A 72089-nucleotide genomic window follows, 5' to 3' on the forward strand; every position below is an offset into this window, starting at 1 on the left:
TACAGACTTTCCTTTCAAAATATAAGGTCAAATTTCGATAAATGGAGCTGAAAATTTAGGCCTAAACCCTGTTTTTTTCTGAGATATGGATTTTTTGAGCCTGTGAGCCTTCTAGGAAATACCAGGGGTGCCAAAAAAACACATGACTTGTATTCATCTTTTGTTATTGGTATATATCAAGTGTTACAATTTTAATACAGTTTTTTCCTTTCTTAAAATGTGTATATCTTTTTTTGGCTCCCTCTGTATGTGTGTGTATACCTGTGTGTGTATGTGTGTGTGTGTGTGTGTGCGCGCGCGTGTGGAACTGGGCAGTAACACTGCTGCTCACATAGGCCTCCGTGAGGCACAAGTAACCTTGATCTTCCAGAAGGCCAGTAAAGCACATGCAGATCCCATCCATGGTGGCCTGCTGCGGGCAGGGGCTCCCAGGGACAAAGCAACCAGTCTAGAAAAAGCAGTGGATGGAAAGGAGTTTTGGGAGGATGGCAAGTGCACATGCACTTGTATTGTTTTCTCCCTTTGGCTCTGACCTCTGGGTGGATTGGAGTTCCTGGCAGTAAGTAGGCTGTAGAGCTGACGGGATGGGGCTCTGCATCCCATCCCTTACGGCCCTGCTACCTCTCTGGAGAGGGAGGACCTTTTCGGCCTGTGTGGGAACCGTTGGGTCTGGGTCTAATCCCTCCCACACTGGGCCCCGCAGGCAGGTGCCCACTTCCGAAGGCTGGGGTGAGCCCGGAGGCCGGCATGACCCACCGTGCGGTCATCAGAAGGGCTGGCTATTTGACCAGCACCACCATGTTTGCCTATAAGTTTCCAGCCACCAGGAAGGGAGTTCTTGCTGCCGCCTAAGCGTCAAAGCCATAGTCAAGTTTTCAATTATTCCCCACTGCTTTTAAAATGACAAAGTCTTACCAACTTAAGTATTTCTTTCACCAAAGAATATTTCTTCTATAACTTCCAGTTTCTAATGAACCTTCTGGAAATGCCATGCAAAAGAGATCAAAGTCATGGTGGAGGGAGAGGTAGAAATTGAGCCAAATGCCTCCTGTTGCTGTGGACAGCAGGCCAGCCCTTCCTTAGGTTGTAAGGACCCTCCTGGCTGCATCTCGAGGGTGGCGTCCCCTGAAACAACTGTTCAACTAGCTAACAGACAGGATGGAGGTGACCCAGCTCGGGACATATGGAGATTGGTCCTAATACATACATAGGGTTCCTTCAAGGAAGTTACCTTTCATTTTACATTAGAAGAGGAAACTTTCTGGAAAGAAAGAAACTCAGGTGCCTTCCCTAGCAAGCTGTCTCTGTCGTAGAGCTTTAATATCCACAGTGTGCTTCTATTACAACGAATAGTGAATAGCCAAGAGTCTAAAGACCGGTCGCTAAATGTCAGGTTTCCAGGACGGAGAACTCTCCATAGAGGATCAGATGAATGGACGCTTTAAGTTCATTGTCATTGAATTTCATGACTATTGTTACTCAGAGGGAACTTGAGCAGGAGGTCATGCATTCCCAAACGCTGCTGCTTTGGCTGGACAGAGCTGCAGGTATATTTGGGACACATAAGAAAGTGGTAAAATCATAAAGCCAGCAATAAAGGGCAGATTTGGCAATGGCCAAATGTGCTGGGAGGCGTCCACCCCTGTCCTCTGAGGTGAGGTCACAGCTCTGACAACCTTGACAGTGAACTGGTCCCCAAGTAGTAGCCAAGACTGCCTGGAATTTTATGTAACCAGCAAAGGAGATTTCCCTTCCTTCATCATGGGAAAGTACAATCGGCACCATCTCAGTTTGGCCAGATCATCCCTTCATGTTCCGCTTTCTACTTATCTCCCTGCTTGCTTCTGGGGACCACTTTAATCCACTGGATTTTCGCAGAAACTATAGGTCCCTCGGACTCATATGCTGAACCTTGGTGTCATGCTTTTTGAAGTATTCGAAATATTAAAACTGTTAAAAATAGATTCAATATTTTCAATGGAAGCATAGCCCACAAAGACTGGATTCTCGACTCAGTGTGTCAGGTATGCATGATTTTATTTAAAATGTGTCCAATAAGATTTTCCACTTGGATGAACACTTTTCCTCGTCCGGCATATTATTATAAACAGTATTTCCTCATTTCATGGAGTTTCTTAGAAAGTTCCAAGTAACTTAACAGAAGAGAGAAATGAAACTGTGGGGAGATTAAATAACAGGGACGTTAGCTCTCAGGGAGGGAGCTCACGCATCCCGGCCTCGGGGGACACACAAGTGACTACGGGGTGAAGATAAACCCAGTCATGCAAATCATCGGACGATCACTTGGTTTCCTTTGGCAGTTCTGGCATTCCCTGTCACTAGCACACATGATCAAATGAGTCAGATGACGTCAGTGAATGGGAAACTGTCTTTTGCATTTGGTGGTGGGCTGACCAGCCGGGAGAAGACAGGAACAGAAACGCGCTGTCCGAGGAGCATCTCAGGATGTGGGAAGAGACTGTCCGCATCTCACCAGCTGTGGCGCTGAGCCCCAGGGAGCGCACACGCACCTGGCGATGGCAGCGTCATGAGCCCCCATGTGGCCACAGCACCCGCCTCTCCTGTAAGGGCGCGTGGCCCTCGGTGGACAGACGCACACCACCCCCTTGGCACCGAGAGCACATTGGAACCAAGAGGGCAGTTGTTTGAAATCACTAGAACCTGGCACTATTACATTTTTGTTTTCGTGAGCCAAAGGTCGTCTAGCACAAATGAGGTCTACATGTTGTCACATGGGGCCACAGAAAGACACGTCTTCAAGTGACGATGCCCTGCCAGGGAGAGAAACAGATACAGAGCACAGCACACATCTAGCGGTGACAGGGCTCCTTGGAGGACGAACCGCGTCACTGACACGGAAATGGGGCCAGCGGGCCGCCGGCCTCCGGTTTCCTGCCTGCTCTTTGGAGCTGCTGTCATGGAAAGAAGCCAAGGGCAATGTGACCGGGGGCGGAGGGGCAGGTGGGCTGGGAAGTGTCACCGCCTCAACATCTGTTCTAAAGTGACCGAGGGATGATCATTCATTTATGATCGAAACTTAATCCCGAACAGTGTCTGCTCGCTCTGTCTCGCTCTCTGTAAACACATCTGTTCATAAATAACTTAAACGTCTCTGGGCGCTCAGGGTTCAGTTCCGGCTGGAGTAAAAAAGGGTAGGGGATGCTCAGCGTCGAGGAGGAGATGGTGGGTGTCCGTGTGTGTGGAGAGGCGGCTTAAGCGTCTGATTCGCGTCGCAAACATCAGCCGTCAGAGACCGGCGGGGTGACCCAGCCATACTTTTCATGCGTCTTCACCAAACTCTTAAAGGTGGCTTCTGCTTCCTTGCGACTGAAGGACTTTTTTGATTTTCCCGCTTTTCTACAGATCCGACCCTGCGTGAGAGAAAAGAGAAACCAGGTTAGAGCCCCAAGAGGGATGGTTTCCCACCGTCTTTGTTAAAACACGCAGAGTCGCGGGCGTTTCTGATGCCTGAATCTGTGTGACGAGCGCAGAGACACAGGACATCGCGGCTTTGCTACAACACGGATGGAGGAGTCCAGGGGCTGGCGAGGGGAGGGGAGGGGAGGCCCACGGGCTGATGTCTTCACGAATCCACGCCTCCCTCTGAATGTGATGCGGAAAAGCAACCTCTGCTGGTTCCAGGGAGGAGGGCTAGCTTTATGGAAAGCGTATCCCAGCTGTCTGCAAGGCAAATATTGTTCTAACTTCCTTCCCTCCCACCAAAGAATGCCTTTAATTATAACTTTCAGTTCCTTTGATAACAGTAGAGATCTATGTTTATATATATAGATGAGTATACTTACAGTCACACACACATTTTAAAAACCTGATTTTTAAAATTCAAGCCCAGGAGCAATTAGTGAATTTCGTGTAAGTCATGTCACTGGGGAGCCATTTCTTGAGCAGAAGGTGGAGCCATTGTCATAGAGGGGGAATGCTGTCCTCCCATCCTGAGTGCGGGGTAAAGGTGAGGGGCCAGTGCTTTCCCCACAATCCCAGCAGATGTGGGGGCCCCAGGAAAGGTCCACACCCCCTCACATGTCCCACCCCCACCCAACCCCCAGTGACCAGCTATGTTCTGGTCTGAACCGGAGCATTTGGGTCTGCAGTAGACCAGAGGGTCTGATTCATGTTAGGGTGGGCATAGAAGGCTCTCGACCACCAGAGAAGGAGCCAGAAGACACTGCTATGTGACCGCCGTCTCAGGCCACCCTTCCAGAGAGCCCTGGGAAATGACGTTTATTTGGCCTCAGAGGGAATGAGCAGCCTGAAGAGTATGAGGAGTCTGGGCAGGGGGGACCCTCAATCAGACCGAGCTGTTGTCACTCCCAATATTCCAAACTCAGTCTTCATGAGGCCTCTCCATGGCAGAGCAACTGAAACTCGCTCTTTGCCCCTGGGGCACATTTCCTTGCACTTGACTTCCCTTCTTCCTGGGAAATCTGCAGGTCTTCCTGAGTGTCTCATGCATGCACTTTGCTGCTGGGGGAAACACCCCTGAAAGACTTGGCTGAATTTTCTCCACTAGCAAATGCGTACATACTATTCCCAATGTTCTCCTGCTGTCCATGAACTTTCACTAACAATTGTCTCTGAATTTGCCCTCTGCATTCCTGATACGTAATATTTTTGTTATAGCACATCTGTGGACATGTGTTGTCTATGCCGCAAAGTAACTTCAATCAGAGCCAGGCCTCCCTGGGTTATGTCACATACCTGTCCCCTCGGACAGGCACTGAGGGCAGCAGTTACCCAGTGTGGCCGCTGGCAGGCAAGGTCCACTCAATCTTGGCTTTCTCTGACAACCCACTGACAACTCCAGTGGCAAGAGCTGGACTGGCCTCAGATTCCACAGGGGAAATGGTTCCTAATCACGAGGATCTGGGAATGGAAGGGTGTCTTACATACTTAAGTTCAGAGCGTATGGCTCCTTTTCACCAGTGGATACTGGCCTGATACCCCGGTGAGGAGTCAGAAATCCAGAGGCACAGTCGTGCTCTGCCCTCAGGACCTCCCTGGACGCACCCGTCCATCTGCCGATCAAGGGCGGTACCACTTGTTCTGATGTGCTGCTTGGTTCACAGCAAATGAGCTGCTAAGAGGGTGAAGACTGGAAGACAAGACAGGAAACCGCCATCCACTGACGTCTAGAAAGTTCCCCACGTCTCACTAGGATATGACGTCTAGTTTTAATTTTATAACTTCCTACACTGCTTATGTGGTGCAGTTGTACTTGACAAAAAGGGACCACCAAGAGCCAATCCATTTATAATTAGCATCTCCATGGGCTGAGATCCAAGTCCAAAGTCACTTCATTAAACACCCGCAAACGCATCTGTGTAGGAACATCGGCCTCGATGTCTGCGTACTAAGAGCAAATATCAAGGGAGAGACATATATGTTTGCAGAAAACGCAAATTTAAACATCCCGGTCATTCTTTTCTATAATACTGAAAATTTATGGTGATTTGAGAATTCTGAACTAAAAGCAGCCAGACAAATACAAGCTCATGATAATCTTGGAATATTCTGCTGCTTTTGGCACGAACACATACGTTGCCTATTCTTTGTGAAAGTCCCAATTGTTACAAAAAACAACAGACAAAAGCCCAAATGAACAGACGGCTCTTTGTTGCCGTTTCTTCCCGGGAAGAATTATGAACATGAAGCCCCAGCACTTAGTCTGTCCGGGACACAGAGCCTGGTGTCAGCCAGCCGGAGTCGCACAGCCCTCAGTGCATACAGCTGTCCATCAAGAGCGGCGGTGTCCTCTGCTATCCCCTGCACCCAGTTTTCAGTTCACAGATGCCCTCCTCGGACTGGCTGTTTTAATATCACCCAGTGAAACACTGAGTTTGAAAATGATCCCTTACATTTCCTGGCTCTGCCAGGGTGGCTGGGCCTTTTTGGCTGAGATTCCCTTGAGGTGCATCCACCCAGCTCCTGACGGTCCACGGCCATGCTAATGTTGAACTGGCTCGCGTTCTTCTTTCCAAGGTCCAGTCTCCTGGATTCTGGACTTTAAGGAAACTTTCAGTCTAACTCCTGTGACTCTCTGTACTTTCCTTTATAAGTGGGGATAATATCCGCTTTACAGTATCACTAAGAATGTCAGGTAAGATACTGAATTTGCTTATTTTACAGATGAGGAAATTGAGATTCAGAGAGGTTAAGTAAGTTGCCCAAGGTCACACAGTCAGGAAGTGCTGGAGTAGTGATTCGAAGCCAGGTCTGCTGAATTCTGCACTCCTCACCTCAGCACACACACACACACACACACACACACTCACAGACACATGTGCGCATATGTGTACACTCTGAAAAATGTCTTCATGCAAATCCAGTATTTCGCATTTATGTGGCTAAATTCTCAGTAATGTCTATTTTAACAAGATGGCACAAATACATTCATTCTATGGTTCTCCCTTGATTAGCTTTTTCTCCTTACATTTTCCTTTAAAACATACTATTGTGACATTTTGTGTTCCACTTGCCTATAATTACAGTTCTGCTCCTTTAAACATAGTTAGAATTTCCTGACGGCTCATGTAAAGTTTTGAGCTTCCTATACTCATTTCTTGGGCTGAATCACAGAGCAGCTACTTGGGAGTGTAATTGTTAGTCTAGCAGCACTCACAAAGCACAACCTCTGCAATACGGGTTTCAAATGTGTGCTGGGCTCCTTTCAGGCAGGGGAGACTTCCTGGAGGAGGTGTTCAGGAGCTGGATTCAAAAGACAAGTGGCATAATCCAGCCAGAACACAGGAAGGGAGGCCAGGAGGAGCTTGGGGAGGTGCTTCTGGGAGGAGAGAGAGGGAGGAGGTGGGGATGGGAAGCATGCTAGATCCTGGGGCTGTGGGAACAGAGTGGGCGGCTTAAAACAACAGAAATGGATCTTCTCCTGGCTCTGGAGGACAGGATTCTAAAACCCAGGTGAGAGCGGGGCAGTTGCAGGAGCTGAAGGGGAGAACGTGCTCCACGTCGCCCCCTGGCTTCTGGTGGTTTACTGCAATTGTCGCTGTCCTTGGACTTGTAGACTAGTCACCTTGATCTCTGCCTTCACATGGCCTTCTCCCTGTGTCTCTCTGTGTCTGTACCAACTTTCTCTTTTCTTCCCAGGACACCAGTCATTGCATTAGGGCCCATCCTACTCCAGGATGACCTCATCTGAACTTGACATCTGCAAAGACCTCAGATAAGGACGCGTTCATGGGTTGCAGAGGGAGGGTTACGACTTCAATACATCTTTTTGGGGTCACAATTCTCCCCACTACATGCAGTAAGGTTAACAGGAAGGTCTTCAACCACCTCCTGCAGCATCTGGACCTTTGCTGGAGGTGGCAGAGCATCGGGCCAGGTTGTCTTTTGAGATGGGTCACTTGGGAGGCAGGTGGCCGTCAGGTGGGGGTGCTGGCCAGTTAAGTTATTGTCATGGTCCAGAGAAGATGGGTGAAGGCCTGGCCTGGGGCAGAGGCAATGGGGTGGAGAGAAAGGGGCTGAGGCCAGCAGGGATGTCATTAAGGGGCAGGGGACACAGGGCATCCATTTCTGATGGGGGAGGAAGCAGGTTTCCGGATAAGACACTGAGTCTCTGGGTGGGCCGGGCTCGGGGTGAATCCGGCACATGGTGGGGCTGGAGGCTGCTGGATGTAGTGCTTGGAGCTCTCCCATCAGGGGCTCTGAACGGCGGATGTGGCTGAGAGCCCACGAGAGACGCCAGGGAGCGACGCCAGGCGTCCGCTCTGCCCACCAGCCACAGGCTTTTGAGCAAGTCGCCCTCCCTGCACCGCCGTCTCCACATGTGAGTCACATAACCACTGACACCTGCAGCGTGGGGTGAGCCCGTGGGGATGGATACATCACTGGCCTGCTGTGCACAGTGGCAAGACGTGCAATATCAAGTGGGCACGGGAGAGCCTGCGGGCAACACTGTCTTAGGGGATGCCTTGGAGGGGTCCTGGGGGGCCGGTGGGGTCTCGGGCAAGAGGAAAAGCAGAATGTGCCGGCTCAGGGGTTGGGCCAGGCAAGGGGGTGTCGGTGGTGGGAGGCGTCAGGGAGGGGTGCAGCTGGTGGATCCGACTGTAGGGTGACCAGTGAATGCCTGGAAAGCATCGGCCTTAAGAGGCAAAAGTCTGCTCAGAAGGGTGATATTTGCTTGATTTATATAAAGTCAGAACTTCAAAAACTCTTGATTTGTTTTTTAGCCATCTCTGCACATTGAAGAAAAATCCGGGTCTTTAAAAAAAGTGCAGCTTAATAATAAAAAACTCCCCAAACCAAAACCTGTATTTTCCGCAGATTTACGAAGTACCTGCCACCCAACAGACCTTGTGCGCATTGCTGGAGACAGCAGGTAACGCTGGGTAGGCCAGGTGAATGAGAGGCATGAGGCTTAGCCTGGGGCCTGGTGGGTGGGGCAGTGGGTGAATGAATGAATGAGTGAATCAATGAGTGTAAATGGCCACAGTCCAGCTCCCTCCCATGAAGGGGCCACACAGACTAGTTCTCCTATGGCAATAACTCTCATTAGGGCAAAGTATAAGAGTAATGCCCAGGATGTAAAGCTGTTTCACTCAAGAAGGAATGTTTCCTTACTGGGACATTTTAAAATTTTCCATTGAGAAATATTATGTAACCACACACACTCTATTACAGTCTCTAAAATATTTTATCAAGTATTAGGTAATAAATGTCCTCAGATATTTGCTCTTAACCTTGTGAAACCTCTCAGGATGACAAAACCAGCATCAGTTTTGGATCAAATTGGATAATATTCAGTATCATCATAAAAGTTTTCTCAAGCCACTGGCAGCACCAAAGGCACAGGTCATGGATATTTTTGATGCTTGCAAAACATAAGCATCCCTTCCCTTTACATTTTAAAGAAAGTTCTAGCAATTATTGATTCTGTTTTGAGACAGATTGCATTTTCTTGGAAGAAGCAAGCAGAAAAAAGAGAAAGTTTTGGTTAAAAATTTAAATGATACCGGATAATCATTTCAAAAAATGTTTTTGGAGATTCCACTAATACTTCTGCTTAAGCAGCTGGCCCCCAGTGGGTTTCGTTAGCTGCACTGGAGGCTGTCATGGCGACTCTGTCGAGTGTTTACTGTGTGCCAGGATGGGCCCTGAACACACTCATTAAAAGCTTCTGCAGAGTAAGAGAAACCATCAAAACACAAAGACAGCCAACCGACTGGGAGAAGATATTTGAAAATAACACCTCTGGTAAGGGGCTAATATCCAAAATATATAGGAACTCATACAACTCAACAACAATAAAAACAAACAATCCAATTAAAAACTGGGCAGAGGACCCGAAGAGACATTTCTCCCAAGAGACAAACAAATGGCCAACAGATATATGAAAAAATGCTCACCTTCACTAGCTATTAGGGAAATGCAAATCAAAACCACAATGAGATACCACCTCATACCAGTTAGAATGGCTATCATCAACAAGACAAACAACAGCCAATGTTGGAGAGGCTGTGGAGGAAAAGAAACCCTCATACACTATTGGTGGGAGTGTAGATTGGTGCAGCCACTTTGGAAAACAGTATGGAGGTTACTCAAAAAATTAAGAATAGAATTACCATATAACCCAGAAATGGTAATAGAATTACAATATGTCCCTTTTCTGTGTATCTACCAAAAAAATCTAAAAACATTTATTTGTAAAGATATATGTACACCTATGTTCATTGCAGCTTTATTTATGGTGGCCAAGACATGGAAACAACCAACTATCCTTTGATAGATGTTTGGATAAAGAAGATGTGGTATATATACACAATGGAATACTACTTGGCCATAAGAAAAGATGAAATACTGCCATTTGCGACAACATGGATGGAATTTGAGTTTATCATACTAAGTGAAATAAGTCAGATGGAAAAAGTCAAGAACCATATGACTTCACTCATATGTGGGATATAAAACTGAAAACAACAAATGAACAAACAAGACAAACAAAAACTCATAAGACACAAACAACAGTATGGTGGTTACCAGAGGGTAAGGGGGGAGTGAGGTGATAGAAGAGGGTAAAGGCTCTGCCATCATTAACCCTGATGTACGGATGAAGAAACAGGCACAGACAGACCAATAATGTGTTCAAAGTCACACAGGATTCCAGTGAGAACTAGAGGCCACACTCTGAACCCCAAGGCCAGATCGTCTCTCAGAGACATGGAGAAAGATCATGGAAATACAAGAAAGAAAACGAGATACTGACCATTCACTCCATGAATGCTGCCACCCTGGCTTTGCTCCACTGGATACAGGATGCACCGTGGTCACTGAACCCCCTCCATCCCTCCACACCCTCCTGTCAACATGGAGCTCCTGGCCTCCAGCCCACACGTACCACAGAGTCTGCTTTCCCCCAGAGCTGATCAGTGCATTGACTGCCTTCACCGCAAGAGCCCGTCTTCCACCTGTTGTATCGTGTGGACCCCCCTCGCTTCCGGTTCCTGTGTGATGGGAGCAGGCGAGCCTCCCTCCTGAGACACTCCTTTACTCACAGTCCATATTCCTGCAGACGACTGGCAATCTGTGGTTCCATTTTTGCTGACACAGAATGCAAAGGGAGCTGCTTTTGACAGGCCAAGCCAAGGACACCGTGTTCCATTTTCACAGCTGAAACACTTCTTTAGCACAAAACAGCCACTCCTTCCATGTTTTCTGTGGCGAGCTAATTCCAGCTGCCTCCGTGCGGAGTTCTAGAAAAGTCCCACGGGCAGACCGTCTGCCCCTGGTACCACGGCAGGCTCACTGGACGACCCATACAGTGAGTGAATGCATCTTCATTGGCGTAAATGCTTCTCCTTGGATCTGGCTCCGTTGAACAAACATGTGTTCACCTCACTGGCCTCAGCAACCCGGCCTTCTTACTGAGGACAGCTGTCTGCTCCCCCCTGAGAGGCTGACAGGAGACGGTGGTGTTTTCCCACCCAACCTGACCTCCTAGGTCAGAACCCAGCCAAGCCTCTTCTCTACACACTTGACTTTCCTCAAGGCACCCTATTACCCCTTCTTGGAACACATTTGGGAAAGAATGAGGATCAGGTTCTTTCCCAAGCGCCCCCTGGTTTTTCAGTCTGCCTGTTAACCCCCTGTGGCCGTCTGTTCTGGGGTGGGAGCCTGCTGCCACCCAGGATGCTGAGGCTGCCTCCATCCTGCCCTGGCCTTGATCAAGGACGGTCGGGGCCCTGGGGACACGGAGCCTTCCTGCTGCTGGGGGTCAGAATGAAGAAGGGACACCTGAGGACGAGGGTTTGAGGCAGAGGCCCTGTCTTCCTCTCCTCCAGGGAGAGCAGTGCCCCTGGGCAGTCAGGAGAACCAGCGGACTGACGCCTGCCAGCGAGGTAAGAACACCACTGCCCACACCTCCTGCCTCTGTTCCCTTCCCGACAGAAAGCAGCGATGCCGAATGGGTCACTCACTCCCCAAAGCTGCACATCACGTGCGTGGGAAATAATCTGCTTCCACCCACATGCCCGTCTCCCAGGTTTCCTGCGATTTTATGACCCTCCATAACTGGATGATCCCGACACTCTTCAGACCACAGTATGATGGTTACCAGGAGGTAAGGGGGCAGGGAGGTGGTAAGAGGGAAAGGGGGTCAAATGTATGGTTATGGAAGGAGAACTGACTCTGGGGGGTGAACACACAACAATGTATTATAAAATTGTATACTTGAAACCTATATAATTGCCTTAACCAATGCTTCCCCAATAATTTTTTTTAACTTGAAAACAAATTTGTATTACACAAACGTTGTCACATAATTGGATATTTTTCTACTTTGTACATATTATTTTTACTCTCCACAGAAGAGCTGCTTCTTAATTTCTCATTGGGTGATGACAAGCTCTAAAATCCTGATTGTAACAGGATAGCAGTAACAATGCCTCCGTGACTTAAGTTGAAAGCAGTACATTGGAACATGGCTCTTCCACTTAGCCATCAGGAATGTACAAATGTCTTTTTGTTCCAAAATACTAGATAAATTATCCATAGGCATGGACAATGACAGGAGCAAACCACTGTATGTTGTCAGCTGAAACCAGCAACTGATGGTTATGGTGATTTTCTTGAACCCCCGCCAGCCTTTTCTCCCGTCAGTTCCTTCAGCTGACTTCTCTGAAGTTACAGGTGAGGAGCGCTGCCTCGCGCCGCCTCTCACAGTTCTCATTAATAACGGTAAAGCGCTGCTCTAGGAATTAGAACACGCCACCTCCCGTGCCGCCTCCCATTCCACCCATGCCAGGGTCTTTCTCTTCTTTAGGAGTTTCTGTGACTACAACTTCTGCTGTAGTCAACAGAGAGGGCACTCTAGCAGCTTCCAATAAAGCAGTTCTCACAACCCTAGTTGGATCGATGATTCCTTTTTCCACCATATTCACAAAATCTCCAAGCAGAGCGTCATAACCAATTTTTTGATCTTCATTAGCTGGAGTTAATGAGCTCGAGGCTGGAATGCACCGAAGCAGGGCACGACCCCCTCCGAGTACGACGCCTTCCTCAGCAGCAGCGCGTGTGGCACTGAGGGCATCTGTGACTCTGTCTTTCTTTTCATTCTCTTCAGCATCACTAGTCCCACCAACCTTCAGCACAGCTACTCCCTCTGAGAGTTTCGCCAGACGTTCATTTAGTTTTCTCTTTTCATATTCACTAGTAGTTGTGATATCTAACTGCTCAAGGATTTCTTGAATACGTTTTTCAATCTGAGCCTTGTCACCTTTTCTCTTGGCATCATCTTTGGTCACAATGACCTCTCCAACTTCTCCTAAGTCATGAGGCTGAACATCTCCAAGATTTAGAGTCAATCCTTCTCCAAACACTGCACCACCAGCAGCGATAGCCATGTCTTTACGCTGGTTCTTTCTATTGTCACCCAAACCTGGAGCTTTGACTGCTACAACCTGAAGACCAACTTGTAGCCTGTTCAAAACGAGTGTACTAGCCACCTGCCATTAATATCTCCCCCAGTTATGACCAAGCGCTTACGGTGAGCATTGGCAATTTCAGGAGCAGGTACAACGGACCGGACACTAGAAATGTTCTTTTCACTCAATAGAATATACGCATCTTGGGATTCACACTGCTGACCTTTCACTGTGTTAGTAAAGTATGGAGAAATATAACCTCGATCAAACTCCATCCTTCGATAATTTCCAATTCCTCATTCAGTGTTTTTCCATCCTTTACTGTGATGACACCCTTTCTTCCAACTTTTTTCACTGCATCAGAAATGATACTGCCAATTTCTTTGTCTCCATTTGCAGAAATCGTAGCAACCTGAGCAATTTCTTCAGGGTTTGTCACCGGTGTAGACTGCTTCTTAAGTTCAGCAATTACAACATCAACAGCTAACATCACACCTGTCCTGATTTCCACTGGATTAGCACCTTTACTAACCTTCTCAAAGCCTTCCTTGGCAAGAGAGCGTGCCGGTAAAGGAGCAGCTGTGGTGCCATCCCCAGCCTCTTCATCTGTATTATTGGCAACATCCTGAACCAGTTTAGCACCAATATTTTTATATTTATCTTCTAAGTCAATTGACTTTGCAACGGTCACGCCATCTTTTGTGACTCTGGGACTCCCCCAACTCTGTTCAATAATCACTGTCCTTCCCTTTGGCCCCCTAGTAACGGCTACAGCATCAGCTAAAAGGTCCACACCTTGAAGCATTAAGCTCGGGCACCTGCAGCAAACTTTACACCTTTGGCATATGCCCGAGTGAGATGAGGTGCCAGTGCCCTGGACGCTGGCCTAATCTGGCGAAGGACTTCGTGTAATCGAGGCGTTTCTGTGGGGAAACAGCAGGCTGTGCGAGCGGCAAGGCAAGCCGTCGGCGGCGAGTGAGGGACAGTACAGGCTGCACACCTACCCCAATAAATTTAATAAAAAACAAAACAAAACAAAAACTCCCCCAAAACAAAAGCAAAACCATAAAGCCCTCCCTGAAACCCTACTAGGTGGGCTCTGCTATCATCAACCCTGATGTACGGATGAAGAAACAGACGAGAGGCCGATTATGTACAATCGAAACCTATGTAATTTTACTAACCAATGCCACCCCAGTACATTTAATAAAATTCAAAAACCCCCAAACAAACAAAAAAACGAAGTGTATTTCATAAAACACACTTTCTGGAGGGTCTTGCGGTGAAATCCAGCACCCATACCAGGAAGTGCTGGCGCATTGCACTTCCGCATTTCACTTCCATGGCTGGAGTTCCTGCTTCCTGCATCACAGCCCCTGCCTTCTCGGGCCCCCACTGGCTCCCACCCCGCCATCATCCCTTATCCCCACCTTCCTACCCCGTCCCCAGCCTCACACCTACACTGGTTTCTTGTTCAATCAAGAGCTCTGAGCATGAGTCCACCTGGCTCTGTGCTAAGGAAAACTGGATAAAAGTAAAGGAATCCAACCATCTAAGGGGTACACACTGTCATCCCACCTCCCCCAATTTGTTCATGCCACACAGGTGATGGTTCCAGAGTAGATAAAACCCAACACATGCTTTTCTGTTTGCAAGAAAACGCAGGGCAAACATACGGCATTTAAAAACAACAACAGCTTACTCGGTGTTAAGCAAGGGCGTGGGGACAGTTCTGGAAAACGTGGTGTTCTGTTACCATCAAATTGTCTTATGATACATCTATCAAGAAAGGAAGTTGGTTCTAACAAATTTCTAGTCTCTGACTGAAAAACTTAGAAAACTGAGGACTGATTTTGGCTGACCTAATAAAAATTAAAAAGTGATTTTCTATAAGCAACTGGGATGGCTATTATTACTTTTAGGTCATTACTTCAGGGACACTCTGATTTCAACTCTTTTATTTGTATAAGGGTGTTACTATAGAATCTTTTCCTTTGCATTAAGAATTATAATAAGCAGAGAAAAGAATTCGGTGATCTTTACAAACATCACTGAGACTCTTCAAACAATACAGACTTTATAACACGACACAGGTAAAGCGTGTGCCAGTCACTGTTCCGAGGGCTTCCCAGGCCTCCACCGGGATGGACTGCCATAACATGGCTCATGACGAAGAAACTGAGGCACAGAGTGGGACTGCCCAAGGTCACACAGCGGGTGGCTAGTGGAGCAGGAATCTGAACTCTCAGAGTTGGGTTCTGGAATTCATGCTCACAACCACTTGGCTACACTAGAAAAAGCAACGACACAGGCCCAGAGTGTAACTACTTCGGGGCTCACGGTCGTGGCCCCCACCCAAACATGCCTAGAATATCAGGAGCTTTGCGCAATATTGGTGCAATTTTTAATGGAACATTTCACAACTGTATTTAAATGCTCAGCAGATTCTTAAGCAGTACATCCAATTGTGCCTGTCCTTTCTGAAACAAAAATAGAGTCTCTTTATTTATTTATGTCAGACTATGAGGTCCTTTCCCAGCCTCACTCCCCACGACCACCACCAATGCTCCGCCCGTCTCTTCTGTGATGATACTGACGTGGTGCTGCACACGGGAGGGTCTTGTCTTTAATCAAAATGCATGTGCAGAGAACAGCAGCCACAGACCCCAAGTGGACACGTGTGTCACACATCCTTGTCGTGAATGAGCACGTTAAAGCAAAACGGCAGGCATTACGATGGAGATGGAATTGCTGGGTCCACTCCTGCCTACCTGTTTACAATGCTGTGTGAAGGAAGCACATCTGATGGACTGATCCTCATGCTTGCAAAGCTTGCTATTGTTTCTACATCCTTTTCAAATCACCTTTGTCATTTGCATCTCACCCCTTGGTGTGGCAGACAGAGCAACTACCATTGTTCCTGATACAAGAGCAGAAATTGATGCTGGCAGGTGGGGACATAGTCGCCCCAGTAAGAAATGCTCGAGTCTAGAACAAAATCAGATTCCTAAACATTCCTTCCATGCTATCCACGACACTAAACAGCAGCTTCCTAGATTTTACCAAACCTCACAGATATGGGGAATTTTAAGATTGGGACCAAAATGAACCTATGCTTTATACATTGTTAGCTACATAATCTCAAAATTGAGACTGCTGCATGGTGAGTCCAATACCTTAGTTTTCTTGATTAAGACCAGGCTACATAACAACCTGATCTTCATAATTATACACAATTGTACATAACTGTACACAATAACAATTAATATAGCAAAGAAAACTGATTTAGCCAAGTAGGTCCTCTATAAAGACACAGTCTTGAAGAAAAAACAAATCCTAGAGATATGTTTGGACACGCAATGCCACTAAATGGCACGTTTTGCTGATACATGACTTATTTAACTGATGTGCTTGATATTAAGCGTAATGAAAACTATTTAAATTTTAACACAAATATATTCCCAAGATATCCAAAATGTAATAAAAATTAAATGAAGCAATTTATATAAAGATTTCTGGTTAAACAATATCATACATCAAATATTTCTAAGAATTCTTGGTTTCAAGTTTTCTGGAGAAATTAGAATGCCTAACTGGCTGTCAGTTGCTAGGCTATAATACACAAAGGAAATTATATTTCAATTTTGGATACTTAATTTTAACCACAGATATAATGGCTGGATCTACTCTATATGGCAAGTTTCAGCTATGGTTATTCAATTCCCACAGCCATCTATTTCCATGTCTGTGAACTTAGGGCACAACAGGAGATGAACCAAAACACTTCTCCTTCTGTGTCACAATGAAAACTCAAGGTCATTGCATCTTTTCTCATTATCTTGGGTACTCAAGTACCACATGCCCACGTACCCAGAGGGTGCTCACGTCTCCTGAGGAACCAGTGACAGATCTTGTAGAAGTATCGACACTGATCTGAAGTATCCTTCATGTTCCAGATCGCATTCCAGAGAAAAGGCAGTACACATGTGTCACCGTTTCCCAAAACTTGTCCCACATAGTACTTTACATGTTAGCTCATCGAATCCTTGCCCAGCAGGAGGACACACACTTGTTGCAATTTTGTAAACGATCACGTAAAGAATGAGGGGAGGTAGTGAATGACACTGCCCCTCAGCAACCCAAGCCTATTCCTGGAATTAGAGTGGAAACGCTGTGATGCAGAATTTTGGGAAACGGAGCATGGGAGAACCCGTGCCTGAACATTCACAAGAACCGGCATGTTGTTGGCTCTAAGAATTTGTAATGACTTTGCATAAGCCAGATATCCCAACCTTGTTTGTCCAGAGAACACCCTGCCTCCCTCTCCCACCCGCAGCCTGCAGCGGTTGTTAGTAACAGCCTAAGAATGCGTGTCCCCTGCTCGGGAGGTCATCTCCAGGAAGTCAAAGCATGGCAGTGAACAGCACCCCTTAGGTGCCACGTGTTCAGGCCAACATCATTTCAGCCCTGCAGGCTAAAAACTTCAACCAGCCCTCAAGTTCTGATCGTAGCTTTTCAAAAAGTATCTTTAATAAAGTAAATATGTTCAGAGAACTGGAACTCCAAAGTAAAATCTTTCATTTTTACTGAAAATACCTCATGCAACGTGTTGTTAAGTTTACAGTCAATAATTTTGTGCAGGGTCTGTTGTGATGGGCACTAATTAGATGTCAAGGGAGTTAGGGAGTAAATCATCAAAACTGCCTTCCCTAGTAACAGGGAAGTTAATCCATGTACATTTTGCAGTGATAGTTTAAATGTCGTAAGACCAACTGTACACATTAATTTTCTTGGCTTGTTATTTTATATTTACATTAGCTTGCATTAAAATTCAAATATACAAAGGTCAAGTTTACTCAATCTTCCTATTTGAAATAGCAAAAATAATAGTTTTGCTCTAGTTTCGTTTCCCTGCATCTCACGGTATTCACAGTTTTTCTGTGCCACTGGGTTGCAGTATCCTGTTCATTTCACTATTTGTAGATGCTAGACTTTCCTACCCAGAAAATCCTAAAAGCTCACATATATTTTTAAAAACCGAGGTCTGACTGATATGCAGAAAGTTTCCATGTTTCATGTGTGCAACCTGATGACTTAAGACGTGGCTCTTTTTGAGGAACTTGACGTGGTAGAGAGCGTCGGTGTTCCACAAAGAGCCACGTGCTTCCTTACACATCCGCCTCCCTTCCAATCAGGTTGTGGCCCTATGGCTAGTTTTGGCCTATGGGTTGTGAGCATAAGTGATGCCTGTTGGTTCTGGGTGGGGGCATTTAGAAGCTGACGTGCCCACCCATTCTTATGCCCTGTTATTGTGAACTTGGGTGCCACATACTCCAGATGGAGAAGCTACAAGATGGAGGGGGGCACCAAACTTCACCAGACTGTGTGTAGGAAAGGCACGTTTATTGTTATACTGAGATTTTAGGGTATGCTCTGTTGTGGCCACCCAGGATGTGTTATGGCAGTCCTAGAAAAGTAATACAGATGCTACACCTCAATAAAATAAGACATACATACGTTTAAAAATAAGATCTGTTTTGCCAATGAGCTTGGGAAATACTAACTGGAGCAGTAGATGGGGACACCTGGGGAGGCGTCCAGCTCATGCTGCTGATGGCGGTGTAACCTGGCGCGACCTGTGAGAGTGGCAACCTGACGACATGTATCTGATCCATATGTGCAGCGTCCATGCCCTTGGACCCAGTCATGAACTCCTGGTGCTTTCCTTCCAGTCACACGGGCACAAGTGAGCAAGCCTGCCATGCACGGTGGCACACAGGTTGTTTATACGAGGGAAGGGCTGCTCACATGGCACCAGCACACCAGGTGCCCTGGGCCATTTAAAGAGTCAGGCTGGTTAGAGCAGCTGACCAGACACATGTTCATGGTGCAGATGTGCAAACTTCAGACCCTCACGAACAGCACAATCCCATTATTATGAAAATGGTTACACCAGTGAGTGTGTGGTGTGTGTGTGATTGTGTGTGTGTGAGTGTGTGTGACTGTCTAAGTGTGTGTGGTTGTGTGTGTGTGTGAGTGTGAATGTGTGTAGGAAAGCAGTTGTTACCCCTGGCAGGTGGAACCACGGAGTTTGCACTCTCTACTTCCTACATCCTCGTACTGCATGGATTTTGTGCAATAAGCATGTTGCACTTTCTATAATCAGAAACAAACTCTTAACAGCTTTGCACATTTGACAGAATAACATACATTAAAATTTTGTGCATGATCACAAAATCTATGCTTTTTCAGGCACCTTCATGAAATACGGAACCATGGATGTTCAGGCACGAATGGGAAAAAAGTTAACAGTGATGACGATGACGATGATGATAAAAGCTACACTATCGTTATATGCCTGGCTGACTGCAGGCCAGACTCGAGTGGACCCACCGGAGATAGACAAAGGTGCACCCCCAGAACTGCCCTCTAGGGAGGACGGGTCTTCCGAGGGGCCCAACTTTAAAGGACAAGGTCATACACCACATTCTGTCTTCTGAGTACCTCCGAGCATTTGGTCTCAGCGCTGGTGCACAGAAACAGACGTGCACCTCGGCCCTTGACCCAGCAGCTCATGAGTCACTCGCCCGTGATCGCCGGAGACCAACACAGGCTCTTGCCTGAGTCTCTGTCATAATGTGTCTCCTGTTTTCACGTTCACTGCAGAAGGACATCTGACTTCAACTCACTAATTGTTACATTAAACTGAATTAGAGCAATTTACTTCTCTAATAAGTCCTTATCATCAGGAGGGCAGATCAAAGTTGACAGTAACCGGAAATCCATTTGTTATTTTTCATTTAATTGACTTTTTTGGGTTAAATGCATTTAGTGGAAGGAAAAAACCCTACAGATCACTTTCATTATGATATCGTGAAAGTTAGGGGTGTCATCCTGAAATTAAAATGTGAACATCTAACTTTATACTGCTTGAAAAAGAAAATTATATAAATACTTTAAACGTGCATTTTTATTGTCTAAAAAGCCTTGGATTATATATAAATGACCCAGTCTTATGACATTTTGTTAGCCTCTGCTCTTTGTGACGTTTATGGAAACTCCCTCCACTCATGAAACATCTGGGAACAGTTGGCCTCGGCGATCAAGCGTGGAAAAGATGCTGAGTGTCATCTGCTGAGCTGTGTGTCTAGACACACAGAAATAATATAATTGTGATGAAGGAGACAAGGGAGGGCTCACACAGTGTGTTGTCCTCTGTCAGTGTTGGCGATGACACCAAGTCCTTGCTCTACAGAGCTCAAGGTTCCAAGGAGACCGGAGTCAGGAGGGGAGGTGTAAGAGGGACCGGAGCTGAGCCCGCGGAATCGGCCAGGCTGGGAGGAGAGGGGATGGCTGCGCTCACACTGTGTTAGGCTCCCCCAGGAATTATCACGCAGGGTTCTGCTAGCCTGTTCTCAGGTCCGGGCGGCAGACTGGTGGAAATATGTAGGGATATTTGAGTGAATTCCTCTACTGTTGAGTAAAACAAGAGTGCATGTAAAGTGCAAATAGCTGAACAAAATTGTTTTCCCTGATAAACCCTGAGATGGATCTTGTGTATCACCCAAACTCTAGTTATGTGCTTCTTTCAAATACTTTGAGCCATGAAATTGCCAATCAAGAATTGTTTTCTGCTTTAACTATAAAGTCAATGAGTAAAATTACCATAAAAACGAAATTGAGGGCTTTCAGAAAGCATCCTACATCTAAGTTTGATAAGAACATCTGAAATGATAAAAATAACTGTTGATTAAAAAAAAATGCATCAATTTGGGTGCATCAGCATAAAAACCAATTGGATTAAAACATATTCACAATAATTTTAACCCCAGTTTGACCCCAGTAGTGTGGCCTTCTAGAATCACCGACCCTCAAAATGATGTTTGAAATCATCATCAACCTAGCAGCCCCCATCCCTTTCAGTTCAACCTCCACTGCCTGCCCAAGGCCTCCCCTCTGCACCCTGGCTTTGCCCAAAGTCCTCTTTCTTTGCAGACTCCCAGGCAAAGAGTCCCTTTTCTTACCCATCTGCTCCCATGGCTGAGATGACCCCAAGGGGAAAAAGGCAGACAAAGAGCCCTGGGCAAGTAGAGGAAAGGAAACACCAAACAGAAGAGAGGAAACAGGACAGGTGACTAGCCCAGTGTGGACAGGGACATTTGAGACAGTAATGGCTGCAAAGAAAGGAGAAAAAAGAATATGCTCGTCAACCTTGGACAAAGACAGAGGAGTGGCGTGGGGAGATTTCTAGAGGCTGTGAAAAGGAAAAGTAGGACAAAAATCACAAGGCACGCAGGAATAAAGGCGCAAAATGGCAATAGTGCCAAAGAATATGGATATAGCCCCTGCTCATGGGTTTTGCTGAACGCAAGGTTAGACGCCCACAGCAGAGAAAGCCAGGGGAAATCCTGTAGGTAGAAAGGAAAAGGAAAGCATGAAAAAAATAAAGGCAATTATGACCATTGGGAAAAAGGAGAAAAGAAAGAAATTCTGGGAAAGCTAAGAAAGACAAAGAAACCTGGAAAAACTAAGTTTCATGAAGAGGAATGTGTCAATGCTACAGGAGGGAAAGGGGGCTGATGACATGGAAAAGAGTCAGTTACTCACAGAAGAGACCTGCAGGCAGCAAGGGCCACAGGGCCAGGCCCAGGATAATGCCAGGAAGATGGGACATCTAAGATCAAGGTCACAGAGGAAAAATAACTAATACGTGTTTGCAAAGGCTGTTTGGGCTGAATTGTATTCTGTAATGTTTATATGGCGATGTGTTAACCCGCAGTACCTTAGAACATAACTGTATTTGGAGACAGTGTCTTTACAGAGGTGATTAAGGTAAAATTAAGTCATATGGGTGGGCCCTAATCCTATATGACTGGTTTCTCGTAGGAGAAGATTAGGGCACAGACAAGCACAGAGGGAAAACCATGTGTGGACACAGGAAGAAGGCAGCCGCCTACTAGCCAAGAAGGGAGACCTCAAGGGGGAACCAACCCCGCAGACACCTTGATCTCAGACTTCCGGCCTCCAGAACTGGGAGACAATAAATGTCTGTTGTTTAAGCTGCCCTGTCTGTGGTACTTGTCAAAGCAGCCCTCCAATAACAATACAGACTCCAATAAGAAAAACCACAGTTAAACGGAAGAAGGGAAGGGGCAGCGGTGGGGTGGGAGGGGGGAGAGAGACAGAGAGACAGAGAGCGAGAGAGAGAAAGAGAGAGAGAGAGACAGAGAGACTGAGAGGAGAGAATGAATTTACTCTTATACGGTAGCACAGAAAACTCCAATCGTGATAAGACCACAAAGAAACCAAAGAGATGTTTACAGAAGTTCTTCAAATAACAAAATTCACATTAAAATTACTTCACAAAATAAGCACCAGCCCCGCATGTGCTGACGGACGACCTGGGGACAGGGAGCGTGATCTCTTAGACGCTACGTTGAAGCCTCCACCCAGTGTCAGCCTGATGCATTTCCTGGCAAATAGTATGACGACATTTCAGGGGCACATGATGAAAAACAAAAACTCACGAAACCAATTCTCATTGACTAAAACACCATGCTCACCAAATTTGGTGTTTAGAGCAAAACAGAAAATTCAAATCACGTGGGATGCACATGGTGCCAGGGGTGAATTATTTTGGCACTCGGTATCAAGCAGACAATGCCTTTTTGATCAAGTGTCATTTTGTTGCTAAAAATGTCCACTTTCCCGACACTGCAATTTACAGGACATGCAACACCTATAATTTTTCTTTGATGACTCATGACCTTGCGGTACTTGAGTTACCAACTCAGTCTCATGCCACAATAGCCGTGGCGTGCCCACTTGGTGCAAGGGCTGGGCGAGTGCCCACGGGCCCCACACGCCCACCCGGGGTCACACCAAATTGCACCTGTGGGGAGGGGCTCCCCTGTGGGAGTTATTCCCCCTGGGAGGGACATCTAGCCCATCAGGGTAGGGAGACAAGGCACAGCTCCCACGAGGTAACACATGACACAACAAGCTGGAAGCAGGGTGCTCTGCAGTTTGTACAGGGAAGGGGGTGGCTCCGCCAGAAGCTGGGCAGAGGCGGCAAGGAGGACATGCCCTGGAGAAGGGCCTGGGTGGGGCTTGGGTGCTGAAGGAGCAGCTAACATCTTCCCATAGCAGCTCACTGAATCCTCACAGGGACTCCAGGTGGACTCCTGTTCCCGTTCGCAGAAGAGGAAACGGGGAGGTGTAACTTCCTTATTCCTATTGCAGAATTTAAACCCATGATAGATTGGGAAGAGCATCTACTTTGAGTGGCAAGGGAATGGCAAATGTTGTCAGGGCTCAGTAAACATCACTGAAACCTGGGTTTACAGGTGAACACGTGCACTATGTCTACTTTCCCCAATTCTACTTAATTATGTGATTCTACATCCCACCCCATAAAAAAAAAGCTTAGAATATTCTGGAACAAAAATTCCAGTTTAAAATCACAACACAAATGCTAACCTTAATTGGGTTTGGGAGATTTCAGATCAAGGCCCAGCTCCTGGTCCCTTTCTATACCCTGAGTGGGGCCCAAGGTCCATGGAGTGTGGCAGTGGGTACCAGCCACACCACAAGACAATCACCTTTGCAGCCTACACCAGTGTGGGAGAATGGCGGGTGTGGATCCAAAACCCTGCACTGAGGAAACGCTGTGATCCTCTCATCTGTTCTGGGGGCTCTTTCTTCTCCCTCCTACTCACTACCAAACCCGCACTCTCTCTCAGACGACCTCTAGAATCACTGTAGTTAGTACACATTTAATTCCAAGTAAACCGTAAACATATAAGTTTGAAAGGATTTACTCACCCAATCTCAGTGTGAAACATTCTTGAATATTCTGAAACATTTTCTAAAACACGCTACCTACTAGTTAATATTGTGACTTACTGACTTAGAAGAAGAGCAGAAAGTAGTGAAGTAGATGAGAACGGCAGGAAACGAAGAAAATGTAGATGGTGTACAAATACCAATATTCACTGTAATTATGTAGAGAAAATAACATGAGACAGAAAATATTTAGTAGCAAATGAGTGGATGATTGAGTGAGTCATACTTCCGAAAGGTAAGATTACTTACAAAACTTCTCCCTTCTTTTATCATTCACTCAAACTAGGCTTGATTTATAAAACCAGTTCATAGCATTGCATTATTCGTAAGGCCAAATAAATGACAATCTTTTACTGGAATCTTTTCTTCCAGGTTCAGGAGCCGGAAATATCAGAAGCATTTCCTTGTGGTCGAGATTTTGAAATGAACAGTTAATAGTCAACATGTTTAGGTATTAGATCATAGAATCTAGGGGTGTAGGTACAGGCTTTTGCTAAGTGTTTCAACTGCTTTGGTCATCACTTAGCTTCCAGTCAGAGTAAAAGGTGAGTTAGTCACGCCCTGAAGGCCTGCCTGTGTAGCAAGTTCCAGGAAGTGTTTAAAGCACACTTTGCTTGAGACACTAGAGACATGTGCTAGTCAAGCATAAAGCAACGAAGGCTTAAACAATAACAAGGTCACAAGATGTTTGGTTTCTGCCTTTTGCTCCAAAGGAAACATCACTGATGCACAATCATGAGATGTTTTGCAGAATCTTGGCTCCTCAACCCGGTTCGCTCACCTGACCACAGTTATGAAGGCTCCAGACAAGGTGATGTCAGGAACTGAATTACTCAGACTGAGGAAAACCACTGAAGCTTACACAGGAACTAACCAATCAGCTTCGCCCATGACCCCTATCCCCTAACCCTGAATTTTTGCCTTTAAATATCCTTGATTAAAAAACATCCAGGAGTTCGGGTTTTAAGTGCTAGCTTCCTGTTCTCCTGACTCGGAGCCCCACCAATAAATTGCTTTAATTTCTCCACTGCAAAGCTCAGTGTCCAGGGTTTGGCTCTGTTGGGTGTTATGTGGCCGGACCCTCTTTGGTTCGGTAGGATTCTTAACATTTCCTTCAACATTTGGGGGCAACTTAATTTAATGGTGCAGTGTAGAAGTTTCCATTGGCTCTATGGGGACCATTCACAGGAATTTTGGGTGAGGCGTCTTCTGTTCTGAATGCATGCTGAGGGCCATCTCTTACTTCCCAATCTTGGAACAAGCTCATCTGCTCAGCCTTTCATGGTGGACCATCTTCTATTTTGCGGTCTCTCAAACTTGGCTATTTGACAATTCCTACTTGCTGATGCTACAAAATGAGACAATATAGAGGGAAGAAGATGCCCCCTGGAAATTCTCACTAAGCCCCTAGTTCCTACTGGAGATGTAATGGTCTGGTTCAATCATGTTGAACCAGCAGTGCGGGCTCAAGCAAACAGGCCCCAGCCCTGCCCCGCCCTGTGCCGGCCTCCTTATTCCTTGTACTGGAATGCCTCCCTTTCATGGGCCCCCAGAAGCCACGCACCCTTAAGTGCTTTGTGACCATAAAGCTGAATGCAAACTTTGCTCTGCATCCGGGGTCTGACTTGCTCTCACCAGCCTGTTTCAACCCCAGACCTCCGGCCAGCACCTGTAGGCAGAAACCTCACTGCTTTCTCCACCCAGACCCAAGCCTCCTATGTCTGCCTGAGGGCTGCGTCCTTCACACACCTCCACCTGCGTTCGGGTTGAGAGTCCCAGGCCTCGGGTATCTTTCCTGTGGGGTGCTGACCAAGACCCAGTTGAAGTCCCTGAGGGTCTTCTGGCCACAGTAAGTGTGTGGGGTCGTCCATCCCTTTTCAACAGTTAAATGATGAATTAAACAATGGTTACCTGCTCTTGTGCAGTCTCCTGGCCCCGTCAGGGCCAATGAGCTCATCCTTTCCCACCAGGCTGGGAGAGCCCAGTGGCACTTATCAGAATGGGACACCAGCAAGCCTCCGAGACTCCAAAGGCTGTGTGGCTGGGGCCAAGGTGTGGATTGAGGGCTTATAATATTTCTCTTAGGATAGGGAAACTGATTTGATCTCAGCCAAAAGATTCGATGACAGCTAAATATTGAGTTTGCAAGAAAGGAAAAAAAAAAGAGACAAAAATAAATGTGAAAACCAATCTGAGCAATGCTGGACAGATCTGTTGCTCTCTGCTGACCATGATGCTGAAAACACTACAGACGGAAAGCGGTAGTTATGGCAACATCACCCAGGTCCATAAACTGACTCAGCTGCGGCAGACTCCTCTCCGCGTAGATCGCATCCCTTCTTCGAGTGGTCTGCGCAGCAGGCTGAGAAACACTGGGGACAGCAGACTGCTTCCTGCCTCTGTGACCTCAGATATCAATTTCCGACTTCAATATTGCTGAACTTCGGGAAAGTCATTGAGAGGGTACAACAGACACAGCATAAAAAGCCTGGAGGATCAATGAGCTGTGGCCCATTCCCTCTGCCTGTGGAAACGCTGCTCCGCCATTCGGTCTTAAGAGCTGAACCCTGGAGACATCTAGTTGCTCTCCTACCAAATGCAGAGACCTTACCCTAGATTTGGGACCAATGCCCACGGCCCTAATTAGCAGCTAAGAGAAAGGGAGGCAGGCATTGGTAGTCCACTGTTGATTAGCCTCCAACTGTCACGATGTCATACACAACATCCCAGAGGTTTCTGAGAAAAGTCGACAATTCCCGCAGGTTGAACATTTCAACTAGATGCCTTTTCAATTTCACTGAAAGAAAGGCCTTTTCTAAAGGGTGTAGGAAGCTAAAGGGTAACCAACTACAGTGACACTCTCTTTCAATTGTACTGAGGCAATAATTGTGATAATGGTTGGAACCCACAGCATTTTACAAAATTTTAAAATCAATTTCTGAACCAGGTTTTCATCTGGAAACAAAATGGTCACCACAAAGCTTTCAAGGGGACATGGTATTCTGTAATGAAGAAAGAACCTCAACAATCTTTAATGGCTACCATCTGGTGTGCATTTAGAGATGATAGAGGTACAGGTTTTAAATAATATTCTCCCATGTAATTTTCTAACACAGCAGCAGCAAAGGGAGTTGAGCTAATTTAAAGAAACGACTAACAAAAGGGTTCTTAGGAGAGCAGTGCTGTGAAGGTGAGACACAGGCATCAGACAGGTATCACATCGGACAGTAGCATGGCTGCCATCGTTATCAGAAGCCATCTCCTGATGATACACAATGACTGGACGACAGGAAGCCAACAGAGGCAATGACAAGGGTCCACCATGAGAGGGTCAAGAGGAGGCTATCCAGTGATTTTTGTGAAATTTGTAAAATTATGGTCAAGTATGAAAAAATTGGAGCCAACTGGAGCTCATTATCGCCCTGAAATACTAATAGCTGTGAAAGCAGAACCCTTCATGTAATGGATGCTGAGTGGAAGCCCAACTCGGGGTCTTTGGTCATATTTTTCTGCTGTATTTATTTCAATAAATATTCCAATTCTTTAAAAGAAGGAACATCTATTGATTACCCCCTCTGTACACGGCACTTTGTACATCATTTCTCTTGAGTGTCACCATTCACCTGTGAAGTGGGGATTCTGCTCCTCACCTTCAGGTGAGGTACCTGAAGCTTGGGGAGGTTGCTACCTGCCCGGCAGGGGAGCAGGCTCAGGAGAGGGATGGTGCTGGAGCCCTGTGTCTGCCTCTAGATCCATGGCTTTCTCCCAACCCCAGCCCAAGAGACCTACGGTGGAACTGAGACATAACTGGGCTCCTAAACCTTGTTCCCGGTGGTTCTGTCCAGGAGCTGCACAATTAGCCTTAAGATCTTCCCCAAGACACACTCAGAGCCAGGCCTTCCCCTCCACCCCCACAAGCATATATACACTTGGATGGGAAAAATGTCTTTATTTTCACTAACACCTAACTGCAATTTAGCACTTCATTTAATTATGAGGGAAAGTGATAAACCACAGCTGTATGAGCAGTGCCTTGATTTCGCCACCAATGGAAATCCCACACTTAAAAATAAAACATCACAGTACAATTGCAGATACCTTGAAATGTCATCAATGCTTGTTACTATGTCCAATTAAGGGAGTTGTTGGATCTTAAATGTTATTAAAGACATGCTTCTTAATTTGATAGTTTAGTTCATCACGTTTTGTTTTTTTTGATATGTGATAACCATGTTGTGGGGGCAGAGCCCCAGAAAGCAGTTTCCAGGCTCTCGGCCTCACATAGACAGGTGCTGGCTCAGGTAGTAAATGGCCATCAATTGTGATTGCATGGCCATCAGCTGTGGCTAGTTGGCCGTCAGCTGTAACCAGTGAGCCATTGGCCACTAATATAACTGCTGTGGCTACGCTAGCAGAGAGAGAGGAGAGAGGAAGAATGGGGGCTAGCAAGAAGATGGCGGCTGGGCTGGCAAGTGTGGATGGCGGTTTGTGGACAGTGTGGATCCAGCCTCCATTGAGAGTATAGTGCTGCCAGAGAGAATATAGTGGTATGACTCCCCTACCTATGGCTCCGTGGGTGTTCCTTTTTGGCCTCACCATATCCTGCGTTCTTGTATGGGGAATGGGAGCAGAGACCCCGCAGGCCTCCCCGCATGACAAATGGCGCAGCGAGCAGGGTCTCCCGCACGACACATGTTTAAGTATATACAGTAGTCTACAGTAGTACGTATATACAGTAGTACGTTCCAAGACCCCCTTGGATGCCTGAAACCACAGACAGTACTGAATTCTATATACACTATGTTTTTCCTATCCATACATAGCTATGGTAAAGTTTAATTTATAAGTTAGGCCCAGCAAGAGATTAACAATAATAACTAATAATAAAATTGGACAATTATAACAATACACTGTAATAAAAGGTATGTGAATGTAGTCTCTCTCTCTATTTCTCTCTCTCTCAAAATATCTTATTGACCCGCACTCACCTTTTCACTTAAAGGAAGCACTTACAGCTTCTCTTAGGCAGATCCCAATCGCCAGCATCACCACTCTTCTGCTTTGGGGCCATGGTTAAGTAAAAGCAGAGTTACCTGAACACACGTACTGGGGAACACTGATAGCTGATTTGATCATCGAGACATACGGCTATGAAATGACTAACTGGCAGAAAACTTGGGACAGAGGGATGACTCGCGTCGCAAGTGGGACGCTGTGGGATTTCATCACACAGCTCAGAACGGTGCGTAATTTACAACTTATGAACTGTTTATTTCTGGAATTCCCTGTTTAATATTTTCAGATGTGGGTTAACCACAACTATGGATAAGGGGGAACTACTCTAATTGTTTTCCTTGGAAATCCTATGAATTTTCTTGTGTGCATTTCAAAATATTATTCTGAGGAGAGGTCTGCAGGTGTCCCCAGATGCCGAGGGGCCACGCAGTTCTCCAGGTGGCCTTGTCGGGGCCAGAGGTGGCAGGAAGTGGTTCTGGGGTCTCCCATTCCTTTCTGACTGATCTGGGGGAATAACCAAGAGGCCTCCATCGCTCTATGAAAAGGCAGATGCCAGGATACCCCTTTAAATACAATTACTAAATCACCCTAATTCAATCCAGCAAAGGTCAGTCACTTTTTATCAGATTAGTTTTATTTATGAGTTAAAATGATTTCCTTTAAGCTTTATGTAATTCTACTGGTTGATCCTACAGTTAGAGAAATGATCTTTTATGAGCTAAGATGAGGATTTTTCCATAATATACATCATAAAAGTGATCAAAGGAAAAAGAAGCAGGTCTGTGAGAGGTCAGATGGCAGCTGCCACCCTGGGTTAGTTTTAGGCCGTCTTCATATGGGATGAGGGCACTCCCCAGAGGCCCTAACCCTTAGCTCTGCTGTGCCCTGCCTTCCCTGGACAGCTCTGGGGGGGGGGGGCCCACCTCAGGGGAGAGCTCTTCCACACACATGGGCCGCAAGGCAAGCTTCCATGAGATACCGTCCCTTTGTACCAAGCGAGATGAAAGAAACACGATTTAGTATTTTGATGACTTTTTAAAAGTTACATTTGCTAGGCTTATAATAGTCAACTAGTTACAATTAATTCAAGCTTGTAACAAATTCAGTTTCAAGTTTCCTCCATATTTCTGCTTTTCCCTGGCTGGGAAGCAGAGTAGAGAGTAGGGCTATGCCACTAACCGTGAAAGACCTCAACACAGATAAATCCCTGCTGTCATTCATGTTTTTGTTTTCACTGTTTTTGTACAGTTACACTCCAGTCCCGACTGGTAGTTCCTGGGAAGCAAAAATAGGCACCCAGCTTGATGCAAAAATCGCCCTAATTCATATGTATCAGTAAGGCCAAAATAATTGTTCTAATAATTATGTCCCACTTTATACAATAATTATAGCTGCTTTCTATTACAATCAATATGTAATCAATTCTGCAACTCCATATTCTGATTTTTGGAAATGTCTGAATTTCAAGATCAAAAAATGGCAAGCATCCCCTTAACAACATTTTTCTAGAATGTTTTCCTTCAATTCCCAAGTGAGCTGACAACATTTCAACTTCAAGTGTAATCAGATCCATTGTAAGATAGCAATTCCTTATCTCTTTCCTCAAAGAACTCTTAATAAAAAAATATTGAGAATGCTTGCCAAATATTGTGACAGAGAATTAGTATTTCTTTTACAGAAATTATTTTTAAAGTATTAATTTCTTCAATCTGAGTGGTTTCCACCGATGCAACAATTATGTTCAAAGAGCATTTCTTTCTCGAGTTATTTTCAGAATTTTTAAAATGCCTTTCCCTTTTGTGTATCGAAGAAATAAAGCAGCCACAATTATCTTCCTTCTACAGTTTGCAAGAATGAAAACATTCTCCCATTTCCCACAATAGATACAAAAGTTGATGGTATGTTTGGACCGCCACCGTGGTCCAACTTCGCTGATAATTCAGTGCCATGTGTTAGATGTGATGCATACATCACTCCTCCCCGTGGATCGATTCTGGGGGTTGTAGGAAAACCAAGCACGATGTCATTGCCATGTTTCCCCTAAGGCCATAGGGACCCCTGGGGACAACGAAGCTGCACATGCTACTTGGTGGAGTGGCTTCCACTTGCCTCCCCGACAGCTCGTCAGAACCACAGGGCTCTGGCACTGGTGAATTTCCTGGTGACAACTCACCTCTACTCTTTACTAGCCACCTGTCCTGGACACAGATTTGACCTCAGCAAGCCTCAGTTTCCTCCTCTGTGAGATGGGAATAACAACAGCACTCATCCCATAGGCTGTTGTGAGGATTTAATCGAATGACCCATAAAACATTTTGCACAGCAGCTGATACACGTTTGCAACTGGATGCTGCATTGCAAGAGGGGTCAAAGCAAAGGGATGGGGTGTCTGCTCGGACCAGCAAATCTCGTGGGTGGGGAAGGAGCACGTTCAGGTGACCTTTCCTAGCTCCTGCAGCCATGGCCTGCCCTCCTTTTCTAATCGTTTGCCACCTGATTTGTCCCAGATCTGCTTCGTCCCCAGACTTCCTCACCCTGGGGTCCTCTGTCCTCCCACTTACCTCAGCTTGCTTCCTCCTGGCCTCCCCAAAGTAGCTGGCCCAGCAGACAGCCAGGAAGAAGACAGAGAATGCACAGAATGGGAAGCAGTGCCCTGGGAATGCCAGGAGTGAGGTGGCTACGGTGCCCAAGTCATGGCAGACCCTCAGCACATGGGTGCTGAATGAATGAAGGAATGAATGAATGAATGAAGTGTGTGACAATGAGGATAAACAAACAGGTAAACCTAATCATAGTTTGCTGACTCCCTGGTAGGAAAGCATGGACGTTACAGGAAATGTTTCCGCCATTACAACTTTGTGTGTTTTGGGAAATGCCTGCTTTTTCCACTTATTAGCAGTGAAACAGTGTTCAGAATGACAGGCTGGGCCTCACCATAAGAGTCAAGTCTCCCCCACCTGTAGGTACAGTGTGGGGGAGTGTGACGACCCTGCTGATCCCTGGACCCCCCTCTCCCAAGCCCCCAGTGCACACACAGGCCACTGCCAGTTGTCAGGTCCATGTATGGTCAACAGATGACCTGTACCCAAATGTTAAGCAAAATGTAACTGCGAAGCTGGCCGACATGCCGAAGACATATGAATGGGTTTGCAGTATCCTCACCGCACAATCAGTTCTCCACGGCAGGCACTTTCCGTGTCTCTTCTCCACCACTGTGTGACTAGCAAGTGCCTGGTACATGGCAGGCTCTCCATACCTGTGCTGTGTGAGTCAGCCAGGCCGCCACAGGTCTGGGTGGTCTGCACCTGAGCACTGCCAGCCGTGTCCAATCGAGGGTGAGTGACCTGTCTTGAGCACACGTCCTGGTCTCAGGTTCACACCCTGCTTGGTCTACGCACGCCGTCCAGGGAGGAAGGACTTGGTTCTATGATGGCAGGGCTTCCAGGGCACTCCGTCATGGTTGACAGAGGACAGGGAGTCTCATCGAGGTGGGGGGGGGATGGTGAGGGGCTTCGGTTACACCCACCACCACCCGACGCTCCCTGCCGTGGCTGCTGGTGGCAGGATGCACCCAGAGGGGGACCTGGAAACGATGAGAGTCCAGGTGGCTTTTCTCACCCTGGCCGCCCAGTAGAATCACGTAGGAGCTTTTCCAACAAGCCTCTACCAGGAAGCCAGAGTCTCCGAAGGTAGGGCCCTGGCATTAGGAGAATGTAAACACTCCCCAGGGCATCTAATTTATGGCCTTGGCAGAGAACCACTGGCAGAGAGGAAGGGAGTTATACCTGTCACCCATCCCCCTCCCCACTACCTTATCAACACAGCAAAAAATGAAGATTCAGGAGATTTGAAATGTGGCTCAAAGAATCCACACCTGGTGGCTGCTTTTGTTTGTTTGTTTTCGTCAAATTAGCCGTCCCCAAAGTGGTACCCGAGGCTGCCTGACTGCTACACCTGGATTCACACACACCTATTCCTGCGGGTGAGAAAGGGCACGCTGGGTGGTGGGTCTCAGACTTAAAACATACTTCAACTTACTGTCCATGTTGGCACTTTCCATTAAAAAACAAACAACCCCCCCCCAAACTATGTTGTCCCTTAAAAAGAAAAACAAACCTATCACATCCCTAATGTCAACCAGAAAAGTAAACAGAAATGCATTTACACATTCTTCTTGCAAGTTTAGATTCTCCAAAGTCGACAACTGAGGGCAAAGCGAGTCACTACTATTATTAACTGTCCCATCAGCCCTGGTGGAAGCACCGTGCCAGGGAGCTGAGCCGTGGGGCCGCCCAGTTGGCGTGGCACTATTTTTAGGAGGCAGGGCCCTGCCTGCATCCTCCTGCCTGCCCTACTTGGTATCGGAACAAGCTATTTTTTCTCTGAACAGTCAAGCACCTGGATACCTCAAGCTGCAGAGTCATCCTCGTGGGCAAAGCTCTCCATCACCTACACATTTCCGTTCCTTTGCAAACCAGCCTGGCCTCTAGAGAAATGAGAGGTTGAAGTGGTTAAGGAACTCCTGTTGGGGCTTGTTAAGGGCTGCAACTGTGTCCCTACAAAATCCATGCTGGAGTCCTACCCCAGCACCTCAGGATGTGGCTACACCAACGGAAGCAGGTCACGAGGGTGGGCCCTAAGCCAGTATGACCGAGTCCTTACAAGGAGAGACTGGGTCACATACACACGAAGAGAAGGAAGACGGTGTGAAGACGGTGTGAAGACGCGGAGAAGACGCGGTCCACGCACCAAGCAGGGAGCCCTGGAGCAGCTCCTCCCTCAGCCTCAGAAGGAGCCCACCCTGCCGACACCCGGGTCTCAGACGTCCAGCCCCCAGAACTGGGAGATGACAAATGTCTGGTATTTAAGGCCCCAGTCTGCGGCACTTTGTTACAGCAGCCCTAGCAGGCTGATACAACACGGTTTGGAAACACGGGAAATTATTACAGTGTAGGAACACAAAGCGCTGTTCATCCTCACCAGTTTTTCTGCTAAGACCTGGAGATTTTCCAGCCACAAGTCAAATAAGTCAAGTGCTGTTTTTAGGCCTTGTGCTTTGGAAGAAGCTCTGAAAACAGCTGTGGGGTGTGCGTGTGCGCGCACGTGTGCACATTTGCACACACACACATATACACACACATATATACACACACACACACACATATACACACACATACACACACGATTCTCAATGACGTCCCCGGTGCAGACCCCTTTAAGGCCCAAAGTCAATCTCAGAGATGTGCGTTATCACCAAAGCTGATCTGCAGAGCCCTTTCCTCATCACATTCCATCAAGTGGCCACATCTGCCGGTTTCCTTTATTCAAAAGCCCCAGAAGCCAGCGCTGTCAAGTAAACATAACCGTCCTGACCAACTTTTCTAAGATCTGAGGCTGCTTCAGTCCTGTTATTCTCAGTCTTTGCTGACGGCTGGATGCATATCTGTTTTCTGGGGACACAAAGGCTTATCACGCAGGTCACAATTCAGACCACCACCTGGGGACAGCAGGGGCTTCCATGGCCCGGGCTTGACTGTGCCTTTTGGACAGCTTTTGCTGGTGTGGGCTGTGTTCAGAGCCTTTGTACTCACTGCTCGTATTCTAACACGACGTGTGTGAACTATAGCTGACTGTGGGCCTGCAGCTTCCTCACCTGTGCGGGGACCATCCACACAGCAGAACAAGCGAGGAGACACAGCCTCGGGCCTCAGCTGGCCCAGAGCGTGGCCCGGAGCACACAGCCAGTGTTAGCTGTGCTGTTATCATCTTTACCATCACGATCATCATCATCGTCTTCATGGTGGGTCCAGCCATGTGGCTGGCTCTGAGGGGACAGAGGAGGGCTAAGGAACTGTCTTTCAAGTGTCTTCTGTCCCCTCTTCCTGGCCACATCTAGTTAATTTTAAAAAGGGACACTCAAAAGGTGAGCGGGTATGAAAACAGAACCCTGAGTTACTGTTCCCTCAAGTGGCTTTTGGGGACCCTTCTGCTCACACAACTGCAAGAAGAGGGTCTCTGTCCAGTCACCCAGTTACTCCAGGACCCACACCTGGAGGCTAAGCCAGCGAGCTCCGGGCATTTCCGGCAGAACCGTGGAGGCACCGCTGCGAGTCCTCAGTCCAGGTTCACAGCGTCTGTCCTGTGTTATCTCTGCCCACGTGATCTTCTACCTTAAGCTGCCTGCAAGATGCAAGCACTGTGCTACCATCGCAGCTACTTATGGTTTCAAGACCAACATCTTACAGCTTTCGGATGTCAAAAGTCCTGTACAGGAACTATGAGCTGGCTTCTTTGGGTTCAATAAAGGATAAACGGTATAAATAATGGCTTAAACTTTGAAGATTGTCAGCAGTTCATTTTAAAAGTACAGGAATTTTCATCCAATTGCAGACAACCAAAACAGTTACCTGAAATGTCTCTATGTAGTCAAAAGAGGGCCTAGTCACGGCCAGTAGAGAAGTGGGCAGCCTGTATGTCGCTGTCTCCACACAGAATGCAGCATACAAGAAATTTCTGTTGATTTCATTTAAAGCAACCACAATCCATAAAGCAGCATATCAGAGATTTTGATGACATGGACCAAAGAGTCAGGCAAAAAGGCCTTGGGAAATGACTGAATTGATCATATCATGTGATAAGCCCTCAGTTTTTTATTTTGCACACAAAACAGTTAAGCAGATCTTTTTATCATAATCTTACCAATTAAATCCTTAAAATCACTTTACAGTTTCTCTAAAGGTGCAGAAACAAAATCAACGTGGTACATCCTCAATTCAGAAAGTAAAGCCAAGCGATTATGAAAGGGGGAAAGGAGCCTTTTCTGACTTTTCACTTAAGCAGAACAAATCCTAAAAAGAGATGCCAACAGATGGAGGAATGGAACTAGAATGAAATGATTCCTTTCTTTTAAAGTAATTTCTGGTTAGGTAGCACTCCTGGTTCTCTTTGAATACCTACTCGGGTATTTTGAGGGCTTCCCCAAAGCCTTACCTTTAACTATAGTATGTGCAATGAGCAATCTGTAGGGAAGGAATTCATGAGGTGGGGAAGGCACAATAGCACTTAGGTTCCTGAAACGCGTTCGCCTCCTTCCGTGCACAGAATCCTGAAACATTAATGACCCTTCATTTCTCCTCTTCTTACACTGCATTTCAAACAGTTTATGTGTGGCCTGCATTACTCTCTTACGGATGAAGTCAGCATGGAAAACACAAGGAAACTGAATTGGTATTTTAATGCCTTGCTGAGTTCTCACCTTCATTTCAGATATTTGATGCACTAGAATTTAGAATAGGGAATATAACACAGTATGCTGGGTGGCAGGCCCTTAGTTCAATTAGGTACGATTTTGAAATTAATAAATAAACATGTCGATAATGACTTTCAGCCCTGAAGTCTCTAACTTGCAAACTGTTTGCAAGACTCAATGCTGATTACGAAGAAAAGAAATATATGCACAAGGATCTGTCTATTTTAACACTTTGTAGAAGTACATGAGCGCAAATAGAACTATTACTCATAGCATCAACGTAAACATGAAGGACACTTACTTTACTAAGACGTATGTTTTAAAAATAGTCCTTATTTCTAACTTGAGGTCTTTGTTTTCCTGCATCTTTGAAAGTGCAGACTGTAGTCCACGTGACCTCTAGGACCTCTTCCAAGTCTAAACTGTTACGATTCTGTGATTCTATAAGGCAAAACGACACCCCTCTCCCCCTGAGCCCCAAAGTCAGCCTCTCTGAAGAATGAAAGAACGTAAGACACTGTTCCAGAGAGTTCTGAGTGGCAATGATTTCAGAAACAAATAACAAAGGCATTTCTGCAGAACATGCTTCCACATGATTTGTATACTCCCGTTTGAAAAATAAACCAAAGAGACCCCTTTGCACCCCCATGGCTTGTGTTGACTCAGTCTCCTCACACCAGAGGCAGCACTGAACTTCTGATGTTAAACCTTGCTCGGTTAAAGATGTCTTTCTGGACCTGCCACATCCATCCTATTTCCAGATCAAGAAATAAGTGGAACCTAAGCCCCAGAAAAGACAGACCAGCAGGATAGTTACTTGGTAACAACAGACCTTAGTCAAGAATTAAGTGCCTTTCTCCACTGGAGTGAGGACGCTACTGGCTTGGTACTCCAGGAGCTCCAGCTCTAGTGAAATTGGCAGAACGAGCGTTATTTGATTAGTGTGAAAAATTCCGCAGTGAAAGGGACAGGGGTAGGTGACAGGGGACTGATCGCTTCTGATGTGCCAGCTGTAGAAAGATCAAATTGAGGTCATTCAGGGTCTTCTAAACAAAACAACGATTCTTCATAAATCTAAAAGATGCCTGTATAAAAATGTCATTTTATTAAGTAACGTTTAATATCGATTCTGGAAAACATCAGCTGACTTGAACACGATCGAGAGCATGTAACGTGGGAATCTGAAACCTCACACTTGTCTGCAGGGAGTGGTGGTGGCGGTGGGGGGACAACACACTTCAGAAGATTCATTCATTCTCCCTCTCAAGTCCTCCACGGTTTCTTTTCAGTAAAGCTGCCATCTGGTGCAAGAGGTGAGGACACTCAAACTCATCCCTTATTTCAGTATTTAGTGAACAATCTTTAGCCCTGATAAAGGATTTAACTTCTTCTGGGGGCACGAGGAAACCAAAGAAAGAAAGGAGTCTGAGAGAGACCAAGACCTTGAACATCTACCCTCCCAGGGGTGAAGGTCCTGGAAGGGGCAGGGACCAGGCATTTCCTTGACAGAGTCTGGCCTTGTCCCTTAAGGAACCAGTCACACCACACCTCTGCCTCTCCAGTGAAATTTCTCAAGAGTGAAATTCTCACCTTTGCACTACATGCTCTAAGGAAAAGCAAGCATAGCCTCCGGAGCAGATATACCAGCGGGAGGCTGACCCTCTGCAGAGCACCCCACCTGCAAAGCACCCACCTGAGACGTTGGGGAGGAAATGTGTGTGTTGGGGGGAGGTTATAAACTAGGTTGGACGCTTGAATCCTGAGGCAGACATAAAGTCCCACCTTCACGGAGATTATGGGGACAGAAGATGGGGAGACGCAGATGGGGGGAATGGGAGAGGGAGGGGAAGAGAGTGGGGGATACGGGGAAAGGGAGAGAGGGAGAGAGAGATAGGAAATGGTGGACAGCTGGAAAGGGAAGAGTAGCCGGGGAGAGGAGAAGGGGACGAAGGGCAGAGGATAGAGGGGTAGGGCGGAGGGACCACAGGGGAGGGGTAGGGTGAGAAGAGAAAGAGAAGAGGAAGAGGAGGGTATAGCGGGGCGATGAGGGGAGTAAGGACGGGGAAAGCAGGACAGAGCGAATTCTGGAGACAAGGAGAGAGGGAGCAAGCGAGAGACCAGCGCAGACAGGGCGGGGGACCGGGAGAGACGAGATGGAAAAGTAGGCAAGAAAGATAATGCTTTGGGAAAAGAAGCGGGGCGCCGGAAACGTCTCCGGGTTGGAGGCTGGTTTGCAAAGAGCCCCGCGCGCACGGGCAGCCCGGGTCAGGAGGGAGAGAGTCGGGGGAACGCGCGCCCCAGCCCCTCCCCGCTTACCTGGCCCTTGACCAGGCTGGCGGCGAACTGGCGCATGACGGCCTCCACGGTGTAGGCGCTGGACCAGCCGCGCGGCGTGAGCAGCTCCATGCAGATGGCGCCGCCGTCCAGCACGTAGCCGTTCTCCAGGCGCGGGCTGAGCACCCGCATGAAGGGCGGCGAGAAGGGGAAGTTGTCGGGGAAGGTGAGGTTGAGCAGGATGAACTCGGTGTTGGTCTCCTTCATGTCCTGCCACAGCACCGAATCCTTGTCCACCTGGTGCAGCTTCACGTTCCAGTCGAAGAGGCTGTCGTCCACCAGCTCCACGGAGATGAAGCGGTCACTGAGGCGCGCGATGTCCTGCAGCTCCTTCATGAGCCGCCGGCTGCGCACCTGCGCGCAGTGCTGCTGGCGCGCCGCGGGCACCAGGCTGCCGCCCGCCGCCCCCGCCGGGCCGGGCCCCGCCCTGGCGCCCGCCGCCCGCTCCCGGGGACCCCCGGAGCCCGCTGCCCCCGCCGCCCCGGCTGCCGGCTGCGGCAGCTTGTCGCGCGGGGCCAGCTCCGGCGCGCGCTTGCCCTTGCGCGGCCCGGGGCTGGCGTCGCCCGCGCCCCCGGGGGGCTGCTGTTGCTGCTGCTTGTGGCCGCCGCTCTTGGCGCCGCCCTTGCCGCGCAGCGACGCGCTTTGCTGGCCGCCGCCGCCGCGGTGGTTGTGATGGTGCTTGGGGTCCTCGGTGTCCCGGTTGTGCAGGCGGATCAGCCCGATTTTGCGGAGCAGCGTGGCCATTTTAGGCTTGGCGCCGGCGTGGGGCTCCCCTCGGCTCCTGCCCCCGGAGCCCGAAAGCCTGGGCGCGGGGGGCGCGGGGCGGCGGCGATAGGCGAACACTCAGCGGGGCTCGGTGCGGGCCACCGCCGGCGCCGGCGGCCGTGGCGCAGCGGAGCCGGCAGCAAGAGCGCCCCCCCGCCGCTGTCGCCGCTGTCATATGACGGGGCCCGCCCCGGCTCCCGCTCCAGCCGCCGGGGAGCGGAGGCGTGGAGGAGACGCGGCGTGGCTGGCCGTCCCCGAGCCGCTCTCTGGGCGCAGCCCCCGGAGCCCGGTGTCCACAGTCCTTTGTGCGCGGCCGCAGCCCGGCTGGCCTGGAGTCCAAGCGCCGCGCCGGGGCGCGCAGAGTCGCCCGCAGCGCCCCGGAGGCAGCGAGGTGGCCGCGGGCTCCCGCCGTGAGCGCCCGCCGGGCCGTGCCGCGCTGGCGGCTACCGCGGGGCCCCGGCCGCTGCCACTCGCGTCGCCGCCGCCGCTGCGGCTGCTGACATTGCAGAGGCGGCTGCTCTGTCTGAGCTGAGCGCGGCGCGGAGGGGGCGGCCCTGCCAGCCGGAGGGGGACGCGGGGCGGAGCCGCGGGCGTGCCTTCGCCGAGCCGCCCCGCCCGCCCGCCCGCCCGCCCGCCGCCCGCCGCCCGGCTCCCGCGGCGCCACGCGCACGGCCGCTGGGGGGAGACAGCGGCGCGCGCCGGGCCGGCGGGGTGCCGCGCTGCGGGGTCTCCACGCGCGAGGCCGTCCAGCTGGCAGAAGCCGGCGCGAGGGTGGGGACCAGGGGAGATGGGTCGCGCTAGAGCGAGCGCTAATGGGGGTCTCACAGACTCCGGTCCTTTTGCCTGGGATACGGGCTCGCCACCCCCAACCCCACCCCCCTGTCCCGAAGCCCAAGCCTCCGACCTCACTTAACCCTGGTAGAACAATCTGGAGGGGAAGAGGAAGTGGGAAGCGTGGAAAGCAACCTGGTTATTGATTCCCTGGGACCAGATGGAGCCTGACGTCCCACACAGCAATCCTGGGCCGGCGTGGGGCAGGACCAGGGGACCAGGGGCGGCGACGCTTTCATAAAGGCTGATGGAAGGATCAGGGCCGGCGGAAGACGATGCGGGGAACTTGCCCACCGCAAACCTCCTAAAGTCCCTTCAGTCACGACTTTAAAGGGTTAACGTTACGCGAATTTATCCTGCTGCCCCGGCCGATTCCCCTCCGGTCCGCCACGCAGGAGGGTCCCTGCATTCTGAACAGGGATCCCCCGAGGAGGGGACCACGGAACACTGGCTTTCTGCTGGTTTCCAAAAGACTGCGGGGAAACGTCCAACGTTGGCGCCCGCGGGTGCTCAGGGCGCGGGGCAGGCGCCTCTGCGGCCCCCGGAGTCCTCTGTACCCACAGCTGACCCCGGGACTGCCCGCGGAAGGGGAGTAGAGCCTCCTTGAACCTGGACGCTTTCATCCCTCCCCTCCCTTTTTGCCTTTAACGCTTGAAACTTATTTTTATCTGTGGAAATTTCGAGCAAAAAAAATGTTGAGCCTCAGAAGCTGGAACGTCCTGGGAACCAGAAAAGCTTCAATGTTTGCAGAAAGCGCGCTGCCACGCAGTTTAGTGAGTCTGGCCAACCCTGGGCAGCGGTGAGAGGCGGAGATGACCACTGACGTATAGGGAAAATTACCCCGTAAACCTAAATGGCTAAGGACTCTAAGCTTCACCGCTGTTCCTGGTTTGGCTTTCAACTTGGGGAACCTCTAAGTTTGTCAGTGGAGCATGTGCATTCTGATGCCAGCATGATTATTTTAGTATTAAATTTATTGGGGTGACCATGATTTTTTAAAAGAATGTCTATATCATTTTCACTTTTTCCAGATTATGAAACACTTCGATTGTGAACAATACCTCTTCAGGCCGCTGCCGACACGAGTATGGGTCTGGGGTTCGCTTTTCTGGGGCTGTCTTCCAGGAGAGCCAGGTGTCAGCATAATCCTCACATGCCCTGCAGGTGAGCAGGCACGCACCCTGCACCCTGTAGTGCTGTCCCCCCCCACCAGGTGCAGTTCTGGGGGGCGGGGAGGGGCTGTGTTCAAGTGGGTGGGACTGGGCAGGGCAGTGGCCCAGGCAAGACCAGTGGCTGATGACAGAATCTTAGCTGCAAGCTACTGAAGGTCTGTTTGTCCCGGTCTCATGGGCTTCTTTGGTGACTCTGCTCCATCTTGCTCTGTTTTTTAAAGATGGGTTGAGAAGGAAGATGACAATGTTTGTCTGTTAAGTACTGTGAGTTCATTTCACCTGTGGGAAGAGGGATATGAAAAGGCTGAAAGGTGACATTGGTAGGATTCGCAGGCAGAAACCCTCTCAGGTTTTATCCAACCCTTTTTTTGGTGAAGAAACTGAGTTTTGAAGATGCTCAGCAGCTGGCCCAGCTCAGTCATGTGCTCCGACCTGGTCCCTGTGCCTCCATGGCCTGAGCTGGTGGTTGACCATCTGCTCCAGATGGCACACTGAACTGCCAGGTCTGTGACCTGGGCCTCTCAGCCCCAATTCCCAAGGTCCTGGAGGTGACAAAGCCTCTACCATGTGATTGTCATCACCACAGAATCAGTTGACCTTGGGCGGGGCTCAGGATGTTGTCTCATGTGGTTTGGGAATGGTTTAAAATCCCAGGGAACTGTCTGCAAGCCCTTTATTTTTGAATGGAATCATTACTAGAGTGATCGTATAATTTATTGTCTGAATGCAGATTTTTTTTTTTTCCTTGAGAGTGAAAGGATTACAGTTAATACTGAGGCTGGGACAAGAGGCCAAAGCAAGACCGGCCGGCACATGAGATGGTGGTCACCTTCCTTGTTACGTACCTGGCACACAGCGTCAATGATCAACTCCTTACAGGTCTAAGGCCAAATGTTAATTAAAAATTGGAAACAACCTAAAGTTACAACCAGGGGGAAGTGTTAGGTGAATTATACCTAATCTACCCGAGTGTATATTATGCAGCAATAACATTATATAGCAAGATGAAAATATGATCAGCATAATAATTTTAAGTGACAAGACAGAGTGCAAAATTCTATCCACTATGTAAAACCGTGGGTAGGAAAAAAGACAAGGAGAAAGAAAAATAAATGGTAACAATTACCATGTTAGCACAGATAAGTGTTCTCAGCTTACTCCCTCCTCAGTTCCCCGGTCCATGGACCCAAACATTTGCTTATGTGACAGGATGGTAGGGGCCAGTGTGGCTGGCAAACGTCCTCCTTCTCATATCCCAGAAGATTCTAGAAAGTCCCACTTCGATGAATGGATACCTACCCAGACAAGCATGTGTAGAGATGACATTTTGTTGCCATAGTTATTCACTTCTATTTGATTTTAAAATATTCTGAAAAGGAATATATTGCAATTATAATGAAAAAATATTAGCAAACTTTAAAAATTAGCTTATTGAAGATTAAGTTTACAACATTGGGAGCGTTGAATTGAGAGCATTTAGTTAAATAAAATAATCTCTAAGGACACTGTGGGTCTCTATCTCCTCCTCTGTTCACAAGTAGTGATGGGGAAGGGCGGGGAATGGCTAGGGAACGTCTGGGGAGAGAGAGCGAGACAGAGAGCGAGACAGAGACAGAGAGAGAGAACTTGGGCCAATCCACCATGAAAGGAAGGAAGGGAGGAGGAAACACTGGTTACCACAAGTGTCCCTTACTGGGAAATTGCATTGTGCCTGCCAATGACTCCCCATGAGCATCCAAGTGAGTGGTTCCAGGGGTCAGCTGTCTCCAGGGGCAGTTTTTATGAAGAGATGCAGAACTGGGGTTTGCCCATTTATTCTTTGCCTCAGAGGACTGTGCCCGTTTTCCCAGTTGGTCCTATTTCTGCCAACCTCATAGAGTTGTCAAGGCGTCAGCCAGACCACCTCAAAATACCTGCCCCCAATTCATACATATTGTTTATCATCTGGGACAAAGGTTTAAGATCACTGTCAAAATTAAAAACAAAAACAAAACGACATTTCCTGTTAGAAGACTTCACTGCAAGGCAGCAGAATGTGGATCTCTGACCTCATTGGGTCACATGACCTATTAAGTCATTCATTTATCAGTCATCAAGTTGGCACTTAGATGGCACTCTGCCTTATCTCAAATGCCCTCCCAAGCAATATGTGTGTGTGTCACATATAAGATATATAATATATAGTAGCTTTCCTATGTATTACATCTTCCTCTATATTATATAACATCAAGGAATGTTCCATACTTACCTCAGCATTTACTTAAGACACACATGGACACACACGTGTTTTGTTGTTTAATTAAAAACTCAACCTTTCATTTTATAGCACAGACATCCGAAGCCACAGCAGTGACGCTCTTGCCCAAAGTCATACAAAAGGTGGTGGGAGAGGGAGCCTGGTACCCACTCGTGGTGCCTGTTCGAGGCTCTCCTCACAGTGCCACATTCCACAGGCCTTCATGGAGGCGAAGAGCAGGGGGGCAGGAAGAGAGGAAGGGAAGGAAGGCCAGAAAAGGGAAGAAGGGCGTTGCACGAGGTGAGCAGTGCCGATCTGAAATAGATGGTGAAGGACGTCTATCCTGCTTTTTGTCCACTAGCACTTTAGCAGCCCTTCCTGTGTCTGGAAAATTTCCCTCCTGTGGCAGACGGGCTTTCCCAAAGCTGGCCATGCCTGGATATGGGTCCCATCCTACGCGTCCTTCTTCCTCTTGTCACTCTTCCTAGGAAAACGTGGGCTCTGTGCTCCCTCCTCCTGAGTCTGGGCGGATGGGGCTGTGAGCGCTCTGATCAGTGGAGTAGGAACATGCAGTGAAGCCATGTCACTTCTGAGGCTGGGTCATAAAAAAGTGCAGGCTCTGACTGCTTTCTTTCAGGATGCTTGCCTGGGGGACCCAGCCATGTTGTGTGGAAGCCCAAGCTGTGTAGAGAGGCCAGGTAAAGGGTGTCCAACCTTCAGTCAAGTGAAGGTCTTTGCAGATCCCACCAGACATGTGAGTGAACTTGTCCTCACATGATTCTGGCCCCAGCTTTTGAGGCTTCCGGCTGAGGCCCCAGACATTGGGAAGCAAAAACAGGCTATCCCCAGTATGTCCTGACTGAGTTCCCTACCCAAAGAAACTGTGAGAGATAAGAAAGAACATTGTTCGTTTAGGCCGTCATGTTTGGGGACAATTTGTTATGCAACAATAGATAACCAATACAGCCCCTATGATTCTTCTGTCTACCCACCACTCCCTAACTCACTTGAAGCCAGAGACGTGCTTTCCCTGACTTCCTTACAGCCATGCACAGGCTTTGTCTCAGCCAATCCGCTGCACCAGAGCAGAACTTCTGGTTAGAAGATGGAGGCCCACAGAGGGTTAGTCCTTGTTAGGGGACCTGGTGATTCAGATTTCAGAGGCAGCAGCCACTCCTCCCGGGGTTTGAAGCTCAGAGCGGACAGTTCCATCTCCATGCTTGTACCCTGGCCGGAACAGTAGGGTCTCCATGGAGGGGGTTCAGTGGTATAATTTGAATGTCATTCAGGCGATGTAGCCTCCAAATCAAATTTCTGACCATCCTGGAGATTCTTTAAATGACACTTATACATTCTTTGTAGTAGATGAACTCTACTGTTTGTAAGCAAGACTCTGACTTGTAGAATGTCTATCCAATGTACACTGCCCCTGCTGGAAATGGTGCCCACACAGAGCACAGCTCTGTGGCATCCTTCATCACGTACTACCCGCCACTCCCTGACCCATCCTCCGTCACCCACTACCCGCCACTCTCTAACTTAGTTCTCAAAGCCTTCACTTTAGTGACCACCTCAGTTTGCTGTTTTCCATACAAACCTCACTCAGGATGGCAAGGGGGTTTTATCACCTTGGCAACTTGGATCATTTAGTAGAAGCTGCCAGCGGTGCTGTGTTCAGAAGGGTAAGTGTTGGGCTTAGAGGGAAACATGGTCCTTGATTAAGGAAGTCTGCCATCAGCACTGGGTGGGCACCCTTCCAGGTACCAGGGTGTCTTTGACTGAACTTCAAGGATTCTGGAAGAAAATGGCTGGTTAAACTAATTCATGTGAAATTTTAAGTAATGTATCATTCCCTGCATTGTTTCTATTTTAAAATAATATATCTTGTATTAGTTAAAACACTTTAAAAATAACCCAGATGCTCAACGACGTAAGAAGTGCATTGCTCTTGTATGTAATAGAACAAGGCAGTTACCACATAGCTTCAGGGGCAGTTTCAGTGGCTGCCTTTTGCTGATTCTGGAAATGCCTGTAATTCAATGCCTTGGACGTTACCTACACCACCTTTAGTCATATCCCGTTCCATCCCAGCTCCAAAGGCGTCTGAGAGACGTACACTCTTGCTGGAAAGCAGGTGCCAGCTTCAACTCACTAGAAAGAAATGGAGATATGGACGCTGGGAGTCGGTTAGAAGTTTTTACTACGTGTAGTTTCCTACGTGAATTTTTAACAGCTCAAGTGAGGGGAGTAAAACTATAAAATGAAGGGTTTTAGATCATGCATGTGTGTGATCTTCATTAGACATTTTCTCAAGTCTGCACCTGAGCAATTCTCACTCTGCCCTTCAGTTTGGGACCCAGGGTCTTCCAGTATAATTAACACTATCTTGCAATTCCTTAGGAGTATCAACTCTCTCCTTTTGGGTCAGACAGGGCATTTGTCCTCTTGGGTGAGCTGGGCTCTGGTTTTGTGCCAATGAGGAGTGAGAGGTGAATGTTGAGGACGGCAGGGCTCCCCTAGAAAGGCACCTCCCCTGGGCAAGGTAGTGTGGGGTCTCAGGCAAAGGCAGGCTGGTGTTCCCACTCAGGTGAGGAGAAGCTACTGCCGGCCAGCAGGGATGCTCAAGGGGTTTTAGGGTACGTTTCTCAAAGCTTTCCGAGTCAACCTGGTGGACTCATTTCAATTGTCAGGTGCTGCTTCTTGACAGCTAAGGCTCTAACTCGCCAGAGGGTTGGCACAGCTGTGAATGAATTCACTGTATTTATAATTCTATAACCTCAGGAACCAAACATTGAGGACTGATTTCAGGTGTACCGGCCCTGCAGCTCTAAGAGTTACGATAGTCTTTAGGGTCATCATGGAAAGTCCTGCCTGCTCCGACTCTTCTGGAGCTGAGAGTTCCAAGCCCTGAGCTTGCCATTTTTCTTCTGCCATCAGAAGCAGCCCATCCAATGCCTTCCTGCTGTCATCCCGGTTCCCACCGTAAGGTCAAGGGCAACAGGTACTTACTCCCCAAAGCTTTTCTCTAGGTCTGTCCTTCATCTCAGGGAACCACGGGGGGTGCCAGTCACAGAATTGTGATGCTGCTGATGCTTTTTACTGATGACCAGTTTTCCATGGCTTTGAGGCCATCACTGTACTTCACGGTCAGAGCTGTTAGGTGGTCATTCCAATCTTCAAACTCGTTCCTAATCCTCAGCCTTGTATTAGCCAATCAGGAACACAGAAATTCGCTAAGTATGTCGATAGAAGAGATTTAATCCAGACAATTGGTTACAAAGGTACTGAAATAGTCGGGAAACAAAAGAAGAAACAAGGGTGGCGAAGAAGTCAAAAGAAAGAGGGTGATGGCGCTAAGATTTGAGCTGTTTACATCCCAGAGCTGGAACACAGGGGCCGCCCCTGAAGCTGCTATCAGTGCTGGAATGGCTACAGAGGCACTGTTCCCAGGGTTGCCATCCTCAGTCCACAGCTGCTTTACTTCTGCTGTCACCGCAGTGACTGCCAGGAGCTAGCATGACTTCATAGATCCTTTGTTAATTTATGGCCTCCAAAGTCAGGTGGCCCAATCCCACCTCAGGTCAGCATGTGGACGGCCTGGAAAACTGTGTGAACCCCCATGACAGTCTCTGAGGGGCGGAACTTAGATTTATGGGCAGAGAAGAAAGGACTTGCGATGGCTTTTATAATTACGGAATACAGATTGTCTCTGGCAGCTGAAGGAATGCTGGAGCGATCAAATGAGTCATGCATTCTTTTCTGAAGAAGAAACTGCTTGGTCCTAAAGAGATTTCCAGAGATAATAATCTCATTTTCCCTGTCCGTTTCATCCTTGCTTGAGGCAAAGACAGTTATTTTCTGGTTGCGTGGAAGTGTGAAATAACAGCTGGTTTTGTGTGTCAAAGTGGCGTCTCTATTCAATGATACTTTCAATATCAGGTCTTAATATAGGTCCAAATATAGTTTTCTGAAAAAGGAAAGTCAATTCTGCTTCCTGGCACAGCTGAGGGGTAGTGAGTGAAATATTATAATTAGTTGAAACCAAGAACCTGTATTATATTTATCTTATGCATTTTCAAAGCATCGGAATATAATGAAATCTTTTGAACCCTTTTGCTATTTATCTTACCAGCAGTATAAGACAGTAAATGTCATTGCTCTCCTGCCAACTTTAAAAAATATAATTAAAATGAACTTTGCAAATTTGGTACTCAAAAATAGTATCTTATTTTCAATAGAGGATTCATTTACATGCAGTGAAGTGCACAGGACTTACTTGCACAACTCACTGGGTTTTGAAAAATGTATGCACCTGTGTAACTTACACCCCAATCACGACATAGAATATTTCCATTATTCCAGAAAATTCCCCTGTATTCCTTCCAGTCAAGCCCACCCCAGCCCATTCACCAGATGCACCCTTTGTTCTGATTTCTATTACCATAAATTAGTCTTGCTTGTTTTTGAACTTCATGTAAATTGAATTATACAGCATGTACTCTTTTATATCTGACTTCTATCAATCAAAATATAATCAATATATGACCCCATGGTGAGGTTTGCCATGTCGTGTGTGCATCAGTAATTTGTTTTTATTGATCAGTAGTAGTCATTGTACAAATATACCACATTCTGTTTATCCATCTTCCTGTTGAAGGACATTTGTGTTGCTTCCAGTTTTGAATATTGTGTACATAGCCTCTCTGCACACTCACGTACGAGTATTTTTGGACACATGTTTTCACTTCTTTTGGGTTATGACAAGGAGTGGAATGGCTGCATAAAACACATCTGTTTAACTTCACAAGAAACTTCCAAACTATTTTCCAAATTATGCCATTTACACCCCCATTGGCATAACTGCCAGGAAACAAGAAAAAGGATCACCAGTGGACATGACATTGGAGGAGTCCCTGGAAGAGCAGATAGGAGCGGGAAGTAGCTTGTCAGAGGAAGTAGCCCCACAGCGTGGACGCCCTGCCGTGGAGCTGGGAGCTGTTTCAGAGTGAGGGAGGCAAAGGCCAGGACAGGGATGCCAGGTAGTCACCAAGGCACTCCTGGCTGCCAGCAACAGGCAACATTGGAAGATGCACCCAAACTTAGGAGAAAGCATGGGTGCAGCAAGAGGCCCTGGGATGAATGGGAAGGTGCCCCCCACAACCCATGACCAGCTCCAGTTCTCTCCTCATGGAAATGTGCACCTCATCCTCCATCATGGGAGACCAGAAATTCAGAATCAGCCTCTCCCAGGGGAGCGAACCAGGATTCCTGAGCACTCACTATACATAGAGAATAAAACGTCATCTAGGCAGCAAATATTTGAGGAAAAGCCACCCTAACTAAAGAACTAACATCGGAAGAAACAAAGCTAGAAGAACAACAAAAGAGATTTTAATATATTCAGTGAGTAGCTTCAAGAGCAATGAGAGATACCGTTGAGTCTGCTCTCTGTCAGTGGGTGGCATTTCTGAACGCATTCTTACTGAATGACTGAACATGTGAGCAAATGAATTAATCCAGGAATGAGTGTTGCAACAGAAAAGCCCGTGTCGTGATCAAAGCAGTCCCCACCGGTAATGCTGCCTCTCCAGAAATGATCTGCGCAGCTTTCCTTGTGTAGAAAGCAGGCACTGCAGGCAAGGAGGGGCGGCCGTCTCACATGAGTCCTCATTTTGTTGTTGGTATTGTTGTAGTGATATATGGCCTCTGCGGTCCTACATCTTTGCTTTTTAAGCCGTGTGGTGGGGGGTGACTCTCACTGCCTCTCAACTCCAGGAGGCTGCCCCAGAGAAATCCCACATTTCCTGGAGAGATGTGACCGCGCCAACAGTATGTGGAAGAGACACCACCAGGATTGCCCCACACCGGAATAAGTCATGACTGCTGTTTGGCAGCGAAGACTATTCCACAGCATCACTGAGCTCAGGTGTTTTTCCAGAATTCTTGACACAGGGTTTAGGGGAGGGTTTATCCCTACTGCGTGACAAGAGTCCCTTCAACCAACAAATCAGATAGCAGAGGGCCCAGGCATAAGAATTCTTTCAAATACCCAGAAAGGGCTGCGGGGTGGAAAACAAAGCACTGAATTCTTGCTTAATTTAAGGTAAGTGCTCACTAGGGAAACCAGATGGGAAAAGCCAGTGTCACACACGATGGTGGTTTTGATGGCATGCAGTGGCTGTAGTTAAGGTGTACGGCTGTGACTGTCCAGTTGTGATTTTAGAATGCCATAGTCGCCCTAAGCGCAAGAGTGTTTAACTGCATGAAAGCCAGATATCTGGGGGATGAGGCTTGTGGTTCGAGACAGCCACTATTTATCTCAGGAGCTAGTGATATTTTTGGATCACTGCTGCTGACTCTGAGTTGCCTCTTTGCTTCTAATCCCATGTTTGGGTTTCATTTTCTCCTTCATCTTGTGAAAAATGTACATTTTAATTGTAAACATTGTACAAGACATTTATGTGTTCTGGACACATGGGATATGTGGGTGGGCTGTAACAGACCCATGCACAAAAATGAGAAAAATCTGTAGTAATTCTTTAGAAGTAAATGGAGCCTTTTGGAAAATGTCTAAAATGTCCCATTTTTGTGTTTGGAAAGGCGGTATGTTTTAGGGCACCTTGACATGGTAGTGGCCCTTTCCTCTTTGCCTCAGACTCGCATGTGTCTATTGAAACCATTTAATGAGCCAACAAGAGAAACTAGATTGGCCTGTTTGTTCTGCAGCATGGGCAAGCGGAGAGAGTGAAGCTGTGACACTTGCTGGTTGAACTCACCTTCCAACTCTTCCAGAGCTTTTTGTCTTAGCATAAATGGCTCAGGGGGCAGCATTAACCCTTTCTGCCCAGTAGGTAGGTGACTGGTGAGTGAACATCTGTCACCCTGGAAGGATTAAAAGTTCACGTAAAACACTTACCCTTCCTATGTGCTAGGCTCTGATATTTTCTTATTTGCCCTAGTCTAGTCTAGTCTATTATTTCCTTTCTCAGAAAATAGGCTTTCACCTGCAGTATTAAAATTCTGCCCTACATCATCTTTTACTAGTAGGAAAACGTAATCCCCTCTCCCTCCCACACACCACAAAACATATGTCTCTGTGAAACATTTTATAGGCAGGAAAGCATTATCCTGGGCTATGGCTGGAATACTCGACATAAAGCCATCTTTTGAAAGGGAGTGGTCCTCTAAGACGTTGGGAGGAATCCTCAAATGTTGGCGACGCCCCCTTTCTCTCCGCCCCTCGCCCTGGGAGTGGCCAAACCCTCACCCCAAACTGCCCGGTGTGTGTGAGCAGAGAACCCCTGAACGTATCAACGTGCTCTGTGCTGTCACATGTAGCTGGGGAGAAAAGCCTTGGAAGACCTTCCTCTGAATCTGTCTCAGTGCAATCTCATCTTTTCTGAGAAAGCCTTCCATTTTTTAGGGCTGCTTTTTCATCTAGGCCACAACATTTTCTCTTGAAAAGAGATTTTCTTCAGAGTTAGCCTCTGCAGAATGAAACAAAATTAGGCAATAGAACATGATAGCTATTACTTCCTCAAAACAGATAACTTAAAACACATAAGCCACGCATTGTGCACAAATATTTTTTTAAAAAGCAATTACCATCTGCCTGATAATAGGAGAGTAACTCTGTTGGAATTGGGCTCTATTGTGTGGTTTTATAATTAGGGTACCTCCGAACAGAATAATATCCCCATCAGAATTCATGAAGAACATCTTCTAATATGTTTCTTTTATTTTCAAACTCATTTTACAAACAGTGTTTTGGCTGTCAGAGAGAGGAATGTAGAATGTTGTCCTGCAAAGCAGAGCATTTTGGGATACTTATATTTTTTGAGCGGTGGAGGAACCACTCAAGTTGGCTGTGGAGCCTTTTTGACCGACATCAGTCATTTTACTCACATCAAATATGTACGTTGAACTATGTGCCTGGTCTCAGCCGGGGCCGCTTCTGGGCTGAGCAGCAGGTGGGATGCGGCCCTCATTTCCACTCTGTGGCCCCCACGGGCCCCTCCCTTCTGCACAGCTCCTGCAGGCACTCGTTCAGCCTGTCCCCCACCCTGCCCACTTGTGTTCTCTGTACTTGAAAATGAGCCCAAGAGGCGCAGTGCTGCCTGAGATGTCCTTGCTTACCTTCTTCAGTTACCTGTGGCCCCCAGGGATGCCAGTTACTTGGATTATTCAACCTTGTAGAGGTGAGCATGGGTGGAGGGTGAGGGGGATGCTATACCTCTCTTCTCCCCAAGACACACATCTACAGTTTCCCCTTTTCTGGGTTGGATTATGCCCCCCACCAGCCCCTAAAAATTCATATTGAAGTCCTAACCCCCGGGACCTCAGAATGTGACTGTATTTGGAGATAGGGCACTTACAGAGGTGACTGAGGTAAAATGAGGTTGTATGGATGGGCCCTAATGCAGTATGATTGGTGTCCTTACAAGAAGAGGTGACCGGGACAGAGACAGGCAGGGAGAAGACACAGGGAGAAGCTCGCCAAGGATAAGCCAAGGAGAGAGATCTCAGGAGAAACCAGCCCTGTTGACACCTGGACCTCAGACTTGGCCTGCAGAACTGGGAGGAAATGGCACTTTGTTATGGCAGCTAGTACACCAATACACCCCCTGAAGGAGTTTGTTGACCGAATGCGTCTACATCTGTGCGATACACGGGGAGATGCTGTTGAGCATGGATTCCTCACCTAGTCTACACAGCTGTGGCTTCTGTTTCCAACCTTCTTCTCCAGCTAGTTTGGGAAGCACTGTGTCACCAAGGCTCACTTTTACGTGTGCTAGAGAACAGGTGGCATTTGTCCTTAAAACATTGTTATGTGCAGAGAGAAGGTGCCCAGATCACCATACAGTGGCCTTTTAAACCTTATATATGGATTATCTCCTATCCATTCTTTGCCTTCTCTCCCAACCACACACACACACACACACACACACACACACACACACACACACTGGACCCCCAGCCCCAGAGGGCTCACGTTCCTTCTGTTTTCCTGGTACACTGGCAGCTTCCCCTGGGTCTCATCCCAGGGTGTGGGGCTGAATCCCTGGGTGAGACCCCCATGGAACCTGGGACGGGGTGTGATGGGGGTGGTGGTGGAGAAGAGCTGAGCCCTAGCTCCATCCCTCTATTTGAAAGCACGTCATTTTCATAGATTGTTTGATTGTTTTGCTTGTTCTTCTCCCTCCCAGGGGGTTAGGAGTTGCCTGTGAGCAAGGACCTCACCTTCTCTTCTGTAATGCTCACTGCCCAGGAGGGCGCCTGGCACCTGCCGGTGCTCAGTAGGGCCTGGGGAATTGTGCGATGGGTTCTGTCCTCAGTGGAGGGTGTGGGGAGCAGAGGGGACATCCCCTCCCCTCTTGTCCCTGCTCTCTCCTTCCCTTCCATTCCCTGGACAACCACACCTAGAAGGTAACCACACCAGCACTGTTCTTGGAGCGTGGAAGGGTCACACCTCAAGGGGTCTGTACGGGAAGGAAGGAAGGAGGGCAGGTGCAGGAAAGAGGAGTTGCCCAGTGGAGCCGTGGCTGGCATCTGTGGGGCTAAGAGAGTCAGCTTCCTGGGCCAGGAGCTGTTTGCTCCCCCATCTCCCAGCTGGATGAGCCCCCAAAGCATATCTCGTCCAACCCCCAGAATTCAGGAAGAAGCTCGTATGTGGCGCTGCTGTCATGCAAAGTCTTCAGAGGCGGAACCAAAGCAGTTCTGCGGTGTCCCTGCAGCGTGGGCTGTGTCAGGTTTGGCTGCAGTCCACAAGCTCCCACACAGCTCCTGCAGACCCTCCAGCCTGGGAAGCTCTCCAAGTGACTGCAGAAGCAAATGATGAGCCGGCTCAGCGCGGAACCGAAGCTATTTTTAAAAGGAACACACAAAAGCTGTGCCTGAGACATAGAACCAGTCTGTACACAAAGTGGAAAAGTGGTCCGTCCTGTGACGATTTGCAAACGTCACCACGTCTGCGGTCATTAACACATGGAAACTCGTGTTTTAGAGGCTTAGGGTTGGCTGAATTTTATAAAATAGTAATTTTTTTTTAAGTTTTAGATTGGGAATAGCGTTAAAATATTTGATTTGATTTGAAAGTGGTGTTGAACTAGAAATATTTAAGTGGAGAAATTCTTGAAACCATGCCTTGAAAATATTGCCCTGTCTTCATGGCCATTTCCCTGAATTGATCGCTGAGACTTACGTGTTTCTAAATATTCTGTCACTCCCTAAATTGGCTGTCTCCAGATTTTGCCAAAGGTCCCCTAGGGATGCAGTCACCCTTGGTTGAGGTCACTGCTTTAACTTAAAAAGACTGAGTTCCTAGTTATGGAGTTTTAGGCATATCGTGAGTCTGAGGAATTCTCCAGACATCACACCTGCAGCTCCCTACCTTGTCTCTGTGTTACATTGTCTTTGCCAAGAGAGGAATGGGCACAGCACTCAAAAGAGAGCCTGCCCAGAACTACTTTGTGCCTGAGTGGTGTTTGTAGCTGTGTGGGAAAAAGCATATGGCTCTGAGGCAATGACCCTAAAGAAAACAACATGTACTGGGAATTTGCTGCATTCTTAATTCCTCTGACCAGTCAATCATAGTCTGCTTCCAGAAAAATGTTCAAATAATTTTATATACTGGAGTTGTACTAGGCACGATAGTCTTTACAGTGATCTGATATCACAAATGTCTTTGATGTATGTATCAGTGGATCCTTTCATCCATCGATCCACCATCCAGTCCTCCACCCATTTGTCAAAGCTCTTTAGGGACAACCTATCTAAAAACGCAAAAGGCTAAAGTGTCTTAGTGAAGCCCAGAGAGGCTTTAGAGTCTCCAATATTATGTACTTTTAAAGATTATATAATATATATTATCTCACAATTAAATAAAATTATGATTATGTAATAATTAAATAGACATGATTATATGTAAGCATAAATAGTTATGGTATGTAATATATTACACAATATTATTTATATATCATATACATAATAGGTTATTATAAATGACGTAATTAGAATAAGGTACTCTAGGCATACTCCCTATAAAACAGCATTAGGCATAGAACTTGCATGTGTTAAGAAGAAGGAAGACATAATTCTTGTTCTCAAGGACATTTTAAACAAGTGGAGCACAGCAAATGAATTACTACGGCATATTTTTAACAAAAAAGTAGCTTAATACATGAACATTATTAAAGATATATTTTCTTGTGAAGTAAAAAGATGGATTAGAGACTACGAGTCCGTCTAACGCGACTACTTTCCTTATGAAAACTTATTTCCCTATGTTCTTCCAGGCAGGGACATCATTGCCTGAGCCTCTGCTGACCCACTTATAAAATGCTTGCATTTCTATCTATAATTGGAAATTTTTGTTAGATCATTCCCTGTAGAGTTTGTGACTCCTACATTGGTTGTTATCACTTAACGTATTTCTACTTTCCTTCACTACTTACAAGTTTTCAAAATTATTGTTTAATCTCTTGCTTGTCTGAAGGTTTTGTTTTTTTTTCTACTGTGTAAATATTTGAGTCCAGTAGGTCGAATTTGATGAGATGTTGTTTGTCTGAAGCTTAATAAATAAGACGTTATTTACTCTACAAAGAAGAGGACAGTTTAGTAAGTTCTAGCAATGCCACAGCACAATCCATGACACGGCTACTCTCACAAATGGTTTTATTAGAAATCCCCTTTTACTCACCAATTTTTATTTGCATCCCATTTTTGCAAGCTGTGGCTTATGTCTACAACTCATCATATTAATTCTAATTCCAAAGCCAAATTATTCTTGGTTTATTTCAGTCAAATGAGGTATGTTATTAGTCAATTTTGCAGGTGTGAAAAATATATTGTTCATTTTTCATACAGTATTTCCCTTTATCAAATGACAAATTCTAGTGAATCAGAATATAACAGGAAAGTAACCTTCATCTTTCCATACTTAGAGTCAGCAGATCACATTTAAAACTATTCCTCTTAACCTGAGGAAGCCACATAAAGGTTCCTTCCTTCCTTCCTTCCTTCCTTCCTTCCTTCCTTCCTTCCTTCCTTCCTTCCTTCCTTCCTTTCAACATTTGTTAAATGTGATAGACTATGCTAGGCTTTTATAATTAAAAGAAAGAAAGAAAGAAAAGACTAGAATGCAATACCAAGGACTTCAGGCCTTTATATTCTAATTCAACTATCTCAACCTGGCTACACAGACTCATGTGGGTGGGGATATGGGAAAAATTGATGTCCTTCCTGAGGGCCAATTAAATAGAACCTCTTGGGTAAGGCTCAGATGTGGGTAATATGAAAGTCTCCCCAGGTGTAATGTGCAGCAAGGTTTGGATTGCTAGCCTGGTTAGACAGTTGGTGAACAAATCTCCCGCTGTGCTGAGTGCTCTAACACAGTGCCAGTGCTGGCGGAAGAAGCGCCATTCTGCCTGGCAGCTCAGAGAGGGCATGGCTCTCACAGGCATGCATGTGAGTGGCAGCTTTTCCAAACATTATTTCTGCATGGCCTCTGTTAGGTGAGCCTATCTGCAGCGGTGCTACGGACGGTGCCATTTCAGGTGGGGCCGACTGAATGCCTGGGTGGAGCAAAGCATGGCCCCGGGTGGACAGTGCTCTCCTCTATGGCAACACATTGGCTCTGGAACCCCAGGAACAACTTGCTGGGCATGCAGCAGGTTCTTAGAGAGTGACCTGCGCCATTTGGCACAACAATTCCATGAAATGTGGGTGCTGGTGGAGTTACCCGAGGCTCATTCTGTGTCTATATTCTAGGCCTCAGTTTCACTGGTGAGGCAGACGCAATTATCCTAGATGGGGACAGAGCATCTCCTGCAGACCTCACTCCCAGCTGGGACAGTGCAGCGAGCTAAGCACGCTGCCCCTGGCACCTCAGGCTCCAGTTGGGAATTCCACTGAGAAAAGGGCTGCGGACCTGGCAGTCCCTGATCGCTGTTTAGACACTTGCTTAGAAACAAGTAATGAGAACGCCCTCCTTCCTCTGTTTTGTTCTGTAGGTGTAAACTTTTGGTCAATTAATGGCCATTAAAGAAGACTGATAGATATGCGTAAAACTCTCACAGGCATAGATCCTTAAAACTAGCCCTCTGTAGCACAATATTCCAAAGGGGGCCAGTGGAATAGAGAAGCATCCCTAGTGGATTGCATGCACATAAATTCAGAGCTAAGGTCTTCCCCTGTGACTATTACATCCGGGGTAAGCGGTGAGGTGATAAAGGTGCCCATGGCCCTTCTCGCGGCCCACGCCCTTCTCTCACAGGCATGGGGCTGTCCTGTCATCTGTGCCATCATAGGGTGTCCCTTGAGAGCCCTCCACAGTGGGCACAAGCATGCTCACATCAAGTCCCGGCTCTGGAGAAAACAGGTAGGTGGGGAATGGTGTCCACAAAACTGAGGAAAGCATCAATTTTCCAAGGAGGGTTTTTTTTTTCCTTCTAAAATTCAGCTTTTTATCACTAGCAAAATTTCTCTGGGATGAATTTTAGTTAGATGGTCTGTGCCTCACCAGGGGATGGTTGAATCATAACATGGAAGGTGATTGACTAAAAGAAGGTGTATTAGTCTCCTGGGGCTGCTGTAACAAAGTACCACAAAATGGGTGGCTTAGAACGACAGTTTCTTCTCTCCCAATTCTGGAGGGTAGACGTATAAAATCAAGGTGTAGGCAGGGCTGCGCTCCCTCTGAAGCTCCAGGTAGAGTCCTTCCGTGCCTCCTGGCTTCCAGGGGCTCCCATAGCCCTTGGTGTTCCTAGGTTTGCAGCTGCATGGCTCCAGTCAGTCTGTCATCACATGGTGACCTCCCTTCTCTATGTGTCTGTCTTCACATGGCATTTCCTTTTCTTATAAGGACACTAGTCTTTGGATTAAGACCCACCCTAACAGCTTCCTTGTGATTTGATTACATCTGTAAAAGAGGCTGTTTACAAGTATGGTCACATTCAAAGATCCCAGGGACTTTTACGTACCTTTTCTGGGGACACAATTCAACCTATAATAGGTAAGAGAAAATGAAACAGTCTGCTTGCGTGGAAGGTGGCAAACAACGAGTGAAGTAGTAAGAAGAGATGGTGATGATGGTGAACAGAATGTGGGGACGAAGGGGCCCTTTGTTTCATATATATTAGATACAGAGGTTGCCAAAAAAATGTACACACATTTCAAGAAAGGAAAACTGTATTAAAATTAATACTCAATACATCCCGATAGCAAAAGATGAATACAAGTCACGTTTGACTTCTGCAATTACAAGAGGTGCTCAGAGTGGTTCCCATCAGCGTCCAGACATTTCTGATGACGGCGAACTACTGCTTGAGTAATGGTGACCGAAGTGTCCACTTGTATATGTGTTTTTGGCACCCCCGCATACGGAGTCTACTGACTATCACAAGCCTTCTATCTGCTGCCCCATACAATACGTTTCAGTTCCCGTGAGAGTGGTTTTCTATTTGTCAATATGGAATTATGTCATGGATAGAATTTAAAGGGACAGAATGTGAATGTCTTGATTTGTGGGGCAAAGTACAATAGCTGTCTTCCAAGCCCAGTGTTGCCTAGACAGGGAGGTGGAACTGGGTCAAGGTGAGCAGAAGTAAGGAAGAGCAATGGCATCACCTAGAATTCTGACCCCAGGCACTTGCTTCTACGTCAGGTTCCCATGGGGCCCATTAATCTGAGGTCCATGTGAGGATGGCATTGCCCTGGGAGCTGCCCTCACCACGATCACAGCTTGCATTTCCCCTGGACTTTGGAGTTGTGCAAAGCTATTTCCTGCTTCAAAGGCAAGACATTCTGTATTTAGAAAAAAATAGAAAACAAACACTCAGACACAGGATCCCCAGTGTCATAACGACAAGACTTGGAAAAATCACTGCAAAGCTGAAAGGCTGTACTTGTCCCCTAAGTTGAAAAACTAAAGCCATAGAAGCGAATTTCATGATGACACATTTGTGACACACAAGGGGTTTCTGGTTTTCTCTAGGGCAGCTGTGGGGCTCTTAGATACTTATAAGAGCTGAATTAAAGCTCATTTACTTTAATTATGAGGATAAAGAAAAGCAACTGGAAGTGGCAGTTTGGAGTGGGCAAGGGCACAACCTTCAGAATTGGTCAGACCCAGTTTTTAAGCCGGATTCTACAGCACCCTGCTGTGCGAACAGATCGAACCATTTAAATGTCCTCTCAGTTACTTTATACAAGTGGGAGTAAATTTGCGGAGGGATTAAATCTGGGAATGAGTACAAAGGACTTTGTATGGTGTGTGGTGCTTAGTAGGCCCTCAGCAAATTGTCCCCCACAGCGTATTTATCAAGGAACAAATCAATGATAGCAACGCATTATAGGTAGAATTCTGTCCCCCCCGCCCACATTAATGTTGAAGTACTAACCTCTAGCACCCCAGAATGTGATCTTATTTGGAGGCAGGGTCTTTACAGAGATAATCAAGTTAAAGTGAGGTATCGCGTCAGTGTGGGCGGCTGTAACATATTATCATGGATGGGGTGGCTTACGCTACAGCATTTATTTGTTGTAGTTGTGGAGGCTGGGAAGGCCGTGATCACGGTGCCGGCAGATCCAGTGTCTGGTTTGGACCTGCTTGCAGACGTCCACCTTCTTGCTGTGTCCTCACACAGTGGAGAGCAGAGAGGAGCCGTGCTCTCTCCAGTCTCTGCTTATAAGGGCACGAACTCCATGCGTGAGGGCTCCACCTTCCTGATCTAAGACCACGCAAAGGCCCCACCTCCTTACACCTTCACATTGGGGATTTAGGCTTCCACACCTGAATTGTGGGGCACACAAACATTCAGTTCACAGCAGGAGGCCAGTAGGTGGGTTTTCAATCATGAAAGGAGGAACTATGGGTATTGAGACAGGAGAGCACAGGGGAGAAGCACGGTCTACCCACATCTTGACCTTGGACTTCTGGACTCCAGCCCTGTGAGCAATATATTTCTGCTGTTTAAGCCGCCCAAGTTTTGGGGCTTTGCTACAGAAGCTCATACACAGGGGTTGGGCCGTGACAAAAACAGGGTTCAGTGCACAGATTTAGCTCATGTTACATAAGTTGGGGACTTTTTTCACTGTATGATCTGCATGACGCCCAGTGCAAGATAAGCATCGCCTCCTTAGATGCCACGTGAGGACGTACCGTGAGGATACGAACATTTAATACAAAGATGCTTGTTTCAGCAGCTGCCTTGCTGTTCTTTCTCTATTTTTATTAGTTACATCTATAAAAAGACTAGAAGTCTCAAAGATTGGGAGAGCGTTTGGGTGTAGCACAGCCACTGAAGAATGCCCCCCGAGAGAAGTATTGAGTGTCTGTGACATCACATGCTGTAACAATATATAATTATATGAGACATTATTAAATTACAAAATGTGAAGCTAGAAAACCATGAACTTGGGTAAGCTGGGTCTCCTGCAGGTATAATTACATGCCTCTCCTTTGGGTGACATTGTATTTACAGGGCGATGTCACCTAGGCTATTGCCATTGTTACTAACACGAGACATGTCAGAAAACATGTCAAGGTGAAAAAGTCAGTGTCAAAAAGGACACTCAGCCGGTCCCTAATATTTCATTTACACTATGATGTGATAAGATTGATTGTCCAGTTTTAATGAACACCGGCTGGAAGTGGCATATTGATTTCCTCCCTTTGTACTTTCTCCCATGACTTTGTCTTGGTCTCTGTAATATAACTATTTACATACTTTGGCTAATAATGATTGGCTTGGTTGAATGAATCTGGACTTTGAAAACACTAACAATTTAGAACCTGAATCAGTGGGGACCACAGCAGGCTTCTCACCGTGGCCCTGTCAGCGCTGGGACAGGGCCATCCCTGTGGGATGTTTAGCAACATCCCTGTCCCCACCCGTAGAGGCCCAGCAGCAGCCCCACTCGGTCGTAACAACCCCAGTGTCTCCGGACATCGCCGGGTGACTTGGTGAGGCCAGCTGGGTTATAGGAAGGGGGTAAAGCTATGCAAGGAGAAGAGTGAAGGTCAATTGAGTGAACTCTCGGCTGCTAATATACAAGACCTGATACTGCAGATAAAATCAAGACCACATTTTATCGCCGGGCAGTCCCACTTTCTGAAGGGTTATCTCATTTATTTTCCCAGGTTTACATGAGGAAATAAAACGCATAGTTATTAATAAAGCAGAAGTAAATAATGCTGTGTTAGTCTGCTTGAGCTGCTGTAACAACAGCAGAACACAGACAGGGAGGCTTAAGCAACAGAGATGTATTTTCTCATAGTTCTGGAAGCTGGAAGTCTGAAATGAAAGTTGGTTTTTGGTGAGACCTCTTTACTCAGCTTGCAGATGGTGTCTGCTGGCTTCCTCACATGGGCTTTGCTCTGTGTGTTCAAGACGGGAGGGGGGACAAGGGAGAGGAGATAGATAGACAGATACATCGCTGGTGGCTCTTTCTCTTTTTATAAGGACACCAGTCCTATTTGGATTAAGAACCCACTCTTATGACCTCATTTAACTTTACTTACCTCCTTAAAGGCCCAATCTCCAAATAGTCACATTGTGGGTTAGGACTTCAACCTACAAATTTGGGGGAACACAATTCAGCCCATGACAAATGCTAAAATTGTAATTTTGTCCAGAAATTTTCAAGGTACATTCAATCGCAGGGAATCAGGAGAAAGAGCCCCCATATTCTTTAAATAAGGTCACGTTGGGGGTTCTCTGGACCGTGGAATTTTGGCATGTTTCCTGCTTTGTGTTTGAGCATCTTGAGGAAAAGCAACCCAAAATGGAGCGAGGCAAAACCAAATAGCCCCACCAGGCTGTGCAGCCAATCCTCCTGAAATGGAAGCTTCCTCTCCGCTCCTGGTTTGAAGTGTGCCTGTCGGGTGCTGAACTTCCTACATCCCTCTTGACTCCGCATGCAGTGGATTCTGCCTCTTTGGAGGAGGCTGCTGGGGTGGGGGGGGGGAGAATTCCTCTTTGGAGCAGGAGGAACAGTGATCACCCTGCTTACCTGGTGACTGGACTAGCCCGTGGGCCAAATCCCGGGGATGCAAGAGAGAGCCCTGGCTGTCTATGCCCTCTCTGGACAGGACTCAGTGGCTGCAGACTCTTGAGTGACAGGGAGAAAAGGTCTACAGAGCTAGGAAGACCCTGGACCAGGGGCTTTGTTTCCTTTGGGGGAGGTCAGAGAGGTCGTGGAGGAAGTGACAGTTGGGCTGAGGTGCTTTTGAGTAATAATTTTCATGTTTGTTTTATAAATTTAAATGGAGTTCTTGATTTCCTCTGGGTGATTCACACCTACTAGGGCGTTTTAATTACAGTGGAGCTAGCTTTGTTAAAATGCAATTTGGGATTGTTTATTTGGAGGATTTTAATAAAATTGTCCTGATTATGGATGCTCCCGAAAACAAGCAGGGTGCATTAAAGGGAAGAGCAGAATCATTCTCTCCTCCTTTATAGAAGCCGGATGCCACGAGTGCAAGGGCTTTGCGGGAGAGGCCAGGCCAGGAGGCTCACATCACGGAAGGCATTCTTCACGGGGATACGTGAATTGCTGTGACCCAAGGTCCCAGGACAGGTGCCGAATCTGAGGCTTGTCTAAAAAGTCGCTCAGGAGTGGTGGTCTGTGAACAACTAAGACCCAAACCATCTCAAACTACTACTACGAAGAGGAAACGGCACTTTTGACCCTGAGTGTCCTGGTGGGAGTTCCCACCCGACTATTCTGACACCTGTTCCAATAGGTGGTTTTTCCATATCAAACGATTCTGTAGCACCAGCACCACTTGGGTGTCCCACAATCAATTCAATTCTGACATTACCTGCCTGGATACAGTGTCAGATCCTACAGGTTAAGGGCTGAGTCCCAGGAAAGTGCCCTCCCCTCCACTTCAGACCTCAGTCTAAGTCTAAGTTGTCTCCTGGGCTTCTGACCCACTGGCTATATAGATGGGGAGGTTCCAACAAGCCCCTGTTGCGAGAGTGGCTCGCAGAACTCAGAGAGACATTTCACTTCCTGGTTTGCTGGTTTATTGTAAAGGATGTAACCCAGGAAGGTTACAACCCAGGTGGCAATGTGTAGGGCAACGTAAGTGTGAGGGACGTGGAGACTCCGTGCTCTCTCCCTGAATCTCAGGCGTTCACCAACCCAGAAGCTCTCTGAACCCTGTCCTTTTGGGTTTTTATGGAGGCTTCATTACTTAGGCATGGTTGATTCAATCATTGGCTGTTGGTGATTGATTCAAGCCCCAGCCCCTCTTCCTCCCAGGAGGTCAGGAGATGGGACTGAACGTTCCCACCTGCTCCTCACAGGATTGGTCCTCCTAGCAATCAGCTCCCATCCTTAGGTGCTTTCTCAAAGGTACCTTGTTAACCAACAGACACCTTTATTGCTCTTATAGGAAATGCCAAGGGTTTTAGGAGGTCTGAGCCATGAATGGGTGAGGACCAAATATACATTTCTTACTATAAATCACAATGTCACACTACCTCATCCCATCTCTGAGATCATTCGTGGTCTTGTTGGGAGAAGAGAAATTCTACCCAGATGAGAATGGGGCATCAGTTCTTAGCTCTTGATTGTTAACCCTGGTTGGATGTTAGAACTTACCTGAGAACTAATGATGAAATACATTTAAAACCAATGAAGTAAGAATTTCTGAGACCTCCATCCCCAGATGATTCTAATGTGAAGCCTGTTCTACTGAAAGGAAAGCATTTTTTGGACCTGGAAGACAGAGTAGGGTTCCCATGGGTACTGAGATGGGGAGGGACCTAGGCTCAGAGCTTCTGGATTGTTCCTGACCAGCTGTCCTCCAACTTTGCTGTCATGCGACTCACCCGAGTTTTGAAAATCCAGTGTCCACACCACACCCCGTATGAATGGAATCATAAGCTCTGGTGATCTGGCCTCAGTTTGTTTGTTTGTTTGTTTGTTTGTTTTTAATATACAGCCTGGTTTGAGAACCAGAGTTATAGATCGGGGGTCCTAACACTGGAGCGTGCATCAGAGTGACCCAGAGAGCATGTTACGTGCCCCCGTCTCACCCCCAGTTCCTGATAAGTGGGTCTGGGGGAGTGGCAAGAATGTGCGTTTCCAACACATTCCCAGAAGACCCTGATGCTGCTGGCATCTCCTTGGAGGACAACATTTTAGTCCTAGTGGCACCTCCTGGTCTTCACCTGGCTGGCCCCGACAAAGTAGCCAGAGCACCCGAGTGGACAAGTGTCTACAGCGACCAGACTGGGCAGGTGTCCGAGCAGTGGCCTCCTGTGCTTGAGAAATGTGAGTCCAAGTCTTGCTGTGGCTACAGGGAAGCTCTCCCATGGCCTCTGGTTCGTGGCTCCCTATTTTCAGTGTCTTAACTGACCTTGGTTGTGACTGCTGAGTGGCCAGAGCCAACGGGACATGAAAAAGGCGACCACTTTCTAGCCATTGCCGACCCCTTTTGCCTAATCCTTTAGGCGCAAGAAAACTAAGCAACGGTTAAGTTATTTGGGATAAGAAGTAGAGAAAATTTTCAACCGGGTAGTTTGACATTTAAAAAGCTATTTATAAAAATGATCATTTCTCAAGAAAATAAAAATAGTGAGAAGCTCAAAATTGGCAGTTTTAGCGGAGGGAGATAATGTTATACAGACGGCATTTCCAGGGTTTCCTTAAGACGTATTTTGGGTTTATTCAGTGTTCTTTCTCCTCACTGACATTCAGACACTCCTCAGGCAGGAGGCACCAATCCTAAATCTTGTTTTCACCTGGTCCGTTTTAAACAGGGCCTGTTTTTTATTCTTGAAGCCACACCTGTATCACCATTGGCTGCTTCCGGGGGTGGGTGGCTCCCCTTGGCTCTCCTCTGGCGCTGGGCAGCAGAGGAGGGAGAACTGGCATCTGAGTGTTCCGTGAGTGGGTGTTTTGTGGCATCACAGCGGAAGTTACACAGCGCTGTGCAAATAGAAGAACTTTTCTTAGCTCTCAATTCAAGTAGGAGGTGAATCTTCTCCCTAAAGAACTTGAATCTCTCCCCCGCCCCCATCCTGCCCCTTGCCTGCCTAGTTGCAATCCATCAAGGACACAGCCGATGAAAACATTCACCCTTCAGAGGGACCAAAGATGTAGGCTGTCCAGGGTGAGAGATGGACTTGTAGCCCTGTGTGGTTCCTTGTCACGGCTCATAAGTGAAGGCTGAGAGCCCGTGGCCAGGAGGCATGGGGACTCCTGGCAACAGCTCCTTCCCAACCAGTCCGGACCATGTGTGGCCAGAATAACATGGGTCTCACAGGTCAGGACCCGACTGGACGCTGTCCTTCCTGACTTGGGTCTGCAGTTGGTTCTTTTGGGATTCTTATCAGAGTCCATACTTCATCATCCCCATTTGGCCGTGAACGTAGAGTCCATCAATACACTTTCAGTGGCATGTGTCCAACATGCTCAACAGATCCTTTGAGTGGGTTTATCAAGCCCCGCATGGAGGAGTCCCTTTGGTCTCGTTAAAGAAGGCCACCTCACCTGGGGGCCTCGGGCTTGACTGTTAGGCCCAGGTTGGGTTGCTGGGACACTCTAATGTCACTGTCTGTGCTGCACATGACACTGTAGGTCCGTGACCTGACCCTGCCTCTGATGGGCGTGGATCGGAGTGGACCTGCGCCAGATTCTCCCTTTACCTTTCCAGGAATATCTCTATTCCAGGAATATCCCTATGAGGATATGGCAAGATTCCACCCAAGGCCTTTTCTTTCATAAACATTTATAGTTTGGAATAATTTTAGATTTAGAGAAAAGTTGCAAAGATAGCACAGAGAGGTCCCATGCAGAGTCACGCAGGGCTGCACATGTGAGACCCCACGAGTGAGCAGCTCCCTAAATTTGCGCCCTAGCTCACCCACACCTGGTCCCAGTCCCCTTGCCATGTGCCCCTCACCCTGTCTCCCTGATGTGCATTTCATCCGTGGTCTTGGTGACTTTTCAGGACCAAGAGATTAACGCTGCTGCGTCACTGTTAACCGCACATCAGACTGCTTTCCCCGCTTGTGCTCGCTTTTGGTCCAGGCTCCGGCCCAGGGTAGCACATTGCATTTCGCCCAGGGTAGCACAAGCTAGGCTCCTCTGGCTTGTGATGGCTTCTCAGTCCTTCATGGGTGTCGATGACCTTGACAATTTGAGGCGTGCTGGTCAGGTGTTTTGTAGGATGTCCCTTAATTCGGCTTCCCTGAGATTTTCTCATGTTTACACAGGGGTTCTGGGGACGTTTTGGAAACAATATTGCAAAGATGAAGGTCCCTTTGTGTCGCATCATATCAGCTGCACATGATACCACCTGACATCGCTAGGCATGATCACCTTGACCTTTTGGTGCCAGCGGAGTCTGCCAGGTTTCTCCACTGTCACATTTCTCTGTCCCCTGTCCACACTCTATCCTTCGGAAGCAAATCCTGGAGTTGGGTCCATCCTCAAGGGGGCAGGGTGCTGTTAAGTTCCACCCGCTGGACAGGGAGGTATTTGCATATATCATTTGCATGGTATTTGCATGTATCTTTACATTCAGGTATTTACATGTATCTTCCCACATGGGGTTGTTTTGAGAGGTGGGTCCAAGTGTTCCCTGAACTCACCTACCCATTTGCAAACGACAGGTGACAGAACATCAGCGCCTCACACAGTTCTCATCAATGATGTTAAGAACCATGGCGCATATTGGTGTTTGGAGCCCGGGGCCAGTGCTGTGTCGGAGGCATGGCACTTGTGCTCACGGGGCTTCTCCTCCAAGGCAGTGTGGCCCTGCCATCATCCACGTGATGGCCCACTGACCTTGTCCTCCTTTGAAGAACTGCACTGAGCCCACGTGGGTAAGATTCTGCCCCAGCCTGAGACCCAGCTGGGGAACTAGGAACCTTGACAATATACAGACAGTAATAATTAACGGAGGCATCACAAGACAGTTTCCTGGATGAAGGTGGAACTGACAACCTCCTCTTTCAAAGCTATAATTAAAGAAGCTGTTGAGAAATGTTATCTTTCCAATTCTGCATGTGCAAACTTATCTGTCACAAACATATTGTTAAACTCCCTCTGAGGTCTCGGTTGTCACTTTCAGACACCTGCTTACACAGATCATTTATTATGCCTTTGCTCTTGTGCGAGTTTATTAGGAGAAACTTATGTCTCTTAAGGGCTATCGAGGTCTTGGGGGAGGTGGTGGGGGTGTGATAGTTCAAAAGAAAGCAAATCCACTTTATATCTTTATCAGTTACTTCAGTTACCCATGTGGGAACAAGCTCATTGAAAACCCAACCTCTTTAGATGTATTTTTTCCCATTAAGTTTTTTTTCATGGGAATATCAACAATGTTATCAAAAAATGGACTGGAGTCTGGAAATTATTAAGTGATCTCTGCCCAGGGAGCCTAGGATTTTGTTTCTCTGATTTAAAATCTCTTGATGCAGCAGCTTTGCTTGTAGTTCTTATTTACTATTGAATCTCTAGATAGAAGTGGAAGCACTTTTTGCCCCCCTGCGATCCACATGGCCAGATCTGGGTCCAGATCTGTAGATGGCCGAGGGAAACAAGGCCAGTACTCACCTGGGAGAGTCAGGCCAGGACTGAGCCAGCTCTCGTGGCAAGGTGCTGCTGTCCCAAAGATAGGAAGCAGCATCTGTGCCTTGTGTGCTCAGCCCTGGTGACATTGTGGGCGTTTCATTCAGTCATGACCATCAAGAAACCAAGGGGGAGGCTCTTCACTCATGCCGGGTTAGTACTGCTGGTCTGGGCGGATTTCTTTTCCTCAAGTCGGGTTGCTCTGGACTTAGAATATTGAGAATTCATTTTAGACGTGGTCATGTGAAATTCTCAAAGGGCTCGCCCTGATGAGGGAGAGGAAATCCGCTTTTGGGTAACATCTGTCAAATAACAAATTCAGGAGTCTGAGGGTATACTTGTTTCATCTCCGGGATCTCTTTATTACTCCCTTTCCCATTCATCAGGGAGCGGTCTTGCTCCCCTGTCTCCCTCCGCAGCAGTTATCACTGTGTCCTGGGAGCTGGTTAAGCAGAACGGCCCCAGGCTCTGTGGGTACAGGGCCATGCAGGCTCAGCTGATGGGGCAGGCTGTGCGCCAGGCTCAGAAGTCTGTGCTCACAGTTTTATTCATTCCTTCACCTGAAAACACACACTTTCCTTCCTAATGACGCTGGCTCATTCCCAAGAGTTTTCTGGGCAGATGTTCAAGTAAATACACATTTTATTTCAGACCCCACATCCTTCTTTAAAACAGAACCCTATGAACCCAGAATGGAATTAGGGTCTGGGGAGAGTTCTAAGAGGCAGAGAAAGAACGGAGGTCATTGCCCTCTGTCCTCAGCACCTGCTCCTGTCTGACTGCCTTTGTTGTCACGTTCAATCAGGTCACTGACCACATACCAGCTGGCTTTGGTTTAACCTGTGTTTTTCCAGGTTAAGCTGGAAAAGCTTTTGGCTTAGAATGGGCATTCCTGGATCTGCTGGAATTGTGAGGGGGCAGGAGGCCAGGGGCCAGAGTGCCTCTTGGAGAGTGTCCTTGCTGAGGGAGGAGGTGACCACAGCTATTTGACCTTGAGGGGAAGGTGCCTAGCCCCCCAGGAGCCGAGCATTGTCTGCAGTTACATCCTGCGTTTCTGCAAGTCAGCTGTCACAGGGTCAACTCTGAGGGCTGAAACAGGCCGTCTGTGGACTGGGACTTTGGTCAAGGAGGAATCGGGTTTATTAAGAAGGTTTCTGCTCACATTGCTTGTGCCACAAAAATAAGTCACCATATCAGTTTCAAAGTGCTGATATGAACGTCCATAGGTTGTGCATGAAGTTTATTTTTTATTGCACTTATCTAAACAAGATTATCCACCCGTATTACGTATCTGGACGTGCATGTTCATACATATAATTCAAGGTCAACATCATAATTCAAGATAAAATATGACCCTGGGCTATAGAAAGACTGAGGCTGCCATGAGTGCTTTTAAAAGATTTTTAACGTACTTCTTACCGAGACATGTTGCATTCTCAACTTTTGTGCTGCCTGGGATGCATTTAGCACATTGATAAAGAACTCTGATCACTACAGTGAAGAGCTCTGCTCCTAGAGCCAGACAGGGCATTTTAAGTGGCTTGTTCTTGAACTATCTTTCATAGAAAAAAATGTATTTGTCACCTAGAAGCATGGAGTGCTGGGACTGGAAAAATTCTTAGGGGTCTCGGCCCCAGGGTCTCCTCACAAAAACGAGCTACCTGAAGCCTAGAGGAGGGAAGGAGCCACTAATTGGGGTGCTGATGAGCATTGGGGTGGCGAGTTCGTGGTGACGATGTGCCCACTGTTTGTACTGGGCCTCGTGGGCCTCTGCTGGCGTCAGACATAACACCTGCATGGTCCGGATCCCCACTGCACCCCCAAACCCTGTTATTCTCAAATCTCCTTTGCTTAGATTTTAAAATTTCCCTTTCATATTTTGTTAATATCCAGTTACTTTCTCAGGATGCGGGGTAGAAATAAATCAGACCAGACAGTGAAAAGATCTGTTATCACGAGCAGCTTTTGTCCTGACATTCAGCACATACTCTCCTCCTCTGAAACCACCTGTATCAGAACAGGGCAATGGGAATTTCCAGATTGAGGAAACCTTATTTGTGCTGTGTGTACCAGTTGGCCTGGTAAACACATATTTATCCCTGAGATGCTGTATCTTGAGGTACATTGATTAAAAACTAACACAAATTTAAAGTTATTAGTAGGAAAAATGCGTATGTAAGTGTGTACTCTGTAGTCCCATTAAAATACTCCAAAGAAAAGGTGATCTCCCCAAATAAAGTTAAAGCCTGGAAGCATCATCTTTTGTTTCCCTACTGAATTTCACTGCAAACCAAATTGAGTAAAGTTAATAACAGAATAGAATTTTTTTAAAGTATGCATAAAGCTTTAGAATCTGGAGTAGATTTCTGAGAAAACAGTACAGAAGCAATTTCTCAAAGCAGTTACTTTGAGGAAATTCCCATCTCTAAGGTCTTAAGCACTCGAAGGAGCTTATGACTCCAGAATTATATTAAAAATCAATAATTAGGATATAGCCACATGTTTTCTTTATACGCATGTCAATCACACAGATATCTTAGCATCTGGAATGAACAGTCTTGTGAAATGTGTCAGCAAGTATTTGTTCACACATCTGGTTTCTCATGGTTTGAAACCCATGCAACTGGTTTGTGGACAGCGTTCTGCTGGGACATGGCACCAGGTGGAAAAATACCAGACTGGGAGCCCCATCCATGGCTCTTCTGGCCTCTGTCATTTAAGCTGCTGTGTGACTTTGCTCAAGCTACTTGTGCGTTCTGTCCTTCACCCGTACAATGAAGGCATCAGAATGCATCACCTCTAAATCCTCTTAGAAATCTCAAAATATAATGATTATTCTAATCTCTGACCCTCTTTAGGTTCTGAGAGCTCTGTGGCTGTGGGAGAATTACTGGGCTTCCGAAAAGTCACCTACACATTCAGGCGATGATGGTTAGAATGGATTTAGGCAAATGTGTTCAGGGGTGTCTTCTTTGCCAACCAGAACACTGAGCTTACACTTCTCAGATAACTTTTATATTTTGCAAGATCTGTCGGGACTTAGAGCACCCCGAATTTCTGCTACCAGGACTCACATGTTGACATATTAAACCACCAGAAACACATCTCAGCCAATACATTGGCCAATCCAGACCAACAAAACTGGAGCCAGACCCACACCTTTTTACCTCAATCCCACATTATTTATTTTATTGTCTCAGCAGCTGGTTGTGTGACCTTTGACATTGTACCTCAAAACACTGCTTAGGTTCAGGTTCTTCATCTCTAAAATTAGAATCTAACCCAGGTGATTGCTAAGGCAGTCTACCTTCAAGATTGCCCAGTAGGAAGTCAAGCTATCTGGTTTCGTACGTAATTTGAGGAATGTTGCTACAAAGAAGCTAGGGAAAGCCATGAATAATAGAAACACGTATTGGAGGACAGACTGTATCCCCATTTTGATAAGACTGAAAAGTTCTGTTTCATTTAGGTTCAATCTTTACATGCCAGAAACCACTGTAGTTTTTGTATTCATCAAGGATGTCATAGAAATTTCAGTTTCATCATGACCTGAGAAGGCCAGACCAATTGTCTGTCTGGGTTTGAATTCTACTGGTCTTGTGGACATAACAGACACGTCTGATTCAATTACCTTGTGTGTTACTGTGGGGGATTTTGACATGGTTGCAGGATATGCTGCATTTTTTAAAGGACCAAATAGTCCTCCATCTTCCCAAAGATGGGATTATCCAAACCCCAGGAATTTATTTCTTATAAAAAAACTAGCAACAATAACAACAGCAAACAAACAATCCCCATAACCTCATCCACCAAAGCAGAATTATTTTCCGAATGACGTCTTTCAGTGAAGTGTATGGAGAGAACTCAGATAGATCGTTGCAGGAACTGGTTTCCCAAGGAAAACACTCTGCCTTCTTGCATGTAGGGCCCCTAAAGCAAAATGGCTGCCTCCCACCCCCGCAGCCAAACAAAGTGAACTAGTTCCATCTGCATTTACTGAGCTTACAGGAAACTTTGCACTTCACTGAGAATGGAAAGTAGGAAGCAGTTGATGAGAAAAGCCCTGCCAGTGACCAGAGAGACTATAGGTATATGAATAGGAAAAGAAATAAAAAAATATATACCAAATCAAACAGAGCTAATAATGGGGAACAAAAGAATACTTTTCTGTGTATATGATAACCCCCATTATTGTCTATCAGATATTCAAGATACGAGGTCTGACAATTAAGTTTGAGAACTTGTTGCAACGATGATATCTTTTTTTGGTATCAGAGGGATTATTCATTATAAATTTATACCAACTGGACAGTTAACCAAGTTTATTATTTGAAAATATTGAAAGGGCTGCCTGTAAAAGTTAGACAACCTGAACTTTCCGCCAACAATTCCTGGCTCTTGCATCACGACAATGCACCAGCTCACAGGGCACTGTCTGTGAGGGAGTTTTTAGCCAGTAAACAAATAACTGTATTGGAACACCCTCCCTACTCACCTGATCTGGCCCCCAATGACTTCTTTCTTTACCTGAAGATAAAGGAAATGTTAAAAGGAACACATTTTGATGACATTCAGGACATCAAGAGTAATACGACGACAGCTCTGATAGCCGTTCCAGAATTGCTTTGAAGGGTGGACTAGGTGCTGGCGTTTGTGCATAGCTTCCCAAGGGAAGTACTTGGAAGGTGACCATAGTGATATTCAGCAATGAGGTATGTGGAACTTTTTCTAGGATGAGTTTATGAACTTAATTGTCAGACCTCATACATTCTGCTAAACAAGAAAAGATTTTACAAGACAAGGAAGCAATCAGAAAATAAGAAAGAGCTGTCAAAATAAAAGATAATTGACAAAACTAACAAAAATCCAGTTAAGGGTTGGAAGATAAAAATGGAAAAAGGTCTCTCAGGCAAGAGAGTAACAATTGAGACAGAACGTATAAGAAGAGACAGAACACATAAGAGAAAAAAATGAAAGACAAGGTGGATCAGTGTGTGGGGTCCACTAGGTGACTAATAGAAGTCAATAAAAGAAAGGAAGAGTGGACAGAATGATATAAAAAAGAGATATTAAGAATTTTCCAGAATTGAAAAACAAAAATGTTCAGATTGAAAAAGCCCACTGAGTTCTCAGTT

At 47.0% G+C, this 72089-nt stretch overlaps 1 protein-coding gene, 1 long non-coding RNA gene and 1 pseudogene across 2 annotated transcripts; 1 reads left to right on the top strand and 2 right to left on the bottom strand.

Moving 5' to 3' along the window:
- Positions 1 to 2020: 2020 nt before the first annotated feature.
- Positions 2021 to 39619, bottom strand: UBE2QL1 (ubiquitin conjugating enzyme E2 QL1). Its single transcript, XM_019743382.2, has 2 exons — positions 38341 to 39619; positions 2021 to 3392 (listed from the first exon to the last, which is right to left on the bottom strand). Exons 1-2 carry the CDS (start codon positions 39100 to 39102, stop codon positions 3261 to 3263), a joined length of 894 nt encoding a protein of 297 aa, XP_019598941.2. The 5' UTR covers positions 39103 to 39619; the 3' UTR covers positions 2021 to 3260.
- LOC141570467 (60 kDa heat shock protein, mitochondrial pseudogene) lies at positions 3403 to 13925 on the bottom strand (annotated as a pseudogene).
- A 680-nt stretch (positions 39620 to 40299) lies between the features above and the next one.
- LOC141570736 (uncharacterized) lies at positions 40300 to 42625 on the top strand. Its single transcript, XR_012495194.1, has 3 exons — positions 40300 to 40727; positions 40986 to 41118; positions 41877 to 42625. It is a non-coding gene; the product is annotated as an uncharacterized LOC141570736 (long non-coding RNA).
- Positions 42626 to 72089: the final 29464 nt, after the last annotated feature.

This window comes from Rhinolophus sinicus, linkage group LG03 (genome assembly GCF_036562045.2).
Source record: "Rhinolophus sinicus isolate RSC01 linkage group LG03, ASM3656204v1, whole genome shotgun sequence".
NCBI classification, from domain to species: Eukaryota; Metazoa; Chordata; class Mammalia; order Chiroptera; family Rhinolophidae; genus Rhinolophus; species Rhinolophus sinicus.

Bases quoted from the DNA above. Each gene is read 5' to 3' on its own strand.
- UBE2QL1 (XM_019743382.2), bottom strand. From the start codon at position 39,102: ATGGCCACGCTGCTCCGCAAAATCGGGCTGATCCGCCTGCACAACCGG. The intron at 3,393-38,340 runs GTAAGCGGGGAG...TCTCTCACGCAG, and splicing joins CCAGCCTGGTCAAGGGCCAG to GGTCGGATCTGTAGAAAAGC.